We start from the raw sequence: 72089 nt of genomic DNA, 5'->3' as shown, positions 1-72089 counted from the left end.
AGTGGAGGTCGTCTTTCAGCCTTTCTTACCTTGGCCATGTCTCTGAGTATTGCACACCTTGTGCTTTTGGGCACTCCAGTGATGTTGCAGCTCCGAAATATGGCCAAACTGGTGGCAAGTGGCATCTTGGCAGCTGCACGCTTGACTTTTCTCAGTTCATGGGCAGTTATTTTGCGCCTTGGTTTTTCCACACGCTTCTTGCGACCCTGTTGACTATTTTGAATGAAACGCTTGATTGTTCGATGATCACGCTTCAGAAGCTTTGCAATTTTAAGAGTGCTGCATCCCTCTGCAAGATATCTCACTATTTTTGACTTTTCTGAGCCTCTTAAGTCCTTCTTTTGACCCATTTTGCCAAAGGAAAGGAAGTTGCCTAATAATTATGCACACCTGATATAGGGTGTTGATGTCATTAGACCACAGCCCTTCTCATTACAGAGATGCACATCACCTAATATGCTTAATTGGTAGTAGGCTTTCGAGCCTATACAGCTTGGAGTAAGACAACATGCATAAAGAGGATGATGTGGTCAAAATACTAATTTGCCTAATAATTCTGCACTCCCTGTAATGGGGAAGTCTAAGAGGCAGCTACCTAAACTACAAAGTGGGAATCTGGACGGCTTATTTGAAAGGGGCCCAGCTAAAGATGGTGCCGGCTCCCGAACCGGAGCTAACCTTCCTTCGCCTCACAACAGTTCGTCGCCGAAGCGCAGCTCCCTTTCTCCATCGCCTCCCCTGGAGCCCGATGCCTTCTCTTTGAACAAAGTGGAGTTCCCCTCGCTTCCTCCGACCCCAAGTGAAGTCCGTACTCCGGAGGCTATGGCTTCACAAAATGGCGCCACCGCAGACCACTCTGGATCCTCACCTTCTTCTAGCCCTCAGAAGCAGAGGCCGCGGCTGGAGCCTTCTCATCCTCCTGAGGTCAGTACTGCGATTTGGGCGCAAGCATCAGAGACCCCTCTAGTGGTCCCTATAATCGCATACCAGACCTCAAACAAGCCGCTATGTGAGGACTTTTAGTGCTACACCAGTCATTATGCGCAGACATGGCAGGGTTGATTAACCCCTTAGCGGCTAAGGTTAAAGAAACAGAGAGCAAACTTCTACATGTAGAAAGTAAGATGGCAGAATTTGCGGCCTCACAAAACAACATCATAGATGCCCATAACGATATGGCAGATGAACTTGAGACTATTAAGAGCAAAATTGCTGATATGGAAATCGTTCCAGGAGGAACAATTTGAAGTTCCGGGGTATCCCAGAAGATATGGCACCCCGAGATTTACAGTCATACCTCAAGAGCCTTATCAAAGCGCTTTTACCAAGAATCCCTGTCCCTGACATGATCATAGACAGGGCCCATAGGATCCCTAAACCATCTCATCTAAGCGCTGAAGTCCCAAGAGACACTTTGGCTCGCATTCACTTTTTCCATACCAAGGAGGCTTTGATGCTAGCAGCCAGAAATTGTGATCAGTTACCTGTTCCCTTTCAATCAGTCAGGCTCTTCACTGACCTCTCTATGGCGATACTACGACAAAGAAGGGAATTACAATCGGTCACCCTTGCTCTCAGGGACAATGACACTCAATACAAGTGGGGTTACCCACATAAAATTACTAATCCGGAGGAATTGTAAGACCCATGTGGTGAAATCCGTTGCAGATGGTCACGATCTACTCCAATCCTGGGACATTCAGTTCTCATTGGAAAAACATGGAAATCGTCGCCGGAATGACCTTCCAACCTCGTCTGGAACACGGGACACTTAACTTCCTCAATAGGACCAGTACCGGTCCAGATTACGGGTGTCCTTCATGGTATCTTGCTGCTAACCAGGACTGTAGGAAAAAATTTGCACTAATTGTATGGGGTCAATTATTCAATTCCTTTCCATGTTGAGGTGCAGATTGTCTACTTGAATACCCTAAACGGTTGAGACTCCTCTCAGCCTCACTTGTGAACTTACGCCACCGAAACGGCACAGACGGATTTTGACCGACTGGAATTGTGGTACTATTCTCTCTCTTTCCCTACTGTTTCCCTCTCACTCTACCTGTACCTCTTCTAATTTGCCAATTATTTTACTGTAGCCTATTGAAAAGTCTGCTTTTTGTTAAACAGTAGTTTTACTATTTGTTAGGTTTATTAGTTGACTGTCTACTGATTGTTTATCCGTCTAGGAGATTGGAGCCTCTCCTCAATCATATGGGTCTTAAAATTTTATTGTTAAATGCTAAAGGGCTTAACTGCCCCCAAAAGAGATCCTATGTTTGGCGGGAGGCAACCAAAGCTTGAGCGGACCTTGTTTGTATTCAAGAGACCCATTTATTGCAAGAGGACGCTAAACGAATTCACCATCGCTCCTTTCCTCATATCTTGCACTCTCATTTCAGCAAAAAGTCTAGGGGGGTATTCATTGCCGTCAAGAACACGGTTGCCTTCAATATCATCTCGTCCAAAGTGGATCATAATGGCCGATACATCATCCTGGTATTTTCTGTTAACAACATCATTTACACTCTAGTCAATATTTACGCACCCAATGACCACCAAATTACCTTTCTACGTAAATTACTGAAACAGGTAAACTCTCTGAAACAAGAGAAAATTATTCTCTGTGGTGACTTTAACACGATAATGGATCGGTAATTGGATTCTACTTGCCCATCACGACATTTGGGAGGTGGGGTAGCCTCTATTTTACAATAAGAGGGTCTCATAGATGTCTGGAGAGCCCAACACAGTGTGGAGAGAAATTACACCTTCTTCTCACCGCCTCACCTTTCATATTGCCGTATTGATATGTTTTTAGTAGATCACCCCACCCTAATGCATGCAATATCCACAGACATTGGACTTATTCAATGGTCTGACCATGCTCCAATAACATTGACCCTAGAGAACCTATACCAATCTACAAGAGCCCCCATTTGGCGCAATGACACATGTCTATATACCAATCCGGAGTCTGTTAAAGAACTTTCCAATGAATTAAGAGAATTTTTCACCTTTAATGATGGCTTTGTCTCGGAAAAGTATATTCTGTGGCAGACCCATAAAGCATACATTAGAGGTTCCCTGATTAAACTGAAACACAAAATGAGGAAAATTAGAGAAAAATACATTTCTCAGTTACTTACGACCATTGCTGACCTTGAGAGTCTTAACAAAGCCTCGCCTACATCTCAAATATCTACCACACTGAGAATAGAGAGGGACAAATTGAGATGCCTGTTATCCCACAATTATTCTAAGTCTCTGCTAAGACTTAAATCGAGATACTATGCCCAGGGAAATAGTGCAGGTAAACTTTTAGCCAACCAAATCAAAGTTCAACAATCCAAAACGAAAATTCAATTTCTCATTCACCCATCCTCTAAAGCTAAATTGCTAGACCCTCGAGACATTGCGGAACAATTCCGTGTCTATTATCATGCCCTCTATAACCTTAAGGACACTGTTCCTTTACCAAATGATTACCCAAGCCTAGTGGAGGACTTCTTGATACATTCCAACTTACCTACTCTCTCCTCTCCACAGCTGCAATCCTTAAATGCTCCACTCACGTCCACGGAACTCCAAAAGTTAATCATAGCACTCCCACAGGGCTAATCCCCAGGCCCGGACGGTTTGTCAAATGAATACTATCGACACTTCCTCCCTATATTATCCCCTCATATTCTGGATATTTTTAATAGAGCTCTTGAAGGGACCCCGTTTCCTTCTGAGATGCTTACGGCCTTAATTGTCACACTGCCTAAACCCGGAAAATCCCCAGATGTACCTCAAAATTTCAGACCAATTTCATTACTCAATTTAGACATAAAAATATTCGCCAAATTAATAGCCAACAGACTGTCACCCATACTACCATTCCTAATTAAGGACGACCAAACAGGGTTTGTTAAAGGCCGGCTATCATCAGAAAATACCAGAAGATTGGTGGATCTGTTTGATTATGCTGAGCAGACAGGCCTCCCTATGCTGGCAGTGACACTGGACGCTGAGAAGGAGTTCGACCGCTTACATTGGTCATTCGCATTCTCGGTTCTCCAGAAGATGGGGTTTAGGGGAAGTATAGTGAACGCCTTTTCCAGCCTTTACTATTCTCCCATGGCTAGGATTTGGGTAAATGGGGTGTTATCAGACCCTTTCCAAATCACTAATGGCTCTCGTCAAGGGTGCCCACTATCACCCCTCTTGTTTATTCTAGCCCTGGAACCTCTTGCTCAGCATATTAGGAACGCTCCCCTTGTCCAGGGTGTGAATATAGGTGGACGAGACCACAGAATTTCACTTTATGCAGATGACATCATTCTTAAATTTGTCAAACCCTCTTTTATCCATACGTTTTGCCTTAGACATCATAAAACAATTCAGCGTACTATCCTACTATAAAATGATTAATTCTAAGTCTCAAGCCCTGCCTCTCAATATCCCTCAAAAAGATATAACATTGTTAAAATCCCAATACCCCCTAGACTGGCAAGAGTCGGAACTTCCATATTTGGGAATCAAGCTTACGTCCCCTTGCTCCCTCCTATACAAGCGAAATTACGAGCCCCTTCTCTTGACCATGTCCTCTGACTTTTCTAAATTTTTCATGAAAGAGATTTCGTGGGTGGGAAGGGTGGCGGCATTCCAGATGATGACTCTGCCTAAACTGATCTATATTTTCAGAGCTCTCCCAATCTCGGTCCCTATACTATTCTTTTAAAAGGCACAATCAATCTTATCCAATTATATATGGAAATCATCCAAACCTAGAATAGCTCAGACACAACTTTTCCTAAGGAAAAGAGCAGGAGGAATAGGCCTACCCTTTATTAGTGATTATCACAAAGCTATCGGACTATCACTAGCTAGGGAATGGTGGACACAAGATTGCACCAAGGCTTGACATCAAATCGAATCCCATTAGATTGGCGGAGGCTCCTTGAAAGACCTTTTAATCCGTATCATATGGAATAAGAAGGTCCTGTAATGACCGGCGTCACGCACAGGGAGGGAAAAGGGAAAGCCCTGCCCAAGGGAGAGGGAAAGGTGGTGACCCCTGACTCACCTTGCGGCTGGCACCTGACTGCCCTGACGTCCCTAGACGGGTTCGTCACCCGTGCGGTGATCACGTGCCTAAATCCTGGCTTTCCCTAAAATGAGCCCTAGATAGTGAACGGGCGGGTGGGATCGCTATTCCGCACCACTGACACTAAGAGGAAAACACCAGGGAGAGGACAGACAATACAGACAAACACATAAACCCAGGTGGGCGACCACATGCAGACCACAAAGGTCCAACAGGGATCCGGAGGGAAACGTTCTGGACCAACAACCAGAGAACGCAGCAACACAGCTCCAGGGGGTCAGTATAGAAGTCCAGGCAGGAAGCTCTATATCTGGCAACCAGAGAAGTGTGAGAGGGGAATATAAGGAGGTTGGGAGTGCTGGACAAGGAACAGCTGAGGAGAAGGAGCTACGGATCCCTGAGTGAGCCAAAAAGGGTTGCAAAGCAAACCCAGAAAGCTACCATAAGGAAACAGCCCTATCTTACTACATAGAGCGCGCAGCCAACCGCTGTGACTTCCTGACCCCAGGTATAACGGAGTCAGGCGTGGTTCTTGACACCCTCGTGACAGTACCCCCCTCTCTACGAGGGGCCTCCGGACACTCAGGACCAGGTCTCTCAGGATGAGAGGCATGAAAAGCCCGAACTAGCCTGTCGGCGTTTACCTCAGACGCAGGAACCCACATTCTTTACTCGGGACCGTAACTTCTCCAATGCACCAGATATTGAAGAGAGCGGCGGACCCGACAAGAATTAACAATTTTGGATATATGAAACTCTAGATTACCATCCACAACAACAGGAGGGGGTGGCAGCGGTGACGGTTCTAGAGGTGGAACATATTTTTTTTAGTAACGACTTATGAAAGACGTTATGAATTTTAAAAGTCTGAGGTAGCTCCAGGCGAAAAGCCACGGGGTTGATGATGGCTACAATTTTGTAAGGGCCAATGAACCTAGGACCCAGTTTCCAAGAGGGAACCTTTAATTTAATATTCCTAGTAGACAACCACACATAGTCATTCACTCCTAGGTCCGGACCTGGCGACCGTCTCTTATCAGCCATGCATTTGTATTTACCTCCCATATTTTTCAAGTTAGCTTGCACCTTCTGCCTTACCGATGAAAGAGATGACGAAAACGGTTCCTCTTCGGGAACCCCAGAAGACCCCCCCTCTTTGAAAGTACAGAATTCGGGATGAAAACCATATGCACCAAGAAATGGTGACTTGCCAGTGGATTCCTGACGACGATTATTTATGGCAAACTCAGCTAACGGTAAATATGATGACCACAACTCTTGGTTTTCAGACACAAAACATCTTAGATATGTCTCAAGGTTTTGGTTGGTACGCTCAGTCTGTCCATTCGACTGAGGATGGAAAGCTGAGGAAAACGACAAGTGTACCCCCAAACGGGAACAAAAAGCTTTCCAAAATTTAGAAATAAACTGGGTACCCCGATCCGAAACAACATCGGAAGGGACCCCGTGAAGCTTCACGATTTCACTGATGAATACCTGAGCAAGAGTCTTAGCATTAGGTAGTGCGGGTAACGCAATGAAGTGTACCATTTTGCTAAACCTGTCCACTACTACCAAAATAACTGTTTTACCCGCAGACAAAGGTAAGTCAGTGATAAAATCCATTGACAGATGTGTCCATGGTCTATTGGGAATGACGAGTGGTAATAGAGACCCTGCAGGACGTGTATGCGAAACTTTTGCGCGCGCACAGGTAGAACAAGAAGACACAAAATCCAATACATCCTGACGCAACCTTGGCCACCAAAAATGACGAGACAATAGCTCCAAGGTTGCTTTACTACCCGGGTGCCCAGCAAGTGCCGAATTATGATGTTCCTTTAATAATTCGAAACGCAGGTTCAACGGTACAAACAATTTCTCTGAGGGGCAAGAGACCAAGGCGTCCCCCTGGGCCTCTAACACCTTCCCCTCCAAAACAGAGTGTACCACAGAAACAACCACTCCTCTTTGAAGAATGGGTACCGGATCACTCACATTACACCCTCCAGGGAAACAACGAGATAGTGCATCAGCCTTGGTATTTTTTGCCCCAGGACGATAGGTAATAACAAAGTTAATTGGAAAAATTTGTGGATAGCTCACCACCCTCCTCAGTCGGGTAAGGGTGCTCTAGACGAAAGACTGCTCACTCAATCAGTCTAGAAAATGGAGAGTTAAATGGAAAACACGGCTGGCACTCACTATGGATGTATTAATATACACAATACAGATTAAAAAACGTTCAGAAAACCCCTAAAAAATGAATAAAATGTAATAAAACTGTGTAAAACACTATTATATAACTGTAATGATATTGCACAGTAAGGGAATTGTGAGGTTCTGTGAATCACAGTACTCTTTTGCCTGATAGCAATTAATATCCAAGTCTCTTATATTTGGGAGCTTGTATCTTTAAATATGAAACGCTATAGCGTCGGTTCAATGTCCGCTGTAGGTTGGAATAATCAATCCTGAAGCTGCAATAGCTTAATATACCAAATGCTGGGAGGGTGCCGTTGCCTTTTGTACAATTCGATATTGCAGTCCTTCTATTGTGGCTTTTAATGTTTTTGCCTATAGAGGAATATCGCTTACCCTTCTCAGGGGAATCTTCAGCAGTCGGATTCGGCCGCTTGTTGAACCGCTCGCTTTCAGCGTCCTCGCTCTCTGGTGTTGGTCACGTGGTATCTCAGAGGTATCGCGGGACTTAGAAACTATGTTTCAATGTTCTTACCAGCGGTGTTGTTTTGAATATATCAGATGGAGCGCTCCACTTCTGAAAAGATGATTCAAATCTTGTCGGTCATGTCCCAAATGTTGCTGTATTCAGGGATATAACGCTAAACGCGTTTCGAGGACTTCAGTCCTCTTCCTCAGTAGCTATACTGCTATAGCTACTGAGGAAGAGGACTGAAGTCCTCGAAACGCGTTTAGCGTTATATCCCTGAATACAGCAACATTTGGGACATGACCGACAAGATTTGAATCATCTTTTCAGAAGTGGAGCGCTCCATCTGATATATTCAAAACAAGACCGCTCGTAAGAACATTGAAACATAGTTTCTAAGTCCCGCGATACCTCTGAGATACCACGTGACCAACACCAGAGAGCGAGGACGCTGAAAGCGAGCGGTTCAACAAGCGGCCGAATCCGACTGCTGAAGATTCCCCTGAGAAGGGTAAGCGATATTCCTCTATAGGCAAAAACATTAAAAGCCACAATAGAAGGACTGCAATATCGAATTGTACAAAAGGCAACGGCACCCTCCCAGCATTTGGTATATTAAGCTATTGCAGCTTCTGGATTGATTATTCCAACCTACAGCGGACATTGAACCGACGCTATAGCGTTTCATATTTAAAGATACAAGCTCCCAAATATAAGAGACTTGGATATTAATTGCTATCAGACAAAAGAGTACTGTGATTCACAGAACCTCACAATTCCCTTACTGTGCAATATCATTACAGTTATATAATAGTGTTTTACACAGTTTTATTACATTTTATTCATTTTTTAGGGGTTTTCTGAACGTTTTTTAATCTGTATTGTGTATATTAATACATCCATTGCTGCTTTTATTCCATTGTGAACTAGTGATTAATAAAATAGTTGTTTGATGTGAACCACATAGTGAGTGCCAGCCGTGTTTTCCAAATAACAAAGTTAAACCTGGTAAAAAAATAGCGACCACCTAGCTTGTCTAGGAGTGAGACGCTTAGCTGATTCGAGGTACAGAAGATTTTTGTGGTCCGTAATCACAGTGACGGGGTGGACTGCCCCCTCTAAAAAGTGACGCCATTCTTCAAACGCTAGTTTAATAGCTAATAGTTCCCTATTGTCAATATCGTAGTTCTTTTCTGCTGCAGATAGTTTTTTAGAAAAGAAAGCACAAGGACGCCATTTGCCAGGAGACGGACCCTGAGACAGCACAGCCCCCACTCCCACCTCTAACGCATCGACTTCAACAATAAAAGGCTGAGAGACATCACGTTGGACTAGTACAGGTGCCGAGGTAAACCTCTCTTTTAGAGAGGAGAAAGCAACTTTAGCGGCGTCAGACCATTTAGAAAAATCAGTCCCCTTCCTAGTCATGTCAGTAAGGGGTTTTACAATAACTGAATAATTTTTAATGAATTTCCTATAGAAATTCACGAAGCCCAAGAACCGTTGCAGTGCTTTGAGGTTCTCAGGAAGATCCCAATCTAAAATTGCCTGGACCTTCCTAGGATCCATACGGAAACCTGAAGCAGATAAAAAATAACCTAGGAATTGTATCTCCTGAACGGCGAAGACACATTTTTCAATTTTAGCATATCATTTATTCGTCCGTAGGACCTGCAGTACTTGTCTGACATGCACCTCATGTGTTCTCAGATCAGACGAATAAATTAAAATATCATCTAGGTATATTACCACAAACCTGACGATTAGATGACTAAAAATGTAATTAACAAAATGTTGAAAGACGGCAGGAGCATTGGTCAGACCGAAAGGCATAACTAGAGTTTCATAATGCCCCTCAGGGGTGTTAAAAGCTGTCTTCCACTCATCCCCCTCCTTGATACGAATCAGATTGTAGGCCCCCCTAAGATCAAGTTTGGAGAACCACCTAGCACCCGCAATCTGGTTAAACAGGTCAGGAATGAGAGGAAGAGGGTATGGGTCTCGGATGGTTATCCGATTTAATTTGCGAAAATCTAGGCAAGGACGCAGACCCCCATCTTTCTTTTTAACGAAGAAAACCCCTGCAGCCACGGGTGAAGAAGAGAGTCTGATGTGTCCCTTAGCCAAGCTCTCGGAGATATAATCTTTCATGGCTTGTCTCTCTGGACCCGAAAGATTATATAACCTGGTCTTGGGTAATTTGGCGCCGGGAATAAGGTTAACCGAGCAATCATAAGGACGGTGAGGTGGTAACTTCTGACAACCCTTTTCAGAAAAAACGTCCTCAAAATCCGAAATAAATGTAGGTAGGGTAGTTATGGAGGCGACTAAGCAATTGCTATTTAAGCAATTTTCTCTGCAATGCTCACTCCACTCCGATATCTCCCTGGCCTGCCAATCCACCACTGGATTGTGCGCTACCAACCAGGGAAGGCCCAGCACTACCGGAGTGAGAAGCCCTTCCAGAACATAACATGAAAGCATATCGTTATGGTGGTCCTCTACCCGAAGGTGTAAATTATGAACAATGTGGGTGAGGTTTCTCTGAGACAGAGGAGCAGAATCAATAGCGAATATGGGAATAGGTCTCTGTAGCGTACAGAAAGACAAACCCATAGTGCGGGCAAAATGGGCATCTATCAAATTTACCCCTGCTCCACTATCTAGAAAGAAAGAAATAGTCTCCGTCTTAACACCAAAAACAATAACCGCTGGCAACACAAATTGCGATGTACGTATGGAGGAAACATATACCCCCCGGCTGACATCCTCCACACAGCCTGGGGTTAGTAGTTTTCCGACGGTCTTTTGTTTCTGAGGAAAGAAGGACAGACATTAATGAAATTACCCCTCTCCCCACAAAAAAAACAAACCCCACGCCTACGGCGAACCTCAGGAGGACGGACCTGACGAGTGGTTCCTCCTAGCTGCATAGGCTCGTCTAAGTCCGTACAGACTAACTGCTGCTTGGAAGGGGTTACCAATTGCTCCGGTTTTTTTCAACCTGTCCCTAAGGCGTCTATCTATTCGGATTGAAAGGGACATAACCGCATCAAGGGAAAAGGGGGTCTCATATAATGCAAGCGCATCCTTAACCCTTTCGGATAACCCAGAGCAGAACTGACTCCTGAGAGCCGGGTCGTTCCATTGGGTATCCGTAGCCCACCTACAGAAGTCAGAGCAATACTCCTCTACCGGCCGCTCTCCATGTAGGAGTCTCCGTAATCTTGATTCAGCCAGTGCGACTCTGTCAGGATCGTCATATATGAGACCCAAGGCCCCGAAAAACTCATCCACTGACCGAAGAGCCTGGGAATCAGTGGGTAAAGAGAACGCCCAGGACTGCGGGTCCCCCTGCAGCAGGGAAATAACAACCCCCACCCGCTGTTCTTCATTACCAGAGGAGTAAGGGCGCAGTTTAAAATATAATTTACAGGCCTCACGGAATGTCAAAAACTTGTCCCTTCCCCCAGAAAATCTTTCAGGGAGAGGAACCTTGGGTTCCGCAACAACCTGGTTACCAGTAGCAACCGCTGGGCTTGCGGTCAGTTGTAATTGCTGCTGTTGCTGGAGGACCGATGCCTTCAATCCTGCCACCTCCAAAGACAGGCCATGAAATTGCTTGGACAGAGCAGCAATTGGATCCATACTGGATTCTAAGTAGGTAAAAAAAAAAATATATTTTTTTTTTTACCTACACAAAATAAGGGCCAGATATAGTGTAATGACCGGCGTCACGCACAGGGAGGGAAAAGGGAAAGCCCTGCCCAAGGGAGAGGGAAAGGTGGTGACCCCTGACTCACCTTGCGGCTGACACCTGACTGCCCTGACGTCCCTAGACAGGTTCCTCACCCGTGCGTCGATCACGTGCCTAAACCCTGGCTTTCCCTAAAATGAGCCCTAGATAGTGAACGGGCCGGTGGGATCGCTAGTCCGCACCACTGACACTAAGAGGAAAACACCAGGGAGAGGACAGACAATACAGACAAACACATAAACCCAGGTGGGCGACCACAGCAGACCACAAAGGTCCAACAGGGATCCGGAGGGAAACGTTCTGGACCAACAACCAGAGAACGCAGCAACACAGCTCCAGTGGGTCAGTATAGAAGACCAGGCAGGAAGCTCTATATCTGGCAACCAGAGAATTGTGAGAGGGGAATATAAGGAGGTTGGGAGTGCTGGACAAGGAACAGCTGAGGAGAAGGAGCTACGGATCCCTGAGTGAGCCAAAAAGGTCTGCAAAGCAAACCCAGAAAGCTACCATAAGGAAACAGCCCTATATTACTACATAGAGCGCGCAGCCAACCGCTGCGACTTCCTGACCCCGGGTATAACGGAGTCAGGCGTGGTTCTTGACACCCTCGTGACAGGTCCCTGATCTTACCCTTATGACCACAAAGCATACAGGGAAACTTTGGTTACAAATCCACAACACATCCCCAGACTCTAAGGATTCCCTATTCTCTCAATCTGACACCTATACCCTGGAATCATCACTCCAGAACATCAACCTATCCAGATGGCGCGAGAAAGGGATTGGAAGGGTCTCTCAGCACATTTCTGCTGATGGGATTCTCCCATTCAATATTATTCAGCAATTGTTCCAACTTCCATCCGGTGAGATATTCAACTATCTCAGAATTAAACATTTCTAACAACCATTCTCAAAGCACCCCCATCCACTCATATGGGGATCCTTCAATTGTATCGTTCCCCGGGCTTATTGAGGAAAGGAGTGACTGGCCGCATCTATGATTTCCTAGGTGATAAAACTAAGTTTATTAAAACTAAACCTTTCAAAAAGTGGGAACAGGAATTAGGGCGCTCATTCTCTGAAGATTCCTGGTCATTTGCTATTGGCTTCTCGACTTCCAATTTTAAATGTGTCACCCACTACGAAGCGGGAGTCAAGACGCTCTTAAATTGGTATTTTACACCCCAGAGATTACATATAATATACCCTTCTACTACTCCCTTATGCTGGAGGGGATGTGGGAATGTGGGATTACTATTCCACGTCCTGTGGTCGTGCCCAAGTATTGCTAATTTCTGGAGACAGGTATTCGCGCTACTAGGGGAGCTAACCGAGTTTGCAATACTTCCGTCCCCAGAACTTGCTCTTTTGTTCTTGGGCATCCAACATATACACCCTTCCTTTAGGCCCATGGTGGGACATGTTCTACTCAGTGCTAAATAATAGTGACCTGTCACTGGAAAAGTCTAACCCCCACCCCCCCCCCCCCCCCCCCCCCCGACATATCTGAAGTGATAGAAGACTTAAACACAACTTGCCGGTACGAAAAAATGCTTCCTCCCTTAATGCTCTCTTCTGTGAAATATGAGCGCAAATGTCTCATCCACGATTTACCCGCTAGATCAATCCTCACCCGTACAGGTTCCTATTAATGGAAAAGTCCTAAAATGCTCTTGGCGTCCTCATAGCTGGGTCCCTCCCACAGTTGGGCCGCTTTAATAGTCGGATCTCTCTATTAGTTCTTGTTTACTCGTAGTTTCCGTGTTAGTTTACTGGAACTTTGACATATGGCTAGCAGCAGCCGAGTAGTCATTTAAGTGTCTTACTGAAGAAGATGTTATCATACCGACAATTACTACTAGTGATAAACACATTTGTCAATTCTGGTTAATTACTACTAGTGATAAACACATTTGTCATTCTGGATGCCATTGATACTAATTTATCTGTACTTTCTCTACGTGTTATGTTCTCCACTTCTTCTTTATTATTGCACAGTATGTTACACATTATTCGGCGGTTGTATAACCTGTATTTTGTCTACTTTTTGTGGCTGCGACCACTATATTCTATTCTGTTGCACTAAACCCTGCTATACTTTCTTGTGAAAATACATAATAAAAATGATGGAATAAAAAAAAATCAAAGGTAGGAAAGCAAAATAGCTAACTGTTTCTAGAGCGCAATACTAGTAGCCCACAAAGGCCAATAGTAATAAACTGCTCCTCTTTCGTTTCACTGGTATATACCGCACACACAAATATATACCAGCAGTAGATATAGCGCACATATAAATATATACCAGGAGTGGATATACCACACACATAAATGTATATGGAGGGACTTCACAGCTCAGTAGCAAGGAGCCAAGTTTGCACTGTGAGTGACGGCCGGCACAGACGAGAACTTCTGAAAGGGACCGACTAGTGTGTATATGTGGACAGGGTGGTGCGGTAGTGCTGCCACCGGTACACATTTTTTTGCAACTTGTACATGAGGGTGGGTGGTGCGGTAGTGCCCCCGGAAGATGATACACATTTTTTTGTAAGTACGGCCAGCAGACCGCTGCTCCAGGAGCCTGGAGGCAGAGAGCGGAGAAGGCATTCAAAAGCAGGGCCGTAGCTAAAGGCTCAAGGGCAATGGTGCAAGAGTTCAGTTTGGGGTGGGGGTGCTACCACTCGGCATCCCTGCCAATCAGCCGTTTGAAGAGAAGGCAGCTCACATATGAGTTTTTCTGTCTCAGCTCAACTGCTCATGTCAGACCCCATATCAGACCCCATTAGACTTCCATGTCATAAAACCCCATCCCAGACCAAACCCCACATGTATCAAACCTCAGACCAGACCTCCAGACCCCCATATCATACCTCAGACCAGACCTCAAGACCCCCATATCACACCCTCATTAGACTTCCAGACCCCTATACCAGACCCCCATTAGACTTCCAGACCCCCATATCAGACCTCAAACCAGACCTCCAGACCCCCATTAGATCTCCAGATTCCCATATCAGATCCCCATTAGACTTATAGACCCCCAATCAGACCCCCATTAAACTTACAGACCCTTATTAGACTTACATACTCCCAATCAGACCCCCATTAAACTTACAGACCCCCATTAGACTTACAGACTCCCAATCAGACCCCATTAGACCTCCATGCCCCCATATCAGACCCCCAATCAGACCTCCATTAGACTTACAGACCCCCAATCAGACCATCATTAGACATACAGACTCCTACATTAAACCTCAGACCCCCATTAGACCTCAGATTCCCCCATATCAGACCTCAGATCAGACTGTAAAATAAATAAATTAACTTACCTCTCCTGCTACTCTACATGTCCGGTGGTCTCCCTCTCTTTTCTCTTCTTGAGGCCCATGCTACACAGTCACCTGATTGCTTGCAGCTAGTGTTGAGCGAGCATACTCGGCCAAAATTTTCACTCGAGCATCGCGATGCTTTGCACATCGCGGGGTTCGGCCGAACACCGCGATGTGCCGAGCATCAAGATGCTCGAGTATCCTCCCAATAAATGCAGCCAATAAACGTGCGGGGAAGTACTGCCACTCACTGTAATGCCGTAGCCATGTTGGTTACTGGCATTACAGTGATTGGCTGTCCGGAACCCGTCATCGGGTGCTATATAGCACCCGATGACACGTGGTACGGCTCAGTCTTAGTCAGGGAGAGCTGCAGCAGAAGGGACAGATAGTGTAAGGACAGAAATAGTTTTTTTTTTTAGGCAGGGTTTAGTAGTGAAAGGTGTTAGAGACCCAAAAGTCCTTTTAAGGACTATTGTTTAATCTGGCTGCAATATAAATATTATTAGCGCAACCTTCGCTAAATTGTGTGCAACTGTTTGGCCGCTGCTGACAGTGACACAACCTCTGCTACATCTGATGTGTGGGGGAAGCCCGAGAAAGGACCCGCTCTGGGTGCCAAACACCCTAGGCACGCCACTGGCTTCATGTCCCAGTTTGCAGGGCGGCGCAGGACACCACTCTTCAAGTCACACAAGTGCGACCAGGTGGTCGGTTGGATTGCAGCAGATAATGCGGTTAAGCACCACCCTGTCTTCCACAAAGTCCAGTCTCAGTAGCCAAGAGTCTGGTCAACAGAATCCTCACCCTGATCCTCCTTCCTCCCACCATGGAGAGTCTTGGCAAACAAGTGATTCCACACTCGGATATTTAATCGCCATTCATCGCTCTTTTCATCGCCATTCCTTGATTTGGCCCTCTCGCCAAGCCCGCTTGAAGAGGGACATGAGGAGATCTTGTGCACTGATTCCCAAACTCTTGAGCATCCACAGTCAGAAGAAGATGAGGGTGGGGAACGGCAATTAGTGTTTCACGAGGTGGATGATGATGATGAGACACAGTTGCCAATAAGTCAACCACAATAAGTGTCTCAAGAGGTTCATAATGGGGATGAGACACAGTTGTCAATAATTGAGGTTCTTGTTAGGTCAACAAGTCAGGAGGATGACCAGAGTGAAGTGGAAGAGGAGGTGGTGGACGATGAAACCACTGACCCAACCTGGGAAGGTGGCAAGCCGAGCGAGGACAGTAGTACAGAGGGGGAGAGATCCACAGCACCGCAACAGGCTGGACGAGGCAGTGGGGTGGCAAAAGCGAGAAGATGGGCCACACCAAACAGGCCTACAACTGTTCCCCGGAGCATCCTCTTGCAGCAATCTCCCTTGCCAAGGTGTAGGTGTTCCGCAGTCTGGCGATTTTTTGAGGAAAGTGCGGACGATAAAAGAATTGTCATTTGCAACCTGTGCCGTACCAAAATGAGCAGGGGCATGAACACTAGAAACTTCACCACCACCAGCATGATCTGCCATATGGCATCAAAGCACCCTAATAGGTGGGCCGAACGCCTGGGTCCACAATCAGTGTCTGCTGGTCACAGCACTGCCTCCTCTTTCCCTGTGTTACGTGCTGGCCAATCCCCTGTCCAAGACGCAGGCCCTGATGCCTCCCACCCTGCACCTGGACCTTTGCAAGCACCATCAGCTAGCACATCCACTTCTGTGTCCCAGCGCAGTGTACAGATGTCCATATCCCAGGCCTTTGAATGAAAGTGCAAATGCCCAGCCACCCACCCACAGGCCATAGCACTAAATGCGTACCTTTCCAAATTGCTGGCCCTGGAAATGTTGCCATTTAGACCTGTGGACACTGAGACTTTCTGCCGCCTGATGGTAGCGGCAGTCCCGCTGCAGAGCTGTGGCAGGGTATAAGGGACCAGACTGAGCTGTGGCTCTCGCCACTCAACCTACAACCATGGTTGTGTCTGATAATGGCCGTAACTTGGTGGCAGCTTTGGAGCTCGGCAAGCTCACACACATATCATTCCTAGCCCTTGTGTTCAACTTAGTGGTTCTCAAAACCTACCCCAATTTGCCTGAGCTACTGGTGAATGTGCCCATTTCTGAAAATCATCTACAGCTGCCGCCGGTCTGGCAACGCTGCAGCAGCGCTTGCAATTGCCAGCTCACCAACTGCTGTGCGACGTGAGCACGCGCTGGAACTCCACGTTTCACATTTTGGCCAGGCATTGTGAGCAGCAAAGGGCAGTAGTGGAATACCAGCTGCAACATGGTACTCGCCTTTCCAGTCAGCTTCCACTCTTCACAAGTGACGAGTGGGCATAGATGTCTGACCTCTGTGAGGTTTCACGCAACTTTGAGGAATCAACACAGATGGTGAGCGGTGATGCCGCTATTATCAGCGTAACAATGAAGGCAGACACTTTGCATGTGGAAGAGGTGGAAACGGGGGAAGACATTACACAGGGTGATAGCCAGACCACCCTCAGTTCGTCTTCTCAGCGCGAATTGGATGATGATAATAAGGAGTAGGAGCAGGAGACGGTTGCCTCCGCTACAAAGGGTAGTACCTATAGCAGGTTTATTCCATCTGTTCAGCATGGATGGGCCGAAGAGGAGGAAGAGGATGAGGAGATTGAGAGTCATCCTCCTGATAAGGACAGCAAAGTCTTGTCTGTTGGGACTCTGGCACACATGGCTGACTTTATGTTATGCTGCCTTTTCCGTGACCCTCACGTTATACGCATTTTGGCCAACACCTATTACTGGTTGTTCACCCTTCTCGACCCCTGCTACAAAGAGAACTTCTCATCTCTCATTCTTGTGGTGGAGAGAGCTAGCAAAATGGTGCAATACCAGAAGGTCCTTGTGGAAAAATTGATCCAAAAATTTCTAGCTGACTACGCTGGCAGCAGAGTATGTAGTTCCTTGGGCAACTGTGGAGGGGAGACGAGGGGAACAAACAGCAGTTCCAATAGAGGCAGGAAGATGGTGAAGGAGTACGTAGCAGACCGTGTCAGTGTCCTCAGTGATCTCTCTGTGCCTTACAACTATTGGGTGTCCAAGCTGACACTGGCGCTCCATGCCTTGGAGGTGCTGGCCTGCCCTACCGCCAGCATTTTGTCAGAGTGGGTATTTAGTGCTGCTGGGGGCATAATAACTGATAAGCACAACCGCCTGTCAACTGAAAATGCTGACAGGTTGACTCTTATCAAAATGAACAAGGCCTGGATTGCCCCTGACTTCTCTACGCCACCAGAGTAAAGCGCCTAAACATAAAGGAACTTTAAATGTGGCTGTTATGGTGTATTGAATACACTGTATTCTCATGTATTCCTTACCATATAGCTGCTGCCAGACTGCTGCCACCGCCATCATGCCATTACCGCTGTCTGCCTATAATCATATCCATAGCCTTTAAATCTTAATTTTCTCTTACAGTATCTTAGGATAACATTTTGGATCTTTGAGTTATGGACTCAAGTTATAATGGTTTCAACACAAAGTGGTCATCCCAGAAACAATTAATATTGTAACTTGAGGGGCCACTGTATTCTTCAGCTTTGTGAAGCCATAAGGTTTCCTGAATTATCAAAGTAAATCTATTTAAAGGACATCTGTCCGCAGATTTGTACGTATGAAACTGTCTGACCTGTTGCATGTGCACTTGGCTGCTGAAGGAATCTGTGTATATTATGTTCATATGTGTCCGCATTGCTGAGAAAAAGTTTTAATATATGCAAATGAGCTTCTAGGAGCAACGGGGGTGTTGCTATTACACCTAGAGGCTCAGCTCTCTCTGCATCTGTCGCACCCTCTGCATTTTAATTGACAGAGCCAGGCAATGAAAAACATCACACTTGGTCTTGTCAATCAAAGTGATGAGGGCGCGGCAGTTTCAGAGAGGGCAGAACCTCTAGCTGTAACGGCAACACCCCCGTTGCTCCTAGAGGCTCATTTTCATATATTAAAACATTATTTTCTCAGCAATGTTGGCACATATGAACATAGGACCAACACAGATGCCTTCAGCTGCCAAGTGCACATGTAACAGGTCAACCAGTGTCATAGGTACAAATCTACTGACAGATGCCCTTCAAAATGCAAGTTTTACAGTTCACTTTTTTACACCTTTTTGAAAACGATAAGGGTATTTCCTATCAAACAATGGTGTACAGGCTTAGCTTTATTTTTCAAAAAGAGGTTCTATAACAGCTGCTTATGCTTCAAGAATTATGCACGAGAATATAAAACATAGCTGTCAGTAAAATGCATAATTAGAGACTTTTGCTTATCATTGTAAAATTGGTTAACAACATGTGGCATTTTACATTTCACAGGCAGAAATCCTCTTCTCTGTTTATCCACACAATGGACATTGCAGTTCTAGCTCTGAGGGAGAGTAGACCATTTTTCTTTATCCCACAAAGTTCTTATATTTCTCACAGTCTCTGATAACTGAAATGGGGCTTTGGTTGCTATGGTGAATTAATCCATAGGAAGGATTTATATATAATCTCTAAAACTTGCCTGACTATAATAATGTAGGACAGTTGGTCCCTGCAGTATATTTTATAAGTCTCTATCTTTGGAAAGTAGATACAGTTGTACTGAATACCAGAATTCCTCCTCAATCACATACTTATGCAGTAGTAGTACTTTGCAGTATTTTCCAACATTGCACTAAAAACATGTATATCAGGAATGATGGCAATACATGAAGCAATTCTAATCTCTAGTGTATACCTTGTGAGGGATTGTTCCTTTTTAAAGAGCTAACAATTTTGCTAGTAGACGTGGGAAAATACTTATGAACTTCATGATGGCTCTCTTTTGCATCTGTATACCATCTAATACAGTGGTTCTAAGCCAATTCTACACATATGGTACACAAGCAGGTGCATATTTGGAGGTAGGTACACAAAACATGCCATCCAAAATTGTAGCTTTTTGATAACAAGTCCAAAGAATATTTTCTGTACCTGCTGAAGTTATTTACATCTGTGGCTATTGGTCCTGCACCTTTATTCTATGTCAGAAAAACGGAAGTAAAAGTTGATAAATGTAGAGTTGATTGATAGCTCCTCCACCTCCATTCCCTCACCCCTCCCTGTTTTCAGGAAAGTAGCAAAGGCGGGGAAACACCGCTTTTTTTCTATTGATTCGGCCTAAATAAATATGACGATCCTGGGACTATACCCATTTTGTTCTCTTTAACTCCAAAAACAACATTAGTAATGTGAAAGTGACAGTAACATACAATGCATTTGGAAAGTCTTCAGAGCCTTTGACTTTTTTCACATTTTATTATGAGGAAAGAATTGACAGTAGAGCTCAGAGACAGGATTGTGTGTAGTCACAGATCTGGAGAAGGGTACAAAAAATGTCTGCTGTGCTGAAAGTTCCCAAGAGCACCATGAGCTCCAAAGATCCTGTGTTCAGATAGTAGAGACTTCCAGAAGGTCAACCATTACTGCAACACTCCACAAATCTGGGCTTTATGGCAGAGTGGTCAGAAAGAAACCTCTCCTCATTAAAAGACACTTGAAACCTGCCTGGAGTTTGCAAACAAAGCACCTAAAGGACTCTCAGACTGTGAGAAACATGATATTCTGGTCGAATGAAACCAAGGTCAAACTTTTTTGCCACAATTCGAAATATTATTTCTAGATGAAACCAGGCACTGCTCATAACCTGCACAATACCATCTCTGCACTGAACCATGGTGGTGGCAACATCATGAGGTGGGGGTGTTTTTCAGCATCTGGGATGTCCAGGGTGCTGTGGATCTGAGACTGGGCTGAAGGTTCACCTTCCAACAAGACAATATCCTTAAGCCAAGACAAAATAAGAGTGATTTAGGGACAAGTTTGTGAATGTGTTTGAGTGGTCAAGCTACAGCCCTGACTTGAACCTAATCAAACATCTTGGAGAGACCTGAAAATGGCTGTCCACCCAGTGGCGTAGGGATCGCCATAGCAACCATAGCAGTGGCTATGGGGCCCTACGCCACTGGGGGCCCGCCCGGGCCTGTTGATTTTAATTATTATTCTTTTTACATCCACTTGCCGGCCCGTCCGTGGGCGGTCCACGGCCCAGGCCTGGCTGGGGACGGGGAGGAGGAGTCAGGAGAGAGCAGGGCAGTGAGGTCAGAAGATGAGAGAGGCCGCGGTGGAGGGGGTCGGGCCGGGGTCACGGGGGTGTGTACTATACCTGGTCCTGGACCTGGAGTCTAGGAGGGAGTGGCCTCGATTCCCGCCGCAGCAGTGTCTGAGACTGACTGAGAGTGTCAGTCTCACTGCTGCCAGCCTGTGCCTCAGCTCAGCCTGCCTGCACTGTGGTGGGACCGGTGACCGGTCTGAGTCTGACCCTTCTCCAGTCTGCTCCCTCCTCCTCAACTGGTCAGTGGTCTCCACTCCACTCCGGCGTCCACTCCACTGTCTCCAGTCCTGCGTCTGTTCCTGCGGCTGCCAAGTGCCTGCTGTGACAGCTGCCCTGCTTCTGTTCTGACTGTGCCAGTGTGCCTCAGTCTAAAAGTAAGTGATTAAGTGAAAAAGAATTGTGAGAACTTAGAACTAAGGTTCAGAAGATTATGATGATCAGTACAGTATCGTGATGATGTTGAACTTGATAATGATCTGAATTCTGAAGTTAAAAAGAGCTGCCTGCAGACCTGAAGTGAAGGAGGGTGTGGGGGGTGTGGCGCCCTCCTTATCATTGCAGGTATGCAGGCAGCTCTTTTTAACTTCAGAATTCAGATCATCAGACTCTCACTAATTACAAATTTACAGCACAAACCCCTGTAGTGTCCACCATCAGACAGGGGAGGGAAGAAACCCCAGAACTAGAGTGTGCCCCCCAACTGGGGTTTCTTCCCTCCCCTGTCTGATGGTGGACACTACAGGGGTGTGTGTGCTGTAATTAGTAAGTGAGAGTCTGATGATCTAAAGTTAAAAAGAGATGCCAGCAGTGATAAGGAGGGCGCCCCCCCCTTCTTTTGGGGGGCACACTCTAGTTCTGGGGTTTCCCCCCCCCCCTTCTTATATGACAGAATAAGGGTACTTTTACACTTGCGGCAGGACGGATCCGGCAGGCTGTTCAGCCTGTCGGATCCGTCCTGCCGCTATTTCGCTGGACCTCTGCTCCGTCCCCATTGACTATAATGGGGATGGGGTCGGAGCTCCGGCGCAGCTCATGGCGGTGGGAGATCTAGGATGGGTGTTCGGGTGGGAGCTCTGGAAGGGGTGGTGGGAGGCCCGATAGATAGATGGGAGGGGGGCCATTAATTTTTTTTGCTATGGGGCCCATGCATTTCTGGCTACGCCCCTGTGTCCACCGATGGTCCCAATTAAACTAAGCTGTGATATGTCACAGGCTTCTTGCTCCCCATGATTTTCACATCTATATTTTCCCCGGGTGTCACTACCACCATGACTACAGTGCCCCTGCTTCTACCACCACCATCGCTATAAGTGCCACTTCCTCCTCCTCCTGAACTCCCTCCTCATGACAGTCTAAATGACTGTTCTCATACAACTTAAGGAAATCAACAGTAACACTATTTGAACTATCTTATTGAAAACCAGGATTTTGTTTCTTAGGAGAAAAGAAGACATCCCAATAGGAGGTGTCAGTGAAGACAGAGATAACAAAAAAAGAAGTACTTCAATTGGGCCTCAAAATAACTGTTATGCAGGAGGAGCAAGATGAATGCACTGAACACTGACTCAAAGGAACAGTGTCAGACTCAGAAGTAACTGCAATATCATCCTGCTGTGACTGAGATGATGAGTAAACCATCTAATCCACAATGTCATTTGCTTCTTCTGCAATAATAATTATTTGCCTATCAGAGGCAAGGGACACCTGCGGCCTGCTTCTTCTGCTGGCCAGACAGCTGGTGCTGACAGTGCTGCTGCTACCTGTGCTACAGTCACCAACATTCTCACAATTGGAAGATGTGGCATAGGTGTTTGCATTGAGGACTTTTTCATCCAGACTTTTTAACAGAATCTGTGATGGAGCCTCTGAACGAATAGATGAGAATAGATACGATCAGTTTTATACACAAATACAGTACAAAATGGTACTAAATACAGAACTAGACCCAAGCTCATAAGGCAATACAGCACCACAAACAAACTCATTACAGAAATACAGTACCAGAACCAAGCTGTGCCTCTGACTGTTCCCCCTTTTATGCAGTGCCACTTGTCTGTACCCCCTTTAGATATATATATATCTATATAGCACATCTTGATTGTGCTCCCTTTATATATAGTACCACTTGTCTGTGTCCCCTTTCTATATAGCGCTTCTTATCTGTGCCCCCTGTGTGTAGTGCCTCTTATCTGTGCCCCTGGAATAGTGATACAGTGCACACACACACACATTGTATACTCACCTGCCCTAGGTCACACAATGCAGTGATGAAGATCTTGCCTCTTCTGGCCAGGTCTGCTTGTATCAGCCCAGTCTTAATTCCAGAGCATTTTGAATCAGATTTCTATTAAGAATATATCTGTACTTTGTTCCATTCAGCTTTCCCTCAACCCTGATCGGTCTCCGTGTCCCAGCTGCTAAAAAAAACACCCCCATAGCATGATGTTGCCATCACCATACAAAAGTGTAGGGATGGTATTGGGAAGGTGATGTGCATTGCCTGGCTTCCACCTGTATATTGAGGCAAACAAGTTCAATCTTAGTTTCATGAGACCAGAGAATCTTATTTTTTTCTTTGGGTAAAAACTCAGGCTTTCATGTTTCTTTTAATGAAGAGAGGCTTTTTTTCTGGGCCCCCTGGCATAAAGCCCAGATTGGTGGAGTGGTGCAGTGATGGTTGAAAGTTTCACAGCAGCAGAATTTTTTGTACCCTTCTCCCAGTGGCGTAACTAGAGGTCTATGGGCCCCAGGGCAAACTTTGGATTGCCCTCCCCACCCCCATTAACCCAAGACCCCATTACCCCTCCCCCTCCACTCGCTCTGTATATATTTTATTTGGCCCCCACCCAGACTGTATATGTTTCATTTGGCCCCCACCCAGACTGTATATATTTCATTTGGCCCCCACCCAGACTGTATATGTTTCATTTGGCCCCCACCCAGACTGTATATGTTTCATTTGGCCCCCACCCAGACTGTATATATTTCATTTGGCCCCCACCCAGACTGTATATATTTTATTTGGCCCCCACCCAGACTGTATATATTTCATTTGGCCCCCACTCAACTCAGGCTGTATATATTTAATTTTGACCCCTGTATATAATTGAATGATTGGCTACCCTTGCCCCCCTCTCACTCTGTATAGATCATATATTTTTTGTGGCCCCCTCTTATATGGCTGGTGCGGTTCCCCCTTTCTAAATCCAGTTCATAGGGCTACTGCCAGGTGCCCCCAGTATGGCACAGCCCCTGACAGGCTGCCACCCTCTCTGTATAGATTTTATTTTTGTGTCACACCCCATCCCCCCGGCCCTTTCTAAATTCAATTCATAGTGCCGGGTATGGTGCGCACCGTGTGCATACCTAAGAAAATAAATAAATACTTACCTCTGCTCTGTTACGCATTCGGTCGTCCAGTCTCACTGGCAGCATCATCACGTCTTCCCGTGAGACCCGTGACCTCCAGGGCAGGGTCTAGCTGACATCGAGCGGAAAGGGTGTATGTATGGGGATGTGTGCAGCCATACTAGTCACCTACTTTTTAAATAGACAATGCAAAGCGGAGGGGGACTGGGCTAGCTAAAAGCACTTGCGGGCCCCCTTCCCAGCTGGGCCCGGTAGTTACGCCCCTGCCTTCTCTAGATCTGTGCCTCCACACAATCTTATTTCTGAGATCTACAGGCAGTTCTTTCCTCCTCATGTCTTGGGTTTTGTACTGATATGCATTGTCAGCTGTGAGACAGAGGTGTCTTTCCAAATGAAATTCAATTAATCCAATCAATCTGGCAATTCTGGAAAAGGTCACTAGGCCAAAACTTCAGGATTTTGGGCCCTTGATATTTAGCCAAGGGCCCCAAAAATTGTGGCCACCGCAGATACGACTGTATTACTGCCCTCAGAATGGTGATACAGTTGAATAGTGTAGTGGCACACAGCAACCAATGGTTCTCAGCCCGGTCTTTGGCTTTCAAATGCCATAGGCCACTAGACCTCTAGCCTATAAAGCAGCACAGGCAGTAACAAAGAGATGACATAATTGTGACTACCTGCAGTGGGTCATCATGTCTGGACACAGGTCTTGCAATGAGGTCATAGTAACCACCTGTCCCAGGACACAGGCAACTTGGCCGCAGGCTGGAAAAGGCCTCTGGCCTGCCTTGGAGATTGAAGCATGGAGTGGGACTCATGTGAGTAATTTTTTTCCGTCACTTTTGAGGAAAAGATATGTCTAGTTAATGTATACCCTGAAGGTCAACCAGACAGAACTGCAAAGGTGTATACTTTCCTGGATGACCAAAGCAACTGATCACTTGACAGATCTGAAATCTTTGATCTGTTCAACATTAAAATAGATATTTACCCTTACACCTTGGCTACCTTAAGAGATGTTACAGAGGTCTCTGGAAACAGAGCCAGAGGACTTGTGGAAGCTTTATTTGGCAATAATGTCAGAATACATTTGCCCACACTTGTTGAGTCTAACCAGATACCATCTAATAGAAGATTACTACTCCAGAAGTGGCTCTTCATCACCCTCACCTAAGGGCTATATCTAAGGAAATACAAGCTCTTGACAAGAATGCAGATATCCTATTACTGCTTGGTAGAGATGTCGCGAACATAACATTTTCCGCTCGCGAACGGCGAACGCGAATTTCCACAAATGTTCGCGAACGGGTGAACCGGGCGAACCGCCATAGACTTCAATAGGCAGGCGAATTTTAAAACCCACAGGGACTCTTTCTGGCCACAATAGTGATGGAAAGGTTGTTTCAAGGGGACTAACACCTGGACTGTGGCCTGCCGGAGGGGGATCCATGGCAAAACTCCCATGGGTTTTAATCCATAAAGGGCATAAATCACCTAACATTCCTAAATTGTTTGGAATAACGTGCTTTAAAACATCAGGTATGATGTTGTATCGATCAGGTAGTGTAACGGTTACGCCCACTTTACAGTGACAGACCAAACTATGAAAGACCAAACTCCCTGTTTAACGCACCGCAAACAACCGCAAACAGTCCATTTGCACAACCGCAAACTCCCCATTTGCACAAGGTTGGATAACAAGCTAGCCATGTCCCGTTCCTTGTCCTCACTGATGTCATTGAAGGTCTCTTCCTCCACCCAGTCACGTACAACACCAAGGGTCCCCGAAAGGTGACAACAAGCCCCCCTGGGACGCCTGCTGTGTTTGGTCTTCCACCTCCTCAAAGCTACCTTCCTCCTCTGACTCCTGTTCTTCAGACTCCTCTCTCTGCGTTGCCTCTCTCTGCGTTATTATAAGGTGTGTTAAGTAGTATTATTCCTATCAGTTTAATCCCTCTTACGTCCCCTATCAGGGGACGTGTATATGGAATCGATTTTAGGAAGCGGGAGATGGAAAAAGATGCATGGTCGGTCCTCCTACTTCCAATTTGGGGCACTGCGCGCGCGCCGTGTAATGTACTGTGCAATCCCAATATGTGTGGTGTGTTAAGTAGTACTATTCCTATCAGTTTAATCCCTGTCACGTTCACTAGTATTATTATAAGGTGTGTTAAGTAGTACTATTCCTATCAGTTTAATCCCTGTTACGTCCCCTATCAGGGGACGTGTATGGAATAGATTTTAGACAGCCGCAAAGAGTTGTCAATAGTTGGCAACTATTGTCAATCTTGGTGTAGTGATGACTGTGCTCGTGCGCACGTTTGGGAGATTGCAGGTGATGGGGGGTTTTCAAAGCCTATGGTCGTGCTGAGGTAGTTCAGTGACAGTTAAGTGACCCAAAAAACAATGATTCTGCAGTGTGGGCCCATTGTTGGCCCAGTAGGCTTTAATGATCACCTTAGATGATCACAAAGAAAATTAATGTTTTTTCTATGCAAAATTATCCAGCCGATCGTTGGTCTGTTCACAATGAAGCAACAACCTTATCATCTGGGGTGTGCCAACATTGCCATTGCCAACACATTCATAGAGGTGGTTGCTTCATTGTGATATGCAAGCCCCTTCACCACAACAAGGTAATGATCACGAAGGGGAATTGACACAGGTATGTGCCTTTTATTTTGTTTGGTTTTTGCAGCCACAGTGCAGCACCAGAGGCCCGAAAAATTAGGCATGTACACATGCCTGAAAAATTTGGCATTGTTGCAGCCGCTGCTGTAGCAGTGGCCAGAAAAATTGATGTTTCCCAGGCAGAAAGTGTCCTAAAACATTGCGGCTTGAACCCTAGTTGGTGGCGGATAAGTCACACAAGTCATCCGGCATTCAGAGATAAAATACAGCAGTGTGTGGACCATTTTTAGCCCAAGGCAACTCATCTCAGTCATCAGGCCTTTTGTAGGCAAATGTATCGCCCACTGTCAGTCCCTTCGGGATCCATCCCTCATTCATCTTAATAAAGGTGAGGTAATCTAGACTTTTTTGACCGAGGCGACTTCTCTTCTCAGTGACAATACCTGCTGCTGCACTGAAGGTACTTTCTGACAGGAGACTTGAAGCGGGGCAGGCCAGAAGTTCTATCGCAAATTGGGATAGCTCAGGCCACAGGTCAAGCCTGCACACCCAGTAGTCAAGGGGTTCATTGCTCCTCAGAGTGTCGATATCTGCAGTTAAGGCGAGGTAGTCTGCTACCTGTAGGTCGAGTCGTTCTTTGAGGGTGGACCCCGAAGGGCTGTGGCGATGCGTAGGACTTAAAAAGCTCTGCATGTCCTCCATCAACAACACGTCTGTAAAGTGTCCTGTCCTTGCTGGCGTGGTCGTGGTAGGAGGAGGATTACTTTCACCTCTTCACCTGTTAGATTCCCGTTGTGCTGTGACATTACCCTTATACACTGTGTAAAGCATACTTTTTAATTTATTTTGGAACTGCTGCATCCTTTCCGAATTCCGGTAATTCGGTAACATTTCAGGCACTTTCTGCTTATACCGGGGGTCTAGTAGCGTGGCCACCCAGTACAGGTCGTTCTCCCTCAGCCTTTTTATACGAGGGTCCCTCAACAGGCACGACAGCATGAAAGACCCCATTTGCACAAGGTTGGATGCCGAGCTCCTCATGTCCCGTTCTTTGTCCTCACTGATCTCACTGAAGGTCTCTTCCTCCCCCCAGCCATGTACAATACCATGGGTGACAACGAGCACCCTGGGATGCCTACTGTAGTTGGTCTTCCGCCTCCTCAAAGCCACATTCCTCCTCTGACACCTCTTCCTCAGACTCCTCTTCCAGCGTTGCCGCAGGTCCAGCAAGCAATGCTGATAAGGCTGTTTCTGGTGGTGGTGATGGTGTAGGAGGAGTAGAAGAGGTGGCAGTAGAGGAGGTGGCTGGTGTCCTCCTTGCCCCCTCTCAACCATCCGCCAGCAGCCATCTTGTTGTAAATCACCTGCTCTGTTAAACCTTGGCAAAAATCATCTTTTCTCCTACTGTTTTGTGCATAACTACAAGATTTCATCTTGGAAGAAACTTTATACGTGCCTGAGCAGTGGTGTTGTCTGACCCTACTAGTCTAGCTGAGTTATAAATAATTATCGTGGGATCATAAATAATATCATCTACAGTGTTCCAGCAAAATTGACCCTATTAAAACGTAACTTTTACTCATATTTATTTAATACAATGAAACCACCTCCGTGGTTCACCAGTGAAAATCTGTGAGACAAATGATAACAATACAAATAGACATCTATATAAGGTATCCAACCATTGATATTGTCATAAAGGTAAGTGTGCCCGGGGCCGTACTGGGGAGTATCGGAAAATCTATCCTGTCCCTATACTCGCCCTTTAAAAAAGCCTCAGCCCAGGGACGTCCCCTGATGGTGGGGACTCCCTGTCCTCGAACTTGGACTGGCTGCCTAGGTACACCCTCCTCTTAATAACCGATATCCAAGTACCCTATAAAAAAGACAGACAGAATCTGTGTCACAGGTATACAATATCACCTGTGTTGACAACAGCCCATGTAGATGAAAACGACAAAAATACAAACGGTGCAAAGGTGTATGTCTCACCTATAGCACCATACAGAAGCCCCTAATAGTGCGCCAAGATATCAATAGGCTCCCTCGACTTACTGAAACATAACCCTGACGCGTTTCCTCTATACAGTACATAGGTTCATCAGGGGGTGTAAAACCAGTCATGGGTAAACCGTCATAACTCAATCAAAAATATATATTCATGATACACATGGAGGATCCATAGCCAGGTAGCGAGGATATTAGTGTGAGCACAGGACCAAGGGCACCAACAGATACGTCCCACCTGCAAATAGAGGGTAACATATATATCAGGATAAAAACCTCATTCATAATTCCCTGTGTTAACCCCCAATATGACACTTAGCACAAAAGGTCAGATATACTAGGAGCCCATTCAGATAAGGGCCAACAAGCTGTCCAAAGCTGTGGAGACACAATATATCACTCCCATGTAGACCAAAATTACATCATGCCAAGCCAAGTCAGGGTTCTGTACTCACAATGCCTCGCGTTCTAGTACCGTCCTACTCCTCCGGATGGTTACACGCTATGGTGTCTAATTGATCCTCTAAATATCCCTACTAGAAGGTGTTTGAAATCATTGCGCGCTAGGACACCAGGCGAGTCACTTCCGGTCACGAGGTGTCCCCTGATGCGTCACTATCTGGTCCATGGACCGCAAGTGTACGTCATATCCGGGGCCTGACAGAGCCAGCACACAACCTCTGCCTAAAGAGGCTGGACTAGACACTGACTTCTAACTAACTAACTAACTAACTCCTCCTTCTCTAGAGAAGGCTGAAAGGGAACAAGGAGGTTCCTCTCCAGGGAAGCTAATACTGTCAATGTTGACTGTGTCCAGTCCATGTTTTAATGTATTTACTAGGTTTCCTCCAAAACACGATTATGTGAAAAGGAATTAAGACGGAATCTTTTCACTAAAGAAGAAGTCTAAACTGCCTTTGAAAAATGTTTGGAGGCATTATTTTAATATAGTTTCACCTGAGAAATGATACGCAAGATATTCCAATTGTGCATGTGTTTCAAGTTCCCTACTATGCAGCTGCTAAAACCAATGGTGAAGATCTATCAAAACTGGCACAAGGGAAAACTAGCTTAGCTGCCCATAGCAACTAATCAGATTGAGCCTTTCGTTTTCCAACGAAGCTCTGAAAAAATGAAAGGGGGAATCTGATTGGTTGCTATGGGTAACCAAGTCTGTTTTCCATAGCACCCATTTTGATAAATTCCCCCCTATTGTGTACGCAGGTTGCCATGACAATCCATAGACAGAGCAAAAGAGAGTTGGTATTTGGAGTACATGTGCAGCCTCAGTACTGCCAGATAGCAGAGGGGGATCACAGGCAAGCAGTTGGCAGTATGGAACAGACAGTTATTACTAAATGTAGACATCCCATTGAATGTATCCCAGTAATTCAGGTAATTATCACATTACCATAAATTCTGCAGATTAAAATCTTGCTATTGATCAAAGTATATTTGGAGGTCATCATGGTTTACATTTACTAAGAGTGGCTACTGATCAAAGGACACTCTAGATGTCTGCATGGTTTATGTGTGCAATAACAACCATTAAAGACAATTACAATTAATTGCAATTATGTACTTGTTGGAGAGCATCTATGAACTCAAAGTGAAACAAATTAATGTATGTTTTGTTGAACTTTAATAGTTTAGTCTAATAGTACAATTAATATTCATGGTGCATGCAAGGGCCCTGCATAGTAGTAAGTGGTATGCCTCCTCGACCCTATGGGGGTCATTTACTATGCTGAAATATGACTGAATTAGGCTTATTGCAGATGAAGCTAGCGACACAACGGTTAGTTACATCCCGATCTGCGACTTTACCCCTCTCATGAGTGGCTGGGCGGGGAAGGGGACGGGCCAGCAGGCCCCTCTCATTCATTATTTTCTACACCTGGTTTAGGCGTAGAAAATGGTCTAAATGTAAGACAGCTCGGAAGCTGTCCTACATTTAGAACTGACGCTGGATGCGCCAAAGTTATTGAGAGGCCTGCGCCTCTTCATAACTACAGCGGATCCTCTGCCAGATATGGGACCTTATTAAGACCAGCGTCTAAAATGCTGGTCTTAATAAATGTGCGCCATAGTTTTTGCCAAGTGCCTCATCATGGGATTTTTCCTTTTTTACGCATTATCTGAATTCTTATTTTTTTATGTATTTTTGAATGCATTATATTTTATGCATTATGGTTTATTAAATACTGTATGTGAATTTTTGACCTCCATTTCATACATTTATGGTTTTATGTATTGTATAACATCCAGGAATTATCTTTATATCTTTAAGTACCTTGTGTTCAGTAAATAAAAACATAACATAATTGGAGATTGTGCATTAGTCTTGAGAGCCAAACACAATGCCAATGTTCCTAATGTGGTTTGAAGATAAGAGGAGGGTGATCGCTGCTTATCATGGGGAGGTGATGTAGAAGTACACAAGTACTTATGCGTAATGTCAACGATGAACTATGTTAGAATGTGAATGTCTTGGGGGCTTTAATTCGTGACTTGTTATCTGAATAGACCTTTTATTCAGCCCAAGGACATGTAGCTGCATTTACATTTCTGATGTGTTCTGCTTAGACCGAGTTCACATGTATCCAGCCATCCATTTCTGTTTCCCTTTGACATGGTGCATAAATACCATAAGGATGCAATAAACTTCCCTGTCCGGGCTCCAGTGGCAAGATCCTTGGCTCAGCCACATTGGGAGAGACAAATGCAGGCTCGGCACTACCATAAGGCAGACCAAGCGGCTGCCTTAGGGTGCACTCGGCGCAGAGGAGGGGTGGGTGGAAAAATTAACCTTTTTTTTTTAATTAATCATTGTGAGTACTCCGAGTAGTTCTTGCGCCGCCGGGCGCCCACCCCAGTCTGCGTGCGTGTGTGCCGTGCGGCCCCAGCGTCAGCTCTCACTCACAGAGCATCACGTGAGCACGGCAACATGGTCACAGGGTCAGCAGGGGGTGTGACTTGCGTGGCGGCGGGCAGCAGCAGCTGGGACTGGAGGGAGCTGGTGACTCATGCTGTGACTCATACAAAGCCAGACTGCCGACTGGTAGATGATGATGAGCGCACGCAGAGCACATAATGTTTATTACTGTAACTTACTTACACAACATTAATGGTGGGGGGAGGAGTGTCTGTAGTCTGTGCCAGTGCCAAAAATCATATGTACCCTAAAATAGTATCATCAAAACTGCCACATTATCCCGTAGTTTCCAAAATGGGGTCACTTTTTTGGAGTTTCTACTCTAGGGGTGTGTCATGATCCCTACTCAATAGGTCACGTCACTGGGGTGAAATAAACTAGTGAGCTCATCAAGTTACACAGAAATTCCCACCCACCTATTCTAGATGACGGATTTATGCTAACTTCCTCCCCTAGATTCTAACACCCCAATATTTTCTATCACAATAGCTGCCACCACCTATACTATAAGGGGGCCTATTCTCTTAACCCAAATTAAACACAGTAACACAGGTTATCTATATGGGACCTAAAATCCTCTGAAACACTACTGGTAATGTTATTCCCTCCGAAAGAGCAAGTTCTATAAAACCACAAGGAAGGGACTTATCAATTTTTTTATTTAATACACAATTGTGCAGTGCAACACAAAAAGAAAGTGTCAGATAAAAGATAAAAACTAAATATACAATAACAATGCAGTAAAACAGATAAAAATAAAAGGGGTAAAATACAGAATATTCGCTTACTGAGATGCAGAAGTTATATTCCGGCTGTGGGGACAGCTAAAGATCTGGGCAGTCACTCCAAACGATGTGGATCCCCAAAATGGCTGACAATTACCTGTTCCCAAACACCCATTTTTATCCCCCCTCAGCCGAGGGGTGGGCCATGAGGAAACCTTCCTCCTTTTGGTCCGGCCTTCTGGGACGTCTGATATTATTCAGGTTTCTGCTCCACCTTCCCAGAAGACTGAGGTGGCAATATGAATCACAGCGATTCCTCTCTGTATGACAGGGACTGCAGGTACAGGTATGATCCCATAATCTAAGTAACTTTGTCCCAGTCATACAGACCCCAAATGTGATTGAGTTATGAATTCCAGAAGGTCAGATCCTGAATACAGAGAAATGCCTTCTGTCCAGTATGGCGCGAATAGACTCTGCCCGAAGCCCATGTCAGGCTGAACACAATTATTAGGGTTCTGAGGCTGTGGGTGCCATGAGGTTGGAGTTATGGCTTCTGATTCTGATATTATTTCATTCATCTACTGAATGGGTTAGACCACCCACTAGTCTAGCAGCCAACATGTCTAGGGTGGCTGTGCATTTTAAGTATCCCCCTGCCAGGTCTTCATTAGGATGCCCAAATGATTTGCAATTAACAGTCCTGTGCTAAATGGGTGCTTCCTCTGAGAATGTGGAGAGTCTTACCTAGTCTTCAGACGGACTGGCATCTAGAGGCACCGTTTGCATTTGCTCAATAGAGAGAATATGAGATCTATCTATCTATCTATTCACCTCAGATTTCTTTACAGGGTGCATTAGTGAGGCTTTCAAATGGGACATGGTGTCAAAAAACCGGTCCAGCAAAATCTGCCTTCCAAAAACCGTATGGCGTTCCTTTCCTTCTGTGCCCTGCCGTGTGCCCGTACAGTAGTTTACGACCACATATGGGGTGTTTCAGTAAACTACTGAATCAGGGCCATAAATATTGAGTTTTGTTTGGCTGTTAACCCTTGCTTTGTAACTGGAGAAAATGGATCCAAATGGAAAATCTGCCAAATAAGTGAGATTTTTACATTTTATCTCTATTTTCCATAAATTCTTGTGGAAAACCTAAAGGGTTAACAAAGTTTGTAAAAATCCGTTTTGAATACCTTGAGGGGTGTAGTTTCTAAAATGGGGTCATTTTTTGGTGGTTTCTATTATGTAAGCCTCGCAAAGTGACTTTAGACCTGAACTGTTCCTGAAAAAGTGGGTTTTAGAAATTTTCAGAAAAATTTCAAGATTTGCTTTTAAACTTCTAAGCCTTGTAATGTCCCCAAAAAATGAAGTAGACATATGGGGAATGTAAAGTAAAAACTATTTTTGGAGGTATTACTGTCTATTATAAAAGTAAAGAAATTGAAATTTGGAAATTTGCTAATTTTTCCAAATTTTGGGTAAATTTGGAATTTTTTATAAATAAAAATTCATTTTTTTGACTCAATTTTACCACTGTCATGAAGTACAATATGTGATGAGAAAACAGTCTCAGAATGACCTAGATAAGTAAAAGCATTTGAAAGTTATCACCACATCAAGTGACATGTCAGATTTGCAAAAAATGGCCCGGTCCTTAAGGGGTTAAATGGATGGGGCACCCTAAGATCTCAAATAGCCATTCCCTATTAAACATTGATTCTCAATACTGTGAATTTAATGTAAAGAAAAATAACTACTGGAACTGAATTGATCATTCTCTTGATGAGCTTCAAGAGGTAGTCACCTGAAATGGTTTTCACTTCACAGGTGTGCCCTAACAGGTTTAATAAGTGGGATTTCTTTCCTTATAAATAGGGTTGGCACCATCAGTTGCGTTGTGGAGAAGTCAGGTGGATACACAGCTTATAGTCCTACTGAATAGACTGTTAGAATTTGTAATTATGGCAAGAAAAAAGAAGCTAAGTAAAGAAAAACGAGTGGCCATCATTACTTTAAGAAATGAAGGTCAGTCAGTCCGAAAAATTGGGAAAACTTTGAAATTGTCCCCAAGTGCAGTCACAAAAACCATCAAGCGCTACAAAGAAACTGGCTCACATGCGGACCGCCCCAGGAAAGGAAGACCAAGAGTCACCTCTGCTGCAGAGGATAAGTCACCAGCCTCAGAAATCGCAGGTTAACAGCAGCTCAGATTAGAGACCAGGACAATGCCAGACAGAGTTCTAGCAGCAGACACATCTCTAGAACAACTGTTAAGAGGAGACTGTGTGAATCAGGCCTTCATGGTAGAATATCTGCTAGGAAACCACTGCTAAGGACAGGCAACAAGCAGAAGAGACTTGTTTGGGCTAAAGAACATAAGGAATGGACATTAGACCAGTGGAAATCTGTGCTTTGGTCTGATGAGTCCAAATTTGAGATCTTTGGTTCCAACCAATGCAGAAAAGGTGAATGGTGAACGGATGGACTCTATATGCCTGGTTCCCACCGTGAAGCATGGAGGAGGAGGTGTGATGGTGTGGGGGTGCTTTGCTGGTGACACTGTTGGGGATTTATTCAAAATTGAAGGCATACTGAACCAGCATGGCTACCACAGCATCTTGCAGCGGCATGCTATTCCATCCGGTTTGCGTTTAGTTGGACCATCATTTATTTTTCAACAGGACAATGACCCCAAACATGCCTCCAGGCTGTGTAAGGGCTATTTGACCATGAAGGAGAGTGATGGGGTGCTGCGCCAGATGACCTGGCCTCCACAGTCACCAGACCTGAACCCAATCGAGATGGTTTGGGGTGAGCTGGACCGCAGAGTGAAGGCAAAAGGGCCAACAAGTGCTAAGCATCTCTGGGAACTCCTTCAAGACTGTTGGAAGACCATTTCAGGTGACTACCCCTTGAAGCTCATCAACAGAATGCCAATAGTGTGCAAAGCAGTAATCAAAGCAAAAGGTGGCTACTTTGAAGAACCTAGAATATGACATATTTTCAGTTTCACACTTTTTTGTTATGTATATATTTCCACATGTGTTAATTCATAGTTTTGATGCCTTCAGTGTGAATCTACAATTTTCATAGTCATGAAAATAAAGAAAACTCTTTGAATGAGAAGGTGTGTCCAAACTTTTGGTCTGTACTGTATATCTTTCACCTTTATTGCTCCTATCTTCTGTTCTGGGCTGTGGTCACATGACGATGTCCATGTAGCCATGCAGCGATTTTTTTATTTCCTGTTATACGTCTTTACTGGGGCAGTGATAGGGGAGAGTCTATATAACTAGCTGGATGGGAGGGGCTATAAACTAGCTGGGTGGTGTTAGGGGCGGTGCTGAAGCCGTGGCAGAGAAAGGAAAAGTGCATCATGGGTTTGGTTGCATACAGAAACAGGAGCTGCTACATGCAAGATGTAAAAAAACCATGGTTATTTGTTTAACCCCTTCAGGACCCTGCCATTTTTCACCTTAAGGACCAGGCGATTTTTAGTAAATATGACCAGTGTCACTTTATGTGGTGATAACTTTAAAACGCTTTTACTTATCCAGGCCATTCTGAGATTTTCTTGTCACATATTGTACTTCATGACAGTGGTAAATTTGAGTCAAATTTGCGTCCTTTTTTAACAGCCATGTTTTTGACTGTCATGTGAATGTAGCCTTAGACAATTTTAACTTATACCAAGCGTACAGCCACACATTCAGGTTGCTTGATGCCAGGGGCATTGCTAGGTTAAAACATTCGGGGCCTGGGCCCCGGATGTTTTGTCCCATGCCCCGAATGTTCTGCCTGCCTGCTAGATGCAACTGTATTGCCGTACACAGAACGGCAGTACAATTGAATCTAATACACTGGGAAGAGATGAAGGACCTGTGGTTACATCACAGGTCATGTGATCGGCAAAACAGGCTGTGATAGGATGACCTGGATGATGTCACCATCATGTGACCAGTGCAGGAGGATTGGACCTGAGTGAAGAGGAGAAGGAGCCTAATGCTGATGTTTGTATATGAGTACTGGAGAGGTAAGTGAAGGAGGAGACAGAGCAATGCTGGGAGTTGTAGTTATTTAACTGGGATGTATGTTAGGGCTGAAGGGAGGGATGTTATTGACATGGAACTGTGTGCTTGAGGTGGCTGGGGGAGGGAGGGATATTATTTACATGGGACTGTATGTTGAAAGTGGATGGTGGGGGGAATGATGTTTATGTACATGGGACTTAATGTCTAGCCTACGTTTACACTTGCGTTTGGGGATCCGCTTGTGAGATCCGTTTCAGGGCTCTCACAAGCAGCCCCAAATGCATCAGTTTAACCCCAATGCATTCTGAATGGATGCGGATCCCCCCAACTGCAGGGGGCACTGCAGATCCAGGGGACATTATAGGCAGTCTTATTACTACTGGGGGCTCTATAGGAGGGTCCTATAGATCTGCCTTATTTCTACTAACCGCACTATGGTGGCCTTATTACTACTGAGGGGTCTGTAGGGAGCTTTATTACCACTGGGGGAACAATAGGGGGCCTTATTTCTACTGGGGACTCTGTAAGGGTATTATTAATATGGGAGGGATCTTCTAATAATGGGGGCATTGTTGAGGAGCATTATCACGGTTGGGGCAGTGTTACTAATGAGGGCATTCTAGAAGGGAATTACTATTGGTGGGACTATGAGGAGCACTATTACTAGTGCAGTAATGTTTCTTCAGGATAGTATTTGGGGGTATTGGGGGGGCAGGGGCATAAGTAAAGGCTCATGGGGCCCGGTGCAAGAGTTCAGCTTGGGCCCCCATTCCCTCAGTGCTTTGTGTGTCTTCTTATGTGGCACAAGTGTCTTTGGGCCCCTTCAGGCTCCTGGGCCCGGTAGCGACTGCTACCTCTGCACCCCCTATAGCTACACCCCGGGGGGGGGGGGGGGGCACAGCAAGCAGCAGGATAACACTGTGGGGGCTCCAGTTGGGGGATAATGATAGAATGTGAGGAAGCTAAGATGTCTGTGTGTCACACTCTGCAGAGACAAGGCGGCTGAGAGAAGTTGTCCAGACCAAGTGGAGAAGATGATGAGAGAGAAGATCTACAGAGAAGATGACGACAGAGAGGAGACGTTACCTGGAGGCTCTGGATGTGACAGGTAAGTGCTGCTGTATAGCAAGTACAGCAAAGTGCGGGGGGGGGGGGGGGACATATTTATTGGGGCTTGTGCCCCGGATGGATCTTTTGAGACCCTAGCAACGCCCCTGCTTGATGCAGTTTTGGAAGCCAAAACTAGGAGTTATTTTGAAAAAACGATTGAAGTGGTATCTGTTCTTTATGCTTTCCCTCCTTTTATGATCCACTCCTGCTTTCAGCTTCCGAGAACTGCATTAAGAAACCTGAAAGTGTGGCTGTACCCTAGTTGAGATAGCACTGCATTATACATTATCTCATAGCTACAATTTTACATTGTGCGATCAAACAGGATTATGTCCTATCCTATAATCACTGAGCATGAATAGAAAATACAGTTTAAGTTACTGACTATATCGATAAAAATGGAATTACCGGTGAACAATTTACCGGTAGGCCTTTTACAGACAAGCGTGTCCTGTGTGGGAACCACGCTCTGTGTGTGAGCATGATTCCCTGTTTTGGACACTGCTCGTTTCTCAGGAACACACAGCATTAGGGTCCATTCACACGTCCGGAAAAATATACCTTGTCCTACTATTTGTCTGAATTTCCGTTCCGTCGTCCCATTGTAGTCAATGGATCCACAAAAAATGCCGAAGACATGCTAAAAGCATCCGCATGTCATCCGCATTTGCCAGCCCCCTATGCCATGTGCTTTCAGTGCCAAGGAAAGCTGTATCCTGTCTGCTCTGCTTAGTGCCTCAGTGAAAAATCGGCCCAAAAAATGGCATATGAGGTAGAAAAATTGCTAGCCAGTATAGTCAGTGGCATATCCGTTTGGTGCATTCCTTCTGTGATTTATATGATTATATTTTCATCCGCACAATGCTCCGTTTTGTGTAGGATGCCTTTGTGGTGCATGTGGACCACGCCGACATCCTCCACCGTATGCAAAAACATTTTTTTGCTGGGGATAGTCGTATGCTGTGGTCCACATGCGGTGGGGCTGCTCCCCCAATGAAAAACACGCTACAGTGTTAGGGGTTGAGCAGCTCCCCCAGATTTGCCACTATATTTCTGTGTTTTTGTCTTGTTTTATATGTAGTGTATGTGCCTTCACCTGGCATTCAAACACTCTTTGCACCTGGTAGCCTCCATTACATAGTCTGATATGGGTGTGGCTTACAGTCTGGCTTTGTTCACATTGCACTAGTTGTCCTGCTAGGCGGTTGTGTGGAAGCCTGGCTGTGAGCTGGATTACATCACCCTCAGACCTTGTTCACACCATAGGTAGCGTAGTGGTAGGACCCCTTGCCATGCTGAGAACCGTGACGTGGTGCTTGGGGCTCCGATATCTTCCTGACAGGAATATATTGGCAAAAGTCTCAGCTTTTAATATCTGCATTTATGACTAGCCAGTATAGTCAGTGGCATATCCGTTTGGTGCATTCCTTCTGTGATTTATATGATTATATTTTCATCCGCACAATGCTCCGTTTTGTGTAGGATGCCTTTGTGGTGCATGTGGACCGCGCCGACATCCTCCACTGTATGCAAAAAAAATTTTTTGCTGGGGATAGTCGTTTGCTGCGGTCCACATGCGGTGGGGCTGCTCCCCCAATGAAAAACACGCTACAGTGTTAGGGGTTGAGCAGCTCCCCCAGATTTGCCACTATATTTCTGTGTTTTTGGATACAAGGAAGGAACAATATCAAGACCGTGCTCTGAAAGACCTCTGTTGGGAGGAGATCGCAAAAGAATTGATGACCACTGCCTGGGAGTCCACTAACATCGCCAAACGTGACAAAATTAGTGAGTATATAAATTATAATATGTAATGTGTAATTTTTGTGTACAGATTCAATATAAGGTCAGTTTTTTTAGTGTCCTATCTGTCCTGGAACACCATAGATAAGTGTACATTTAAGTGTCAGTGATATTTGGGGGCTCATTAAACCATTTTGTATGCTGCTTCTGGACATGGACAATCACAGCGATTTGTAGATCAGAGATGTTCAACCTGCGGACCTCCAGTTGTTGTAAAACTACTACGGTAATCCCACCAGGCCGTTCTGTAGGCTGAATGCTGTAGGCTATCCGGCAATGATGGGTGCAGTAGTTTTGCAAAAGCTGGAGGAACACAGGTTGAGCATCCCTGGTTTGGATTTTATTGTACAAGGCCTAGTCTTTATTGCTTTGCATACATTGGTTTTTCCTTGTGTGCAATGCATTAAAACCTGAAGTTGCATAGCAACCGTGGTCTAAATTATTCTCAAATCCATTAACTCTTTAACTTTATATAGCATACATCTAAATTTTCGGTATATAATGTAATGTATAATTTTTAATATAGGCCTTGCTCTGGTTTTAAATAGAATGATGTGTGTGATAGTATTGGTTATTGCTGGCCAACATGCGGCTATCCAGCAGTTGTAAAACTACTACTCCCACCATGCCCTTCTGTAGGCTGATAGCTGTAGGCTATCCGGCAATGATGGGAGTAGTAGTTTTTCACCAGCAGGAGAGCCGCAGGTTGGACATATGTGGCGTAGGTGCTGATAGGGTCATATGGATTTTGTTATTTATTCAGATGGCTCATGGATGCATTATAGCAAAAATTGGTTTTGAATTGATTGTGGCAGCTGCAAGGATTGTGCTAGTCTCTTATAAAATTATTAATAAAAAAAAATTCTTATTTTTTACAGTCAAAGACTTGAAAAAACGGTGGTACTCTTGCCGAGACCAATATCAGCGTGAACAAAATCTCAAGCTACGCAGTGGCGATGTGTAAAAAATCAACATATTTATATACCCGTCAACTGGATTTGTTTAAACCCATTATGGATTTAAGGAGTTAAGAGTTTTTATTTTAATTTTTTATTATATATCCAATGTAATAAAATTTCTGTGTGATAGCGCTGTGTCCGCGTGTGTGTACCCAGTTTTGCACTGGTCACGCATGGCGGGCGACCTATACGGACATAGCGCTTCAGACAGGCCTTGTTCAGACGTCATTAAATTGATCATTTATTTTCAACTTTTTTTGTGAGCCAAAACCTGGAGTGGAGGCTACTCAGAGATTAGGAATAATGAAAAGAACTGCACCTGTTCTGAGTTTTTGACCCACAACTGGTTTTGGCTCAATATAGAAATAAGTGATCAAAAAACTGATATGTGAACAGGGCCACACAAGTTCAATAGCAAGGTGTCAGCAGCCTGACTACCCGTATATATATCAAAAAGCCCCTATAGCAGTCATGTCCAACCTGCGCCACTCTAACTGCAGCAAAACTACAACTCCAAGCATGCCCTAATAGCTGTAAGCTATCGAGGAAAGCTGGGAGTTTTAGTTTTACTGTAGCAGGAGGGCTGCAGGTTGGACATGACTGCCCTATAGGAAGACCACTGCTGCAGAGAGGCAGAAAATGATTAAGAATAGAGTTTCACTGTTATTTACATAATAAAAAGAAATGTATTATAGTTTGTTTAGATTATTTTATTGTGCATGCGCTATGCACTGTCCAGTCAAGTAGCGGTGCTACTACTGTTCAATTTTAGCACGTTATTTGAAATGATTTATATGTATATTTATATAGAATTAAAATATATATTTTTTCTTTATAGAACTGTTGATAATCTATCATCAGATTCCACTGCAAATCCAGAAGCGACAGGGAATCTTTCACAAGAGGCCTCTCAAGCACCGCTAGAAGATACCAGAGAGGAAATTCCGGAGAATACTAGTGAACCGATAATAACAACATCTCTGGAAATTTCAGAAAACGTGCCTAGTACTCCGGTTCCAGAACAACCTGTTCGCCCTTCTTCAGGCAGACGACGGCGCAGACACGCAGCCGATTCTGATTTAGAGGTTAGGAACTTGATTGATGCTCGGGTTCTACAATTTCTAAATCAGAATTCGTCGGACAGTATAGAAGAGAGAACAATAAGATGTCTTGCAGCAAGTCTCGGTCGTGTGCCTGAAGAACGGCAAACACGTTGTCTCTCATCACTTTGCTTATTAATGGATCTTTATAGACACAGTGAACCTTTTGACATAGTCCATAGAATGGAGCTTTTAAGGCTGAGTTCACACGAGCGTGACAGATTTGGTCCGGATGCGTTCAGGGTGCGTTCAGTTAAACTCGCACCATTTTGCAAGCAAGTTCAGTCAGTTTTGGCTGCAATTGCGTTTAGTTGTTCAGTTTTTTCCGCGCGGGTGCAATGCGTTTTGATGCATTTTTCACGCGCGTGATAAAAAACTGAATGTTTACAAACAACATCTCCTAGCAACCATCAGTGAAAAACGCATTGCATCCGCACTTGCTTGCAGATGCAATGCGTTATTAACGCAGCCCCATTCACTTCTATGGAGCCAGGGCTGCGTTAAAAACGCAGAATATAGAACATGCTGCGATTTTAAAGCATTGCAGAAGTGATGCATGAAAAAAAATGCTCATGTGCACAGCCCCATTGAAATGAATGGGTCAGGATTCAGTGCAGGTGCAATGCGTTCACCTACTGCATTGCACCCGCGCGGAAATCTCGCCCGTGTGAACTCAGCCTAAGGCTGCGTTCACACGGGCGAGATTTCAGCGCGGGTGCAATGCAGTAGGTGAACGTATAGCACCTGCACTGAATCCTGACCCATTCATTTCAATGGGGCTGTGTACATGAGCGTTTTTTTTCACGCATCACTTCTGCAATGCTTTAAAATCGCAGCATGTTCTATATTCTGCGTTTTTCACCCAGCCCTGGCTCCATAGAAGTGAATGGGGCTGCGTGAATAACGCATTGCATCTGCAAGCAAGTGCGGATGCAATGCGTTTTTCACTGATGGTTGCTAGGAGATGTTGTTTGTAAACCTTCAGTTTTTTATCACGCGCGTGAAAAATGCATCAAAACGCATTGCACCCGCGCGGAAAAAACTGAACAACTAAACGCAATCGCAGACAAAACTGACTGAACTTGCTTGCAAAATGGTGCGAGTTTAACTGAACGCACCCTGAACGCATCCGGACCTAATCTGTCACGCTCGTGTGAACTCAGCCTAAGGCCTCTTTCACACGGGCGTCATGTTTTTTGCCCGGATAAGAGGCGGGTGCGTTGCGGGAAAATGCGCGATTTTTCTGCGCGAGTGCAAAACATTGTCATGCGTTTTGCACTCGCGTGAGAAAAATCGCGCATGTTTGGTACCCAGACCCGAACTTCTTCACAGAAGTTCGGGCTTGGGATTGATGTTCTGAAGATTGTATTATTTTCCCTTATAGCATGGTTATAAGGGAAAATAATAGCATTCTGACTACAGAATGCTTTGTATAATAGTGCTGGAAGGGTTAAAAATAATAAAAAAGTTAACTCACCTTCTCCTCTTGTTCGCGCAGATGCCACTCTGTTCTTTAGCTGTGGACTGAATGACCTGAGGTGACGTCAGATCACATGCTCCAATCACATGGTCCATCACCATGGTGATGGAGCATGTGATCTGACGTCATCAAAGGTCCTTTAGCCCACAGATAAAGAACAGACCGGCATCTGCGCTAACAAGAGGAGAAGGTGAGTTAACTTTTTTATTATTTTTAACCCCTCCAGCACTATTATACAAAGCATTCTGTATTCAGAATGCTATTATTTTCCCTTATAACCATGTTATAAGGGAAAATAATACAGTGAATAGACTGTCACCTAGAACCCATGCGTGAAAATCGCACCGCATCCGCACTTGCTTGCGGATGCATGCGATTTTCACGCAACCCCATTCATTTCTATAGGGCCTGCGTTACGTGAAAAACGCACAAAGAGGAGCATGCTGCGATTTTCACGCAACGCACAAGTGATGCGTGAAAATCACCGCTCGTGTGCACAGTCTCATAGAAATGAATGGGTCAGGATTCAGTGCGGGTGCAATGCGTTCACCGCACGCATCGCACCCGCACGGAAAACTCGCCCGTGTGAAAGGGGCCTAAGAGATCAGCATCTCAATATCGAGACGCCAGTATACAGGTTGATAGGCCAGAACCCCATGTTATCCATACACCGGGCCCTTTTACCAGGGAATTATTTGATTTAAAAAAAAAATGTTTTATTAAAAAATAATTTATATTTTCAGATAATATTGTTATCTTAAATTAATATATTGTTAACGTTTAATGTTTATAAAAAAAAAATTCAGATGATATTGAACGTCTTTTAAAAAAAAATCTATGAATTATATAACTTTCACAATGGCGGGAGCAGGATCCGTGTTCCTGCGGGAGATCAGCCTTCTGGATCCATTAAGGTAGATCAATGTGGTGTTTGATTTCTGCACTGGCCCCATTCACTCCTGCACAATTCCATTACAGTGAATGGGGCTGGAGCAGAAATCTAGCAGAACAGTTGTATAGATTCAGCACAGATTTGGCTGGCTGTTCCAACAACAGAACATGCAGTATAATTTTTTTTTTACAAAAATTTTGGAATACATTTTATATTAATGAACTACTATTTGTGTAGGTCAATAACATAAAATTAAATATAACATTTTTAATTAATTCTAGATTAAATATCAGCTTTAAATTAGACAGTACATGATGGCTTGCATTGTTTAAATCACTAGAATGCATGTACAGAATTTAGCTTAATACAAACAATAAAAATCATCATGTGCTGTCCCCTTTAAATGCAGATGTTCTATAATTACCTTGTCTGCATAGAAGTTAATTCTTTGTGGATTGCGGGTCTGATTACGTCATGTGTTATTCAACTTCAAAGATGAACGCAGACATATCCCAATAAAAAAAAAATAGATATGGGACATATTTGAGTTCAGCTCTGAACCTGGACAACAAGTAATTTTAAAATAATATTTTTTTTATTTTTTTTATTTTTTTTTTATTAAGAAGTAATTATAAGAGAGGTATTAGAAGGTATTTTCACCAAAAATTTGGATTTTACAAAATACCTCAGGGTCCTCATTCTCTTGCAAGTCCCTAATCTAAACTAACAACAAGGGATCTAACTAAACTAACTAACCTTTTTTTTTTTTTTATTTAAACCAGATTCCAGCTGAAATCAACGTCTTCCACTGATGGCATCCAACTGCCACGGCAATGCCCCCTCAGGGCTGCAGAAGTAGTCGGCATAGAGTTCCCGAACAGCTATTCCTGCTGTTCCAGGTCATCCAGGCCGGCTCAGGTCTAAACTGACAGAAGATGTCATATTTAGGCCCAATTCTGCATCTGTAGAGGCATCGTGGATCCTGTTGAAGTTGTGTAGTACACAAGCCTGTATCACCAGGGTGGCATTCTCCGGATTCATCTGTATAGATTACAAGAATACTCTCCACTTAGTAGACAGTATTCTGAAAGCGCATTCCACATACCGACAGGCACGAGTCAATCGATAGTTGAAGATGAGCTTCTGGTCATCCAAAACGCGTCTAGGGAAGGGCCACATCATGTGGGGTGACAATGCGAATCATTCGTCTGCCACGATCACAAATGGAGCCAGCGGACCTGCAGATCCGGGAAGTCTACTGGGCTCTGGCAGGGCAAGCTGGTTTGTCTGAAGCCGTTCACCCATTCTGGAAGCACTAAAGATGCGGGCGTCTGAAGTGCTCCCATAGGCCCCGATATCCACAATTACAAACCTGTAGTTACTGTCAGCCAAGGCCATCAGCACTGCAGAAAAATATTGTTTGTAATTGAAGTAACGGGACCCTGAGTGTGGCGGCTTCTTTATACGGATGTGCTTACCGTCCAGTGCCCCAATGCAGTTAGGAAACTGTGCAGATTGGTAAAATCCCTCGCCAATACGTAGCCAATCTTCCGCCTTGGGGGTGGGCATCACTGCTTCTCTGAGACGCTACCATATAACTTTGCAGGTATGGCAGACAATCCCAGAGATTCCCAGTAGCAAGGATTCTGAAAAATATAAAAAAAGAAAAGAAAGAATATTTACTTTTCTAACAATCATTTTCATAGATTATTAAGCAATATATAGTGTTTCAAATGGGAAAAATTCACTTACCTCAAGATGACTATCAGCCTTTGCTCAGGAGAGATGCAGCACCGCATGCTAGTGTCCCAGAAACTGAGGTCAGGGTGAAGAGAGACCAGGAGATGGTTGAATGTTTCCATAGACATCCGGCAGTAAGTTTTGAACTGATTGGGCTCCTGTAGTAGATCATTAAACAAGGTGTGGAATTGTCCTTTCTGTAGGCGCTGAGCATTTGTCCTCCTTTTTTTATTTTGAAAAAATCCCCAGAAAAACTGAACGGAATCGGAAGCACTTTGGTACAAACGGAAGGTTTTTGCGGAAACACGGATCCGCAAAAAAACGGAACGTATATCTGGAAAGGAAAAAATACGGACGTGTGAATGGACCCTTAGGCCCCCTGCACACCAACATGTGCTATCCGTTGCCTTATTGCGGACAGTATTTGCGGATCCGCAATACACGGGTGCCGTTCCGTGGGCATTCCGCATCACGGATGCGGACCCATTCACTTAAATGGGTCTGCAAATCCGGAGATGCTGAATGGTACTTCCGTTCCGCAAAAAGATAAAATATGTCCTGCACTTGAACTGCGGGATCGCGGACCCATTCAAGTGAATGGGTCCGCGATCCGCTGCAGCTGCCTCATGGACTGTGTTCGTGCATTGCAGGCCTGCATTTTGCAGGCCGCAGCACGACCACGGGGTGCACACGTTCATGTGCAGGGGGCCTTATACTGATTTACAGTGCCTTGAACTTTTCCACATTTTTTTACATTACACCCACAAACTTAATTGTATTTTATTTGAATTTTATGACAGATAAACACAAAGTAGCAAGTATGTGTGAAGTGAAAATAAAATGATACATGGTTTTCAACATTTTTAATAAATAAAAATCGTAAAAATGTGGTGTGAATTTGTACTCTGCACCCTGTACTCTGACACCTCTAAATAAAATCCAGTGTGATCAATTACCTTCAGAAGACACTCAATTAGTAAATAGAGTTCACCTGTATGTACCGTATTTATCGGCGTATAACACGCACAGGCGTATAACACGCACCTTCATTTTAAGAGGGAAATTTCAGGAAAAAAATTTAAATTTCAAATAAAGAACTATAATAAGGGTAGCTCAGAACTTTTTTTTATTAATATTATTACCACTTATAAAGGTAAATAATGTAAAAGGATGACACTTATAGGGCTCTGTGGATGACACAGATCCCCATAAGTGTCATCTACAGATCCCCCATCAGATGGATCAGTGTGGAGAGAGGAGGCGGGGACACTCATGGCGGGGCCCGGTGCAGTGACTCTACTCTAATACACCGGGCCCCGCAACTGTTAAACATTCAATCTGATCTCTATAATTGTAGACGCGCTGTACAGTGTACGGTACTTACTGTAGTACCGGAGGTATAACATTAAGACGGCGCAGACCGGCATCTCCCTCGGTCATGCGCCGCCTGTCTCAGCTCCCTCCTCATGCGCCGCCTGTCTCAGCTCCCTCCTCATGCGCCGCCTGTCTCAGCTCCCTCCTCATGCGCCGCCTGTCTCAGCTCCCTCCTCATGCGCCGCCTGTCTCAGCTCCCTCCTCATGCGACGCCTGCCCCAGCTCCCTCCTCATGCGCCGCCTGCCTGCTTATCTCACTTTATGAATGAACAGGCAGGCGGCGCATGACAGAGTGAGCTGGGGCAGGCGCCGCATGACAGAGGGAGCTGGGACAGGCGGTGCATGAGGAGGGAGCTGCGGCAGGCGCTGCGCCGTCTTAATGTTATACCTCCGGTATGTAAAAACATGGCTTCTTAACATTATATCGGCGTATAACACGCATACATCATTTGCCCCCTATTTTCAGGGGGAAAAAGTGCGTGTTATACGCCGATAAATACGGTAATTCATTCTCAGTATAACTACAGCTGTTCTTTGAAGACTTCAGAGGTTTGTTAGAGGACGTTAGTGATCAATTAGCTTTATGAATACTAAAAAACACACAAAACAGGCCATGGATAAAGTTGTGGAGAACTGTAAAGCAGGGTTAAGTTCTAAAAAAAAATGATGGAGATGGAGTAAGGAGTATGGCACAACTGCAAATCTATCAAGAAATGGCCGTCCACCTAAACGGACAGCCCAGGCAAAGAGAGCACTAATTAGAGAAGCAGCCAAGAGGCCCATTGGCACTCTAGAGGAGCTACGAAGATCCACAGCTCAGGAGGGAGAATCTGTCCACAGGACAACTATTAGTTGTGTATAGTACTTCACAAATCTGGCCTTTATGGAAGAGTGGCAAGAAGAAGCCATTTTTGGAAGCAAGCCATAACGGAGAATCACGCTCACACACGGAGTGTGATTCCTGCACAGGACATGCTCGTCTGAAAGAGCCCTTATGTAACCACTTTGATTTTTTTTTTTAAAGGGTAGAACATGAAGTTTTTTTCAACTTTCCTGGTTCTACACAATTTCCTTCAAGTTTTGAACAACCCTACTGCTTAGTGAATTAGACAGAAGTAGAACTTAAAAAATGGAAAGAGAAATGGTGGAAGTAGAACTTACAATGTGCCTTTAATGTGCACATAATAAAAAATATGCAGATGTGTATGATACCAGTAAAACAAGTTGACTCATTAGGTTACCACGTTTTTTCACACAAGTTACAGCAAGTCAGAAGACTGAGGCCAGGGCTTTGTGGTAATATGTGTTATATATGGCAACATTTATTCATATTGTATTGATATTTTAAGTGACAACTTAGTATTTACAGTAAATTTGTCACGACCATGTTTATGGCTGTGACTCCTTGGGAGCCGCATACAGTTGCCCGCGGTTTTGGTTGTAGTGTCAACCGCAGCTGGAGGCATAAGGTTGTTAGCCTCAAGTGCGGTTGCCGCGGACAATAGCTTTGTGTGCGGTTCCCTTGGAGTTGTGTGCGCGTTTGTATCCACTTTGGTATGTTTGTGTGCACTCTGTATTATGTGTGGTGTGCACTTACATCTTCCCCTCACTGTGGTTGCCCGTGGCAACGTTTGGTCGTTGTGTACATGTGGTGGCAGTGTCCCAGCCTTCGGGCTGACTCCCAGGACATGAGTGCCACCCATGTCGTTGCCTGCGGCAACAGCCACAGTGTGTTTGTTGTTTGGACACTTCCCCTTTAAGTTGTGTTCTCACTTCTGTGGTTTTGGAAGGGTTAACTCCCTTTCTGTGTGTGTGAGTCACGGGGTGTGTCTGATTGTTGTGTGTGGCCTCTTGGCCCTATAAAGCCTCAGTTGTAGGCAGTAGCCAGAGAGGGTGCTTCAGCCATGCTGGCTGGAGACATCCTCCTGGTTACTCACCAACTGCCAGTGGGGGCCATCCTTCTGGTCATAGCAAAAATAATGTTGTTTGGTGTTTAGAAGATGTGTTTGTCTTTATGCTTTTTTATTGCACCTATGGTCCTGGGTTCTCGTGTGATGTGTGTTGTGTGCTGAGTCCTTTTGTTTGTGGATAGCAGTACTTCCACATGGGTTCCAGGCTTTGTGTCTGTGGCAGGTGAGTGTTATGTTTGTGGCAAGTACCTGCCATTGCCATAGGTTGTATTTGTTCTCCCTTCCTTGCAGCTTGGCCAGTGAGACCCCTGTTCCTCCGTGTCCAGAAGGAACAGGTTGTCTTACCCTGACTCCTAGTCCAGGGACCGGTCGGAGGGATCCGAGGTTCCGGAGCATGGGTCCTCCTACCTTAAAGGTCGGCCCATGCAGCTAGGAGTTAGGGTCAGGTTAGGGACGCTTTAGGAGGTGACCTGCTCCCTATCCTGTCGTCCTGGCCGAGCAGCCTAACATCTTCGGGCATCGCACGGCTGAGGGTTTTCCCCATCCTCAGCCGTGACAACATTTCTGATATTGCACTAAATGCATTATAAGGAACTTCAAGTTTTTCAATTTTCTTGTGCTTTTTTATATTTTTTATTTGAATCTAGTGGTTCCTGTTGAAAAATTCCTACTCTCCTGCTCCACAGCAGTTCTGTATCAGCACCCTGAGTCACTGGCTCTCTTCTATGGTCCTCTGGTCCTGTCCTGTAAAGGGCATGAGGACATGTCACTGTTAAAGTCAGTCACTGGATGCAGCAGCTGATGTGAATCCATCCAGCCAGAATGGAGCGTCAGTTAGATGGTATGATATTTTCAACAGGTACCGCTGGCTGGTCTTCATATTCAAAAAAAGTTCAAAAAGCTGGAAAACCCCTTTAAGTTCACAAATAATATAAGAGATGAATGGGAAATCAAAGCAACAACAATTTAACAATAATATATACATAAATTACAGTAAATAATTTCTACATGTTATTAACATATGAATTGTGAAAGGTGGCACTTATTTATCTATATTGAAGATTATGATTAGAGATGAGCGAAGTATTGGAAAAATCGATTTGGCTGCTTGGCAGAATTTTACAAAAAAATTAGCTTTGTAAGAAATTACTTCAGGATTTCATGTGATATCTTCAGTCAAGATGGCAGCAGCTGGCTTGTCATGATCAAATGGATGAGGTGTGTTTTTTTTGTTTTTTTTATCACCATTTAGGTAAAATTGAAGCACGAGGAAATTCGGCTTAGCAGTGAATTAAATTTCCCCTGAAATTCGTATGTGGACTTTGATTCGCTCAACATTGATTATTAGAGATGAGCGAATCGAAGTTGACGAAGTGAAATTCAATCCAAATTTCAGGAAAAATTCGATTTGCACCGAATCCTCATTTCCTCATGCTTTGTGGTAACAAATCAAATTTTTTCTAAAATTGCTGCTGAACGTGTAAGGACATTGAGCAAGGAACTCACCCATAATGCCATGCATGCAGCCAATCAGCAGCCAGCCAGCCCTGTGATGTCACAGCCCTATGAATAGCCTCAGCCATCTTGGATTCTGCCATTTTCCAGTGTACTTAGTGCAGGGAGAGACGTCAGCAGAAGCTAGAGACAGTGCTAGAAAAACTTCATTGTGCTAAAAAAAACTATTTACAAGTGCAGGTAAAGATTATTCAAGCTGTAGAGAAAGGATAGGGAGGAATTATTCCACAGCATTTATGTTGAACCGGGTTCAGTAGAGGAGGCTAATACAGTCTGGGTAATAGGAACAATCCTATTACACCTTGCTGCACTGACTAGGCACCCAAATTGCCATTATACAGCTCTGTAATTCCAGCAAACCGTTCTTGTTATTGGGGTGATACAGCCATTAACAGGGTTTATTACAAGGAAATATTTATACGTCTTATTTGCCCTTGTGCGGTGCAGTTCTAAATGTTCTAAAGCATTTTTTGGCTTGTATTAGTGGGAAAAAAGAGCTTATTAGCCGTTGTGTGGTGAAGTGCGAAAATTACAGCACTTTTTGTCGTGTATTAGTGGCAAAAGAAAAATATATTTGCTGTTCAGCTGTGCGGTTATATGTTCTAAAGCCTTTTGTGGCGTGTATTAGTGGCAAAAGTAAAATATATTTGCCATTCAGCAGTGCAGTTATATGTTCTAAAGCCCTTTTTGCCATGTATTAGTGGCAAAAGTAAAATATATTTGCCGTTCAGTGGTGCACTTATATGTTCTAAAGCCTTTTGTGGCGTATATAAGTGGAAAAATAAAAATATATTTGCCGTTCAGCGGTGCAGTTATATGTTCTAAAGCCTTTTGTGGAGTATATTAGTGGAAAAAGAAAAATATATTTGCCATTCCATTCACGTGTCATCTCTGTTTTGGATCCACTCCTGTTTGTTTTGGCATTAGCAATACTGATGGATTACTGATCAAATGCTGACCGAGTGAAGGCGGATCTGTTTTTTGGGGGTTATTGTTCTGACGGAGGAAGGGCAAAATTATCAGTGACCCTCTACACTCTATCCGGGGGCTCTACCTGTATAAGTGTTTATTAGAACAGGTTCTGTAGAAATCTATGTTGTAGCAGCTGACGACGGTGTAGAAAGAGTGTTCCTCTTCTTGGCGCTAACATCGACCTGTAAGGTTGAGTTCATATTTAAGTTATTTGGTCAGTTTTGGCCCCGTGACTGCCCAAATAAGTGAAGTGTTCAGTGATTCTAAGGCCTCTTTCACACGGCCGTTGCGGAAACATGTGCGGGTTTGTTGCGGGAACACCTGCGATTTTTCAGCGCGAGTGCAAAACATTGTCATGCGTTTTGCACGCGCGTGAGAAAAATCGCGCATGTTTGGTACCCAAACCCGAACTTCGGGATCAGTGTTCTGTAGACTGTATTATTTTCCCTTATAACATGGTTATAAGGGAAAATAATAGCATTCTGAATACAGAATGCATAGTAAAATAGCGCTGGAGGGGTTAAAAAATAAATAAAAATAATTTAACTCACCTTAGTCCACTTGCTCGCGTAGCCGGCATCTCCTTCTGTCTTCATCTTAGCTTTGTGTAGCAACAGGACCTGTGGTGACGTCACTCCTGTCATCACATGATCCATCACCATGGTAAAAGATCATGTGATGGATCATGTGATGACTGTGACGTCACCAAAGGTCCTTGTTGCTACAAAGAGCTAAGATCAAGACAGAAGGAGATGCCGGGCTGCACGAGCAATTGGATTAAGGTGAGTTAAATTATTTTTAATTTTTTTTAACCCCTCCAGCGCTATTTTACTATGCATTCTGTATTCAGAATACTATTATTTTCCCTTATAACCATGTTATAAGGGAAAATAAAACTGATCGGGTCTCCATCCCGATCGCCTCCTAGCAACCGTGCGTGAAAATCGCACCGCATACACACTTGCTTGCGGATGCTTGCAATTTTCACGCAACCCTATTCACTTCTATGGGGCCTGCGTTACGTGAAAAACGCTGAATATGGAGCATGCTGCGATTTTCACGCAACGCACAAGTGATGCGTGAAAATCGCCACTCATGTGAACAGCCCCATAGAAATGAATGGGTCGGTATTCAGTTCAACTTACGCATCGCATCCGCGCGGAATACTCGCTCGTGTGAAAGGGGCCTAAGAGCGACGCCTGTCATCTGCATGTCATAGTATTATTTCACTACCACAGCAGACTCCCTATGCGTGTTACTGCAAGACACAGTGTTCTACCTCTGCAGCCAGGAAATAGCCACTTTTTAACAGAATTCGCCGCAAATAAATTCGGATCAAACCTAATTTTTTTAGAAAATCTAATTTTTGAAAAATTTGCTCATCTCTACTGATTATAAATATGGTGACCACGCTCATTTACCACTTCAGCCCCGCTAGCTGAAACCCCCTTCATGACCAGAGCACTTTTTACACTTCGGCACTACACTCCTTTCACCGTTTATCGCTCGGTCATGCAACTTACCACCCAAATGAATTTTACCTCCTTTTCTTCTCACTAATGGAGCTTTCATTTGGTGGTATTTTATTGCTGCTGACATTTTTACTTTTTTTGTTATTAATCAAAATGTAACGATTTTTTTGCAAAAAAATGACATTTTTCACTTTCAGCTGTAAAATTTTGCAAAAAAAACTACATCCATATATAAATTTTTCGCCAAGTTTATTGTTCTACATGTCTTTGATGAAAAAAAAATGTTTGGGCAAAAAAAAAAAAAATGGTTTGGGTAAAAGTTATAGCGTTTACAAACTATGGTACAAAAATGTGAATTTCCGCTTTTTGAAACAGCTCTGATTTTCTGAGCACCTGTCATGATTCCTGAGGTTCTACAATGCCCAAACAGTAGAAAAACCCCACAAATGACCCCATTTCGGAAAGTAGACACCCCAAGGTATTCGCTGATGGGCATAGTGAGTTCATAGAACTTTTTATTTTTTGTCACAAGTTAGCGGAAAATGATGATGATTTTCTTTTTTTCTTTTTTTCTTACAAAGTCTCATATTCCACTAACTTGCGACAAAAAAAAAAAATTCTAGGAACTCACCATGCCCCTCACAGAATACCTTGGGGTGTCTTCTTTCCAAAATGGGGTCACTTGTGGGGTAGTTATACTGCCCTGGCAATTTAGGGGCCCATATGTGTGAGAAGTACTTTGCAATCAAAATGTGTAAAAAATGGCCTGCGAAATCCGAAAGGTGCACTTTGGAATATGTGCCCCTTTGCCCACCTTGGCATCAAAAAAGTGTCACACATCTGCTATCGTCGTACTCAGGAGAAGTTGGGGAATGTGTTTTGGGGTGTCATTTTACATATACCCATGCTGGGTGAGAGAAATATCTTGGCAAAAGACAACTTTTCCCATTTTTTTATACAAAGTTGGCATTTGACCAAGATATTTTTCTCACCCAGCATGGGTATATGTAAAATGACACCCCAAAACACATTCCCCAACTTCTCCTGAGTACGGCAATACCAGATGTGTGACACTTTTTTGCAGCCAAGGTGGGCAAAGGGGCACATATTCCAAAGTGCACCTTTCGGATTTCGCAGGCCATTTTTTACACATTTTGATTGCAAAGTTCTTCTCACACATTTGGGCCCCTAAATTGCCAGGGCAGTATAACTACGCCACAAGTGACCCCATTTTGTAAAGAAGACACCCCAAGGTATTCCGTGAGGGGCATGGCGAGTTCCTAGAATTTTTTATTTTTTGTCGCAAGTTAGTGGAATATGAGACTTTGTAAGGAAAAAAGGAAAAAAATGAAAAATCATCATTTTCCGCTAACTTGTGACAAAAAATAAAAAATTCTAGGAACTCGCCGTGCCCCTCACGGAATACCTTGGGGTGTCTTCTTTCCAAAATGGGGTCACTTGTGGCATAGTTATACTGCCCTGGCAATTTAGGGGCCCAAATCTGTGAGAAGTACCTTGCAATCAAAATGTGTAAAAAAATGGCCTGCAAAATCCGAAAGGTGCACTTTGGAATGTGTGCCCCTTTGCCCACCTAGGCTGCAAAAAAGTGTCACACATCTGGTATCGCCGTACTCAGGAGAAGTTGGGGAATGTGTTTTGGGGTGTCATTTTACATATACCCATGCTGGGTGAGAGAAATATCTTGGCAAAAGACAACTTTTACCATTTTTTTATACAAAGTTGGCATTTGACCAAGATATATTTCTCACCGAGATGTGTGACACTTTTTTGCAGCCTAGATGCGCAAAAGGTGCCCAAATTCCTTTTAGGAGGGCATTTTTAGACATTTGGATCCCAGACTTCTTCTCACGCTTTAGGGCCCCTAAAAAGCCAGGGCAGTATAAATACCCCACATGTGACCCCACTTTGGAAAGAAGACACCCCAAGGTATTCAATGAGGGGCCTGGCGAGTTCATAGAATTTTTATTTTTTTGCATAAGTTAGCGGAAATTGATTTTTTTTGTTTTTTTTCTCACAAAGTCTCACTTTCCGCTAACTTAGGACACAAATTGCAATCTTTCATGGACTCAATATGCCCCTCACGGAATACCTTGGGGTGTCTTCTTTCCGAAATGGGGTCACATGTGGGGTATTTATACTGCCCTGGCTTTTTAGGGGCCCTAAAGCGTGAGAAGAAGTCTGGAATATAAATGTCTAAAAATGTTTACGCATATGGATTCCGTGAGGGGTATGGCGAGTGCATGTGAGATTTTATTTTTTGACACAAGTTAGTGGAATATGAGACTTAGTAAGAAAAAACAAACAAAAAAAAAATTATTTCCGCTAACTTGAGCCAAAAAAATGTCTGAATGGAGCCTTACAGGGGGGGTGATCAATGACAGGGGGGTGATCACCCATATAGACTCCCTGATCACCTCCATCATTGATCACCCCCTGTCACTGATCACCCCCCCTGTCAGGCTCCATTCAGACGTCCGTATGATTTTTACGGATCCATGGATACATGGATCGGATCCGCAAAACACATGCGGACGTCTGAATGGAGCCTTACAGGGGGGTGATCAATGACAGGGGGTGATCAGGGAGTGTATATGGGTGATCACCCCCTGTCATTGATCACCCCCCGGTAAGGCTCCATTCAGACGTCCGCATGATTTTTACGGATCCATGGATCGGATCCGCAAAACACATGCGGACGTCTGAATGGAGCCTTACAGGGGGGTGATCAATGACAGGGGGTGATCAGGGAGTGTATATGGGATGATCACCCCCCTGTAAGGCTCCATTCAGATGTCCGCATGTGTTTTGCGGATCCGATCCATGTATCCATGGATCCGTAAAAATCATACGGACGTCTGAATGGAGCCTTGCAGGGGGGTGATCAGGGAATCTATATGGGTGATCACCCGCCTGTCATTGATCACCCCCCTGTAAGGCTCCATTCAGACGTCCGCATGTGTTTTGCGGATCCGATCCATGTATCCATGGATCCGTAAAAATCATACGGACGTCTGAATGGAGCCTTGCAGGGGGGTAATCAATGACAGGGGGTGATCAGAGAATCTATATGGGTGATCACCCGCCTGTCATTGATCACCCCCCTGTAAGGCTCCATTCAGACGTCCGTATGTGTTTTGCGGATCCGATCCATGTATCTGTGGATCCGTAAAAATCATACGGACGTCTGAACGGAGCCTGACAGGGGGGTGATCAATGACAGGGGGGTGATCAATGACAGGGGGGTGATCAGGGAGTTTATATCGGGTGATCAGGGGTTTATAAGGGGTTAATAAGTGACAGGGGGGGTGGGGGGTGGAGTGTAGTGTTTGGTGCGACTTCACTGACCTACCTGTGTCCTCTGGTGGTCGATCCTAACAAAAGGGACCACCAGAGGACCAGGTAGTAGGTATATTAGACGCTGTGATCAAAACAGCGTCTAATATACCTTTAGGGGTTAAAAAAATCACATCTCCAGCCTGCCAGCAAGCGATCGCCGCTGGCAGGCTGGAGATCCACTCGCTTACCTTCTGTTCCTGTGAGCGCGTGCGCCTGCGTGCGCGCGTTCATAGGAAATCTCGGGTATTGCGAGATGACGCGCCGATGCGTCCAGGAGGAACAAATCAACCACCTCCCGGACGCATCGGCGCGTTAGGCGGTCGGGAGGTGGTTAAAGTGCTCTTCCAGAAGGCACAATAGTTTGCAGGCTTGGATGCTGCTTTAAATGCAGAAATGAGTATCCTGAGTATTCCACTCTATTAACTTCTGATATATGGTCACACAATATTTGAATTAGGCGACATGCAAACAACAGTTGTTTTTCTCTGCATCCATTTTTGGCTGATCGGATGGTTACCCATGCATTTCTATTGAGCCGTTAAAATTGCGGTGTAGTCAACAATGTCTTTTCCGCGTCCGCTGTCTGGGTTTCCCGTCCGCAAAAAAAGTATTGCATGTCCTATTCTTGTCCACAATAAATGTTTTGCGGACCCCTTGAAGTCAATGAGTCCGCAAAAAATGCGAATGACCAACGGAAGCCATCCGTATGTCACCCTCATCCATTCTTTTTTGCGGATGGTTGCTAGGAAACCTGTGAACTTGTACAGGTACTTTAAAAACTGGTTTTGGCCATGTACTTGGGAGACACGATCCTGGTGATTTGTTTGTCAAGTGCTCCTTACAAAATGCCACACTGGGATATTGAAAAACGAATCACTCTGGTCCATAAACGCCCAGAGCTCTGGGACACAAGGACCAATATATATCATGACAAACTAAAAAAAGATGCATCCTGGGAGAAAGTAACCCGAAGGATGAAGCCTGGTGAATAGGACCGAGCAGATAGAAGAGGTCGTGCAGAATTAGGTTAGTGGAAGCTATGTGGTTTTCTGTCCCTGCCCTTGTGTCCCTGGCCTGTGTTCTCCACATTTTCATGTGAAATAGTCATATGAGGTAATATTATTGTCCCTTTTGTCCACATACTTCTGTTTATCCCTGGGCCTGTTAGTAATTCATGATGTGTATAGAAATGTGTTAAGACAGACATGTTTAATGCATGTCAGGATCTTTGCTCCAGCACACAGTACTGATCTATACACAACGTGTAGCCGTAACAGTTTTGGACACATGTGGGCCTGTTAGAATTCATATGGAGCACATCAGTACCACAATGTACTGTCCGACATAGCCCTAGTGTGTATTTTCATATGCATTTACTGTTCCTGTACGTTTTCAAACGCTGCTGTTTGCCACACCTGTTCTGACATTTAGCAAATGACATTGTTTTTCTGCTGTGGCGTTTGGCCTGGTCAGGTGACAGTGTAGGAGCCAACCATATTAATCCCTGCTAAACGACGTACAAAAGCATGGTGTCATATGAGCAATTAACTTAACTATAACAATTATTTTAACAATACTTAGCTAAAATAAAAAAACAAACCAAATTGTGGTGAAAAATGGCCGTGGTCCTTTATTAAGGGTTACATAATATAATAATAATGGTTATTTAATTATTTATGGTTATTATTATCAATCAAATACTCATTAAATATTCATTAAGGCCACAATTGTCCCCCCACTAATCAAGGACCACGACTTCTTAACAGGGGAGGGCGGGCGGGACGACGTCTTCTTCTTCCAGGCTCCGTGGCCGACAAGCTCCGGACCTGATGAGACCGTCTATAAATACTTCAATTTCCCGCCCCAGAACTTTATCCACCAATCAAATACTGGCAGAAAATAGGTGCTTCTATAACAGGTAGGTAACCAGGAACCAATCAAAATAATTTGTCAAATTACCTACGGTTAAGATCCCAAACCCGTTCCGGACATGGAATTCCCACTTTTTCCGCTTGCGGCACTAGAGAAAAGAATCTTTCCCACTGTGCGCAGGAAAGCGAATCAGCTATCTCATTTTCTTTACTAGGAATATATTTAGCTTTAAGCCAAACGTTCAATTCTAAACAACAATGAACTAAATAGCGCAACAATCTAACGACCACTTCAGAATGTGACGACAAACAATTAGTAAATAACACTCCTTTGTTATCCGAAAAAAATAATACTCTCTTATTCTTAAAGACCTTACCCCAAATAACTAAAGAAACCACTATAGGAAATAACTCTAATAATACTAAATTCTTATTCAGGCCTAACTTGATCCACCAATCCGGCCATGGTTCGGCTGATCACTGTCCACTTAAAAAAAGCACCATAACCCCATGCCCCTGAAGCGTTTGTAAAAAAAAACTAGGGAACCTGCTTTTTTAAATTCCTCTTGCCAAGCACTGTGACCATTGAAATTAATTAAGAAATCTTCCCAAACTGCTAAATCATCCTTCAAAACCTTTGTAATTCTAACATGTGCATAAGGAGATTTTAACCCTTTCGTTGCCATATATAATCTTCTAGAAAAAACACGACCAACAGGTATGACCCTTGACGCAAACGCTAAAACACCTAATAAACTCTGTACTTCTCTTAACTGAGCTTTCTTTACAGAACCTATTTTCTTAATCAATAAAATGGCCTTCTCAACTTTCTCCATAGGGAGCCTGAATTCCATGTTCACTGAATCAATTATAATACCTAAAAACTCTATCACTTGGCATGGGCATACTGACTTCTCTTGTGCTAATGGAACACCAAAATATTGACAAATCTGTATAGAACCTTCCAATAAACAAGAACAATCATTAAAAGAACCAACAAAAAGAAAATCATCATAAGTAATGCAGAACATTAACTGAACCCAACTCTTTTATCACAACCCAATTCAAAAAAGAAGAAAATGATTCAAAATAAAAACACGACCAAGAGAACCCCATTGGCAAACATTTATCAAAGAAAAATTGACAGTTAAACTGAAAACCGAACAAATTAAAACTTTCTGGATCTACCGGCAGCAAGCGAAAAGCAGCCTTAATGTCTGCCTTCGCCATAAAACGCCCTTTCCCCACTGAACGGATAAAAGAAGCTGCGTCGTCAAAAGATGTATAAGCTACCGACGCTATCTCTTTATCCAATGAATCATTCAAAGTCAGTAAAAGGTAGGGAAAGAAAAGGACCAGCTACCCTACCTTCATTTAACTCTTTAAGAATCTTAGTCTGAACAATGTCTAAATGCTTTCTAACTGACGGCAAATTATCATGAATTACACAACCTTTACCTGTAAATTTCGGAACATAAAAACCATTAGCAAAACCTTTAAGAATTATTTCCGCCTTCAGACGGTCTGGAAACAAATCTAACCATAACTTCACCAGAACTGAATAGACTCGTCTTGGGCTGTCAACGCTTTGAACGTTTTTCCAAGTGGATAAGGCTTGTACGCACCATTGCAAGGTTAGTCCATATCGTACACTGCTTTCACACACAGCCCACGGATGTTCAATGTCAAGGTTGGCACGTGTGTCAAAAGCCTCTTTCTGCAAAGGACATTGCTAAAGGTGAAATTATCATAATACGCAGTTTACAACAGGATGTCTTTGGCTCTGAAATTAAATGTATCCGTGACAAGAGGGACATTCCAAAAAACAGTCCAATTGCTAACCTGAAACCGTTCATTGACAATGATGACATGTTAAGAGTTGGTGGACGTTTAAACAAGGCTGAATTGGGAGAACAAGAACAGAATCCTCTTATAATACCTGCTCACCACCATATCACCACTCTGCTCATACGGCACTACCATAAAAGGGTTAAGCACCAAGGTAGACACTTCACTGACGGTGGCATAAGAGCTGCCGGGCTTTGGATCATAGGAGCAAAAAGGCAAATTACAGCTATGCTGCACAGTTGTGTTCAGTGCCGTAAATTAAGAGGTAAACATCAGCAACCAGCTAATGTCAGATTTGCCAGCTGACAGATTAAGTACTGACCCACCTTTCTCTCATGTTGGATTGGATGTCTTTGGGCCAGGGATGGTAACAGCCTGCAGAACTCGAGGTGGCCAAGCAAACAGTAAACGATGGGCAGTGCTGGTCACTTGCATGAGTGTACACATTGAAGTGATAGAATCTATGGATGCCTCAAGCTTTATCAATGCTCTAAGACGATTTCTTGCCATCAGAAGACCAGTCAAAACACTGAGGTCTGACTGTGGAACTAATTTTAGTTGGGGCCTGTAAAGAGTTACAACTCAACTCTAAGCCAATCCAAGAACTTTTAGCTGAAAAGGGCTGTACATGGATTTTCAATCTCCTCATTCTTCCAACATGGGCGGAGAAAATGATAGGCATCACACGAAAAATACTGGACTCTATGCTTATGGACTTGAACTCCATGAGACTTACCCACAACATTATAACCACCTTCTTGGTAGAAGCATCTGCCATAATCAACTCAAGACCACTTGTTCCAGTGTCTAGAGATCCAGAGAACCCAACTATCCTTACCCCAGCTACCCTGCTTACCCAGAAGCTTGGGTCTGTTCCTGTTCCACGTGGAAACTTTAAAGACGGAAATCTGTGCTTTGATCAATGGAAGCGAGTACAGAACCTTGCCAACCGCTTCTGGAATCATTGGAAGATGGAGTATCTTTCCACTCTGCAAGGACACAGGAAATGACAACGACAGTACCCTAACACCGCACCAAGGCCCATTCCAGAAACGAACTGAACGTTTTGAAATAGGCACATGACAAAGAACACCCCATCGGCAAGCACCGTTCCACAAAGAAACCCCCCTCCCAAAAACAGCCCAACAAATGGTGACAATCCAGATGCACCGGCAGTAACCTAAATGCCGCTTCAATATCCGTTTTTGCTAGGAGCGTGCCAGACCCAAAACGCTTCACCCAAGCGACCGCTGCATTGAATGACGTATATACCACCGAACAAAGTGTGGGGTCAATACCGTCATTGACAGAAAAACCCTTCGGAAAAGACAGGTGATGAATAAGTCGAAACTTATTCGCCTCCTTCTTGGGGACTACTCCCAGCAGGGACACTCGCAAATCCGCAAAAGGCGGCTCATGAAACGGGCCCGACATCCGTCCCAACAACACTTCCTTGTTTAGTTTATCTGTCACCACCTCCGGATGCTCCCTGGCCGACCGCAAATTCTTTTTTATTAACACTGCGCCCCCCGGCACAAACGGAATCCTAAAATCCTCTGCAAACCCCGCCCCAAGCAAAGCCGCCGCTTCCCTGTCTGGGTACCTAGCGAGAAAGGGCTCCATCCTTCCCAGTCTGACCGACGTCACCCGTTTTTCTATTAGCATCCCCTTTCTGCTTCCCGCCTCTAAAGCATCTCACCGCTCCGTGGTTCCCCCCACAACCCGAACATTCATGTTTAAATTAGCATTTTACCCCGAATCGACAACTTCCCTTATTAAAGGCAAAGCACAAGCCTTTTACTGATGCCATTGCCATGCTGGAAGACCCCCCGCTCCCCCCTTTCCCCCGAAAGGGCTGCCCTGATCGAACAGGCACCGTCACCATCAGCCACAAGGCAATGTCCTTGTGGTCCCCACCTCATTTCCGGACGCACCGCTTTCCGTTGACGGAATTGTTCATCGTAATGCAACCAGGCAACACCCCCGTAAACCCTATACGCTTCACCTATAGCGTCCAGATAACAAAACAGCGCCAAACAATTCCCCGGCGCCCTCTCCCCAATTACACTTGCCAAAATCGCAAACGCCTGCAACCAATTGGCAAACGTCTGCGGTATTAACCTAAAACTATGTTTCTCCTCCTCTTCGTTTTTACCCTCGTCCTTTCGTGCCCTATCCAAATTAAACCTCTCAAGGGGGAGCAGAAAAAATATCTCTACATACTCCCCCTTCAAAATCCGCTCTCGAACATCTGCCTTCAAATAAGCCCCCAAAGGCCCTTCGAAACAAACATACACCTCCCTCTTTGCCTTATCGTCCTCCTCTACCTCAGCCCCCGCTTGCGTCTGCACTGACCCAACGCCCCGTAACGCCCGCCGAGGCTCTCCCCCCGACCCGAAACCTCCAGACGAACTCTGCACACCCCACGCCTGCAAAGGGGATCCCCCCGCCACTCCCCAGCTAGCCACCAAACCTGCCAATCCCCCCAACAACTGCCCTAAACCCCTGCTTAAATCCAAATGAGGCCCACTGCCCCTCCCCCCAGCCCCCATGCCCTGCACTACCTGAGCTAACGGTCCCCAAGAAATCTCACCTGGCTGCCTGGGTGCTGTGTCCCCATCAGCCGCAATTCCTGATTCCAGACGACCCATCCCTTGGAGGAGACCTTCGGATCCTGCAGCTACGCCATCTCCATACCGTCCCCTGGAAATGCTGGGACCAGGGACGCCGCCGTCGCATCTCTCCACAACCGGATCCTGAGGGGCAGAGCTCCCATCTTCACTCTGCCTCCTGGCAGAGCTGGAACCAGATGTAAGGCAGCTCCTTCCAGGACGAGCAGGATCCACCATGCTTAATCTTCTCCCTTCTCCCTGTCCCCTGACTGGACTTATACCAGGGATGCTAGGGTTAACACCAGAGGCACTGGAGGCGGAGTTCCTACTCACACTCGGAGCCTGCAGCTCACGTCCCCCTTCAGCACTGCAGCCCCAGACGGCAGCCTGTTCCTCCCTCGCTGGACGGCCACCCCCCTACCAGGAGTTAGGAAGGCCTCCGCTGCACCTGGTCCCGCCCTCCCCCCCCACCCCCTGCTGCCGCTGGATGAAGGAGATGGCCGGGCCCAGCCACCCCTAGGGCTCCGCCTACAAAGTGGATTCCTTACACGTCGGGGCCAGGAAGAAGCTGGCACTGGAGGCACCCGACGTGAAGGGTCCTTTGAAGGGCTCAGGACACGGAGCTGAGCCCGAGGGGGAGATGAGGTGGGGCTATAGTGCGCCAGCAGCCATGCCCACCGCGGCCGGATTACAGGTGGCTGAGGCAGGACATGAGCCTCAGCCTCCGCCCTCAGCAGCATCCGAACCTGTTCCTGGGCCCATGCCGAGCCATGCACCTCCGCTGCCGCCCGCAACTCCCGGATTGCCGATTCCAGCTGCTCCATTGTCAGGACACCAAGACAGGTATGGCCAGCTAGCTTCTTTAGATAACCAAAATGGCTACCGTCTTCTTTCTCCCTGCTCTATTTAACCCCTTCGCTCCTCCCCCTCTTCCTTAAACCAACCAATCCGGATCCTCCTGCCCCCACCCACCACCTAACCCACTCTCCTGCTATGCCAATCCTAGCATCCCTCGGGGCTCCCTAAACCAAAACCCCCGTCATGTGGGCCTCCCCCCCAGTCCGGCCATTGCCTTTTAAATCCATAATACAAAAATAATAATGAGTATAGCATTCAGTCTTATTTAAAATGTAATACCAAATTTGTGGTGTATTTGATAACATGTGAGGCTTGTAATCTACAATATGTTAGGTGTACCACTAATGAGATCAAGTCTAGAATCCGCAAGCACATCTCTGACGTTCCTCACTATAAAAGCCGCAATGTATCTGCGTCCAGTCTACATTTTGCGATAGTTCACGGATGAGATACATCCAGTTTAGTGGCACAGGGCATTGAGAGAGTTAGGATACCTGTTAGAGGGGGGGGACCATCAAAGAAAATTGATAAATAGGGAAGCTTTCTGGATTTTTCTGTTAGACTCCCGTCAACCCATTGGCTTAAACAAAAGGCACGATCTTATACTACAATACTAAGGGGATTTATGACTTGCTATTTTTATGTGCATTTTATTGAGACCATTTTTATGTTTTTCTCATTATTAGTTTTTTTTCACAGTTTTGTGATAGTTAGTTTTGCACGATTTGTAACTTTTCAGATGATGACAGCTGTTACTGATTGCACTTTGCATGTTTTTCCGGGCGGTGCGTGTGACTGATTGCACGGCCAGCTGAGTGGGGAACCCACTAAGTTGCAGTCATTTGTAGGTTTTATATGTCATGAGGAAGGACCGCAATTGCTATATGGTCTGAAACGCATTGACAATTTGTCCTGTACATGAAGATTTTAACCGTGAATAAAAAATTTTTCCTGCTGTGATTTGGAGCTGGATATTCCTCTTTCTTTGTTATGAGATTACCGCTTCCAGGTGCAGCATCCGGGCTCATCCAGCAAAGGAGCAGGTGAGAGCTGCCATTTGCACCTATACTTGACAGCATGGGGAGGATGTCTCGATGCATCTCGAATTCCCAGGTCGCTGCAGGGAAACATTTTGTCCGAGTAGTATGCCACTTTTACAGACTGACAATAATACGCACAAAACCGAAGATAAAATCGATTTTAGAGGAAAAATTGTTAGGAAACATTCTTTCCTGTACATTTACTTGTATATAAAGTGCATGTGCTGCCAAAAACAACAAGGAAGAGACACCCCGATACAACCTGTATATCACATAAAGGTACAATTGTTCAGGTAGTGGGACTCCTACACTCATAAAGCCTATGCACTAAGTGAAAGGGCTGCCAAAAATTACAAGGAACTGGTAATTTAATGATTGAAAGCCTGCCGGTGAACATCAAAGACATTAGGGGCGAGGGCCTGCTGTTGATCTGACCATCTAAAAAATTAGGAGTGAGGGTCTGCTGCTGAGCTGACCCTCTAAAACATTAGGAGCGGGGGGCGGAGCCAAGCACGGCATGTGAGCAGACGTGAGGCTGCTGAGCTCCTCTGCATTATCGGCTATAGTATCCTGATAACGGGCGATTACAGCTCCCAAACAACCCCTAATCTATTTCTGGGCCGCTACTGACCTGTCCGGTGCGCAGCAGGGCTGTTACATCGCGGCCATGAAGGTGAAAAAAGACGCCAAAAGCGGGGACAGAGATTTTCAAGATGGCGGAGCGGCAACCCCAGGCAGACAGAGCCGCTTGGGGGAGGTGCAAAGAGATACAGCGGCGAGGCTGGAGAAATATGCTAGAACGCCGGCGGCACAGAGCACCAGGGGAATGAATAAACGGCAGGCACAAATGTCAGAAGAATCGTTGGCAGACGATGTGGCTGAAAGGGGTGCAGCTGCAGGGGCGCACAGTACTAAGCACAGCAGGTACAGTGCTCTGCAGGCGGAGGAAGATGACATTGATACAGGGGAGCAGGACTCTGACTCTGATGAACCCACCCTGAAAGATGTTATGCATGCTATATCAAAGTGTGGCAAGTCTCTGAATGCCCTTACTGTACAAGTGGGTGCTATAAAGGAGGATGTCACTATAGTTCGCCATGACATGAAAAAGTTGGCGGAGCGCACCTCAGCTCTGGAGGAGAGAATGGGAGCAGTTGAAGACGCCATACCACCCATGAAGCGTGAGGCTACAGAATACATGCGGCGTCTGGACGTTATTGCGGCTAAACAAGATGACCTGGAGAATCGGTCGCGCCGTAATAATATAAGGTTGGTGGGAGTGCCTGAAAAGACAGAAGGGGCTAATCCTACGGACTTTTTTGAAACCTGGTTGAAAGAAAAATTTGGGGAGGCGGTGTTGACACCACTATTTGCAGTTGAAAGAGCTCATAGAGTTCCAACTCGTCCGTTACCTCCGGGCGCACCCCCGAGACCAGTATTGATGAAGATACTACACTACAAGGACCGGGACATTCTCCTGAGAAAAGCCAGAGATGTGGCTGATCTTACCATTAACGGACAGAAGGTGGCGCTTTTTCCAGATTTCTCTCAGGAAGTGCAAAAAAGAAGAGCTAAATTTCTGGACATTAAACGTCGCCTTAGGGCGTTGAATGTGTCCTATTCTATGATCTATCCAGCCAAGCTAAGGATTGTCGCACTGGGACATACCACATTTCATGAGGATCCGAAGGAGGCGATGAGATGGCTGGATCGCCATGAACGGCAGCTGGCGGAAAATAACGACTGAAGTTATCCGAGGGGATAGTGAATGTGCTCCCATGTGGGCTTCATTTTGGCCTATCATCTGGCGATATGAGTATATGTGAGCATGATTGGAGGGTATGACTGCTGAATGCTGAAGTGGCTGCATAACGGTTGTTATAAGGTTAAAATATGCATCAGAGTACTTAGCAGTTTTCAGTAGCCCGTTGTTATTATCAATATATATGAAGATGCAGAGGGAGCCAGTAGGCCTTTAAGGTAAAGGAAGGTTCTATATCACATAAGCAATTTAAGTGTTGATAAGTTTTAGGGCTAGTCAGCCCAGTTACTGTACCTTGTGTTATCAAAGGTAAATTGCTGATCAGTGCTGGGCCTCAGCAGCGGGTGTTGTTTTATCCCACGGGCCAATTAAACGGTGTTGTAGTGGGGACTCGTGGAGGAGGTTGTAGCACTAACCTTGCCCTTATGGAGGCAAAACTGTTAAAGGGGAAGTTACCAGTTGTTTGTTCAGATACTGCGGCCATGATAGTTCAGTCTAAATATGTTAGAGCTCGGTTTGTATACCATGCACCAGAGAAGTGTCTTGATATGTCTTCTACTTATATAGGGTTTAATTTGGTAAATATATGTGCAGCGTGTAGAAATGGCAGGAACAATTAAATTTGTTAGCTGGAATGTTAGAGGGGTAAAAGATAACAACAAGAGAAAGGCAATATTGGATGGCATGAAGCAATGCCACCCCGTGATCTGTTGCTTACAAGAAACACATTTGTCTAAGGAGCAGACCTCGCTGCTCAGTCCTAGATGGGCGGGGCATTGCTTTCATGCTACCTACTCCACGTATGCCAGGGGAGTGAGCATTCTCATACATAGGAGTATACCATTTGAATGCCTATCCCAAAAAATAGATGCTGACGGGAGATTTATTTGTTTGTATGGTACTATATATAATATGCAGTGTGTTATAATAGGATTGTATGTGCCACCACCGTACTCCCCTACTGTGCTCAGAATTGTTTTGGGTTTTGTGACGGATTTACCGGAGGTTCCGGTTTTACTGTTAGGAGACTTCAATATGGTAACACATACTGATATGGATAGGATGAGTGGGGGTCCACAATCTGCGGGGGGTGGTGTCACTCAGTTTGGCAAACTACTTCAAGAGGTTTCACTGTTGGATTATTGGAGGATGAAACATCCACAAACAAAACAATATTCATGTTATTCTACAACATATGGTTCCCTGTCTAGGATAGACATGATATTGGGAAATGAGAGCATGGGACAATTTGTCCAAAAGGTAGAGTACCTACCACGCAGGATCTCAGATCATTCTCCAGTAATGGCAACGGCTGACTTTCTTTCCTCTCAACATAAAGGCGTTAGGGTATGGAAATTCAACCCGTACTGGTTACATATACTTCCGGATATTGGTGGGATTGGGGAGAAACTAAAGGAGTTTTTCGTATTTAATGCTCCATCAGCTCCCAAATTAATAGTATGGGACACAATGAAAGCTTTCCTGAGGGGGTTATTGATAGCTGACATCAATAAAAAGAAAAATGAGTCCAGGCTTAATGTACGTAAACTAATGGCGGAGGTGGAAGCAACGGAAGCAGAATACATTGTTTCTCCTGACGTAACAATAGAAAAGAGATGGCGGGAGGCACAACAAAAACTGAATGACAATTTATTACAGACTGCACAAAATAAAAGGTTTTTTCAGAAACAGTCCTATTATGAAGAAGGAGAAAAGGCAGGCAGGATGTTAGCACTAATTTCTAAAGCCCAACATCAAACAGCATACATAGCGGCCCTTAGAGATAGGGAGGGGAACATACACACAGCACCAGAGCGTATACTGGAAATCATGCGCACGTTTTATTCTTCTTTATATGAGGTTAAGATGTGTGCATCGGATGAGGATTTGCAGGGCTTCTTACACCCGTTACATTTAAATGTCCTCTCTGAAGATCAGAGGAATATGCTTGAGGGGCCTATAACATTAAAAGAAATGGAGTTAGCCCTCAGTGATATGGCCAATAATAAAGCCCCAGGCAAAGATGGGCTACCGGTGGAAATATACAAGTCTTATGCTTCAACACTTTTGCCTCAGTTGTTGGAAGTGTGTGAGGAAGCTAAGGGTTTGGGTAGTTTGCCGTTATCCATGAACGAGGCTATAGTTGTGTTGTTACCAAAACCAGGTAAAGACGTTCTAGAAGCTGACTCTTATAGACCTATATCTTTGCTTCCAGTGGACGTGAAAATATTAGCTAAAGTTCTGGCAAATCGCTTAAATACGGTAATTACATCTCTCATACATACTGACCAAGCTGGCTTTATGCCAAATATGTCCACAGCGGTGAATATTAGACGTCTGTTTTTAAATATTCAGGCAGGCCAGGTTCATACCTCGAATGCGGCGGTCGCATCTCTTGATGCGGCCAAGGCATTTGACAGTGTGGAATGGCGGTATTTGTGGTCTGTACTACAGAAGATGGGCTTTGGCCCGGAGTTCATAAAATGGATACAGTTATTATATGCTAGTCCCAGAGCGTCCGTAAGAGTGAATGGTAAGGTATCAGATCCATTCGATATTTATAGGGGAACAAGGCAAGGGTGCCCTCTGTCACCGTTACTGTTTGCGGTGGCGATAGAGCCACTAGCTGAAGCCCTTAGAAGTGCAGGCCAAGTAAAAGGTTTTCAGTATGGGAATCTTACCGAAAAAGTCGCACTGTATGCAGATGACTTATTGTTATTTTTGGAAGATTGGGAGACGTCCCTTTCAGAAGCGATTCAGGTTATAAATGACTTTGGTCAGTTATCAGGATTAACTATTAATTGGTCAAAATCTAATGTAATGCCTTTATCTAAAGCGGCGAGCTCATCTTTGCTAGTGTCTTCGGATCTTAAAGTTGTTTCATCCTTTACGTACTTAGGGGTGAAAATATCTACTGATACTCGAGAATACAGTGATTTGAATCTAGTACCCCTACTTGAAAAGTTCAGGAGTAAAATGCAAGCATGGACTAAGTTACCCCTTACACTGATTGGCAGAGCCAATCTTATTAAAATGATCCTTATGCCCCAACTGTTATACCTTGTCCATAATGCTCCAACATGGATTCCAATCCGTTTTTTCCATAAGATTAATACGATCTTTAGGGATCTTATATGGAAAAGGGGTGTTCCGCGCATAAAATTAAGTACGTTGCAGAGGCCTAAAACACATGGGGGACTAGCTATACCAGACCCTTGGGTATATTATGTTGCAGCCCAATTGCAACATGTCAGGGGTTGGGGAGATAGTGAAAATCTGAACAAGACGGGGAAAATAGTGAGCCACCTTATAGGGAAAACATGTCTGCTGTCAGCCTTGGAGGAGAGTACTTTTTATGATAAAGGCGCGCAATATCAGATACTAGGGGTGATTCACAAAATATGGTGGAAAGCCAGGTCTATGGCTAAAATATCGGGGTATACAGTATATACACCAATATGGCCGAATTATATGTATAAAGAAATAGGAAAAGTGTCAGAAATAAAAGGGTGGGAGAGGTATGGTCTTAATAGAATGGTCCAGTTATTCTCTAATAATACTCTGAAAGAATTTGCACAACTACAACTAGAATTTAATATACCACATAACTCTTTTTATCTCTATCTTCAGCTACGGCATGCTATACAATCGCAAATAAAACAAGAAAGTATTGCTCAGGCAGCTAAACATAGTATTATAGACCTTACCATAACGCAGGGGAGCACGAATGGGGTAATATCTCTTCACTACATGACTCTGATGGACATGCAGCATAAAAATAGACCGTTGGGATTATACGGCAAATGGAAGTCTGACATTGGGGATCTAACTGAGGACTTATGGGATGAAGTAATGCAGAATTTTCTAACCATAGCAGTGAGTGAAGCGCAACGGGTATCACAATTGTACTTGATGCACAGGGTGTATAGAACTCCGGTTCTGCTGAAAAAGATGGGATATAGAGCAGATGACTGTTGCCCAAGGTGTAATAGGCATAACGCAGACCTTATCCACTTGATGTGGAATTGCCCAAAGCTTAGGAGATATTGGATGGCTGTTGTGGGCTTGATAAATGCTGTGTTCCAAACTAATATAGAGGTCACACCACTAGTGTGTGTTTTAGGATGTGTTAAAGTTCAGCCAGGGATGGCTAAGAAGAAAACGGCCATTATGCGTGTCCTATATCAAGCCAGGAAAAGTATTGCACAACACTGGATAGATCCGGAATCGCCTACATTGAAAGAGCTTGTAGATAGGGTTCACATCTTGGTAAAGTTAGAAAGGTATGTCTATCAGAAGAGAGGAGCGGTCAAGAAATTTGAAACTGTATGGTTCTCGTGGTTGAGATATTATAACATTACTTAACAGTATATTGGGTGGAATGTGTCCAAAATAGTGTATGTTGGTCTATTTTATTTTCTACCTGCTAGGATGGATGGTGATGATTGGTATGGTGTATGGGCGAAAGATGAACATGGGGTCTGTTGTGGACAGTGGATGGCATGGTGGTCATGGAAGACATATGGGTGAGAGTATGTTAATGGTGTATGGTACTACAAAGACTATTACAAAGACTATCACGGAGATGATTCTGGACTTTAACTGGTCGCAGGGCTGAAAAAGGGGTGGGAGGGAAGAGAGGGGTGGGTGGGGGTAGGGGGTTGTTATTGTAATAATATATTGTTTTTATAAAAATCAAATAAAAACTATCTGATTTAAAAAAAAAAAAACATTAGGAGCAACGGCAGCCTAATAAGCATGTTGATATGATGGAGGAGGAGGACGAGAAAAGGAAGATTGAACCATATACCCTTTTTGTGGTGAAAGGGGTGCATGGGAATACAGTGTACTCAATACACCATAAAAGCCACATTTAAAGTGCCTTTATGTTCAGCCGCTTTCCTCTGGTGGAGTAGAGAAGTCAGAGGCAATCCAGGTCTTGTTCATTTTGATAAGAGTCAACCTGTCAGCATTTTCAGTTGACAGGCGGATGCGCTTATCAGTATTATGCCCCCAGCAGCACCAAATACACGCTCTGGCAAAACGCTGGCGGCAGGGCAGGCCAGCACCTCCAAGGCGTAGAGTGCCAGTTTGTGCCACGTGTCCAGTTTGGACAACCAATAGTTGTAAGGCACAGAGGGATCACTGAGGATGCTGACACGGTCTGCTACATACTCCTTCACCAGTTTGAAGAAAGTGAGGAAGCAGCACACTGTATAAGCAGGGGGTGCACGTCCGGCCAGTGTGGACCAGCACCTAGGTCCAATGTACTAGAAGAGAAAAATAGCCAGCAGCACTCCAAATCAATTCAAAAGTTGATGATTTATTGGACCCAAAATCAGGTGACGTTTCAACAGCTTATTGCTGTCTTTATCAAGCACAGTGCACATGTGTTACAGACACACTTTAAATAAGGGCATCAATCAAAAATAGATTAACATCAATTGAACATAATACAGTGAATGTACAGTGAACGAACAATACATGTGATCATAAAAAAATACATATATCAAATTGGCCTCATTTGGCAAAAATAATACATCAGACTAAAACAACATTAATTCCACATATCGTGATTTATATGGAATATATCATAATAAGTGTCAGTGATTACCCTAATGAGGTGAATTAAAAAACTCACTGTCAGGTGGGCAGCTGCATGGTTGGCGTTGAACATGCTCCTTGGCG

The sequence above is a fragment of the Bufo gargarizans genome, chromosome 2, assembly GCF_014858855.1.
Source record: "Bufo gargarizans isolate SCDJY-AF-19 chromosome 2, ASM1485885v1, whole genome shotgun sequence".
Lineage (NCBI taxonomy): Eukaryota > Metazoa > Chordata > Amphibia > Anura > Bufonidae > Bufo > Bufo gargarizans.
This window is presented reverse-complemented; position numbering follows the sequence as displayed.